The sequence below is a fragment of the Primulina eburnea genome, chromosome 11 (assembly GCF_022965805.1).
Source record: "Primulina eburnea isolate SZY01 chromosome 11, ASM2296580v1, whole genome shotgun sequence".
Taxonomy (NCBI): domain Eukaryota; kingdom Viridiplantae; phylum Streptophyta; class Magnoliopsida; order Lamiales; family Gesneriaceae; genus Primulina; species Primulina eburnea.
In genome coordinates, this window is record NC_133111.1 from 41305449 (window position 1) to 41377537 (window position 72089).

The 72089-nt window shown below is 31.6% G+C and overlaps 3 protein-coding genes and 1 pseudogene across 3 annotated transcripts; 3 read left to right on the forward strand and 1 right to left on the reverse strand.

Moving 5' to 3' along the window:
- Positions 1-6747: 6747 nt before the first annotated feature.
- LOC140804766 (probable indole-3-acetic acid-amido synthetase GH3.1) lies at positions 6748-9508 on the reverse strand (annotated as a pseudogene).
- A 7312-nt stretch (positions 9509-16820) lies between these two features.
- LOC140806153 (cytochrome P450 81Q32-like) lies at positions 16821-18785 on the forward strand. Its single transcript, XM_073162653.1, has 2 exons — positions 16821-17722; positions 17954-18785. The coding sequence occupies exons 1-2, from the start codon at positions 16859-16861 to the stop codon at positions 18569-18571; spliced, it is 1482 nt and encodes a 493-aa protein (XP_073018754.1). The 5' UTR covers positions 16821-16858; the 3' UTR covers positions 18572-18785.
- Positions 18786-27783: 8998 nt separating this feature from the next.
- LOC140806152 (cytochrome P450 81Q32-like) lies at positions 27784-29807 on the forward strand. Its single transcript, XM_073162652.1, has 2 exons — positions 27784-28697; positions 28850-29807. The coding sequence occupies exons 1-2, from the start codon at positions 27822-27824 to the stop codon at positions 29474-29476; spliced, it is 1503 nt and encodes a 500-aa protein (XP_073018753.1). The 5' UTR covers positions 27784-27821; the 3' UTR covers positions 29477-29807.
- A 14675-nt stretch (positions 29808-44482) lies between these two features.
- Positions 44483-47683, forward strand: LOC140806154 (cytochrome P450 81Q32-like). The gene is made up of 2 exons (XM_073162654.1): positions 44483-45386; positions 46943-47683. Exons 1-2 carry the CDS (start codon positions 44514-44516, stop codon positions 47570-47572), a joined length of 1503 nt encoding a protein of 500 aa, XP_073018755.1. The 5' UTR covers positions 44483-44513; the 3' UTR covers positions 47573-47683.
- Positions 47684-72089: the final 24406 nt, after the last annotated feature.

Here is a 72089-nt window from a genome sequence, read left to right on the forward strand (position 1 = left end):
GTCTTTGGTCTGTTTTTTGGTTTCCCTATTTTACCCCTATTTGATATCAGAATTACATTTTTTTTTTTTTTTAATTTCAAAAAACATTTTTGTTTTTATTTTTTTAATTACAATTATTCAAATAGCACTTTAGTACCTCGATAATTTGTCAAATTTCATTTTAGTCCATAAATAATTATAAAAAAAAATTGTACACACACGCACCGCGTGTGCAGAGTAACTAGTATATGTATATATTTTATCAATAGTTATATCTTTTTGGTTCTATCTTAACATCTTATCCCCCAATTTGTAATTCAAAATAGAGCTTATTACTTTTAATGAATATTTGTTAACCGAAGCGTCACTTTACCCGTTTGATAATTGATGCAAGACTGATGTTTTTGCTTCTTTTGTATATTATGAACCATTAATGCGATCGACCCCACTAATTTGTATTATTTTATATTATTAAGTGTGGTCGATATCATGAATTCATTATATTATTATTATATAAAATAAGTGTTCAAAAATTTGGTTAATTAAGTCCCGTTAATTCCACCACTATATCAAACAAGCAACCACATTCATTGTACCAAAAAATACAAAAAAAAATAAATAAATAACAAAGAAGTCAAACGTTTTTTTTTAAAAAAAATTATTGAAGTACCGAAATCAAGATTCTCTAAACCATTTTTTAAGTGGTTATTGTGCAAAATAATGTCATGTTTAGATTGGGACGGGATGATACGCATTTTCGTCTTTATTATTTACCGTTTTTCCTATTTCAACCCCTTTTCATTTTTTACTGTTTAATTAATCCTTCAAGTTTTCAAAATCTTCCCGAATTGCTCCCTATCGTTATTTTGACGTTAATATTAACGTTGTTCAACATCATGTGCCTCTCAAATGATCATTTCTTTGTGAAGACAGTCAGACGATTACTCATTTTCATTTTACTCCCTACATGTACAACAACCCTAATCCCCAAATCAATCGATTGAAGGAAAGCGAAGGACGAATGGTTGGAGACACCACTGATTGCTTGAAGAAGTATACTGTTTTCAAAGAAGTAAGCAAGCTTTCCTTGATTAATTTGTTGCAGTTGTTGAAAATATTTCTTCATTTCAACTAATCATTCTCTTTGAATGCACATGCAGAGCTGTGGCCACCAGTGACTAGAGCGGTCATTTCTTTGAGTGACCATCTTTGGTCTAGAGTGAACAAGAAATTTTCTTGGCTAATTCCCCTATATATTTCTTTAAAAAAATTATAATTCATTTATTTATAGTGGATAGTGAAAGGGTGTTGGCCCCATTGATTTTTTTTCCCTTGGATATACACAACAAATATTTGACGCAAATTTTTATTTCACAGATTTTTTTTTTTTGAAATTACATATTGGTAGATTTGATAAAGTGAAAGTAGGTATGTAATGGCTAAAAGAAGTATACATTCTCTTCAATTCACCCCGAATTATGATAATGTTTCCCTTTTTAATGTGATGACTTTGTAGATAAATTTATTGAGATTTATCACATTATTTATGTTAATATTCTGTTTGTTAGGCTGGATGGGAGAACCCACTCTTGTTACAATTAAATTGTACTACAATGGTTCAATGGAAACCAGTTACAAGAGGAAAATGTACAAAGGTGAGAGTACTGAATACTTTGATTTTGTGGACATGGATAAGATAGGCTTGATTGAACTCTGGGGTTATGCTGAGGAAGTAGGATGCCTGGAGAAAGATATGTTCAGATTTTGGCACAAAATCAGTAAATCTTTGAACAATGGTAGATATTTGGAAAGTGATGCTACTGTGGTTGAAATTAGGAACTATGTCCCCAAAAACTTTGAAGTGGAAATTTATATTGAATATGATGAATTTGTTTTAATAAATCAGATAGATGCATCTAAGAAACCAAAGAAGTTGAACCGAAAACAAGGGTTGGAATCAATGATAAAGATGAGGCAGAATTTTACAATAATGAATTTGATTTTGATGAAGATGAAATTTTAAGGGAAAGGAGAAAAATTATAGTCATTGATGGTAATATTTCCAATGATTTGTTTGAGAGAATGCAAGGTGATGAAAAAGATGATAAATGTGCAAAAAGTGATGAGTTAGAGAGTGCATTTGATTATGAAGAGGAAGATCCACAAAAATTCCAAATGTATGAATATTCGAAAAATCCTGATTTAAAGCTTGGTATGATATTTAATTCAAAAAAAGAAGCAAAGTTTTCTATAGAAAGTAATTGTATCATACGAGGAATGGTAGTGAACTTTGTTAAGAATGACAAAAGTAGGCTTCGAGGTGTGTGCAAAAATCAAGGATGTAAATGAGTTATTCATGTGTCACCAATGAATAAGGACAGTTGCTGGCAGATAAAACATTGGAACCTGAGCATAAAAACTGCTATTGGAATGTTAAGAACAAAAACATCAAGTCAAGCTGGTTGGGGGAAACTTTTTTGAATAAATTGAAATCAAATCCTAAGTTTTGTACCAGAGACTTCAGAGAAGAGGTTAAATCTACTTTGAATGTAGCCCTCACATAGCTTATTTGGGTCGGAAAAAACATTGAAGCTAGTTGATGGTGGCATAGCAGAACAATTTAGCCGAATAAGAAATTATTGTGCTGAACTGAGAAGGTCCGATGAAAGTGGTTTTGTGATTCTGAAAATGACTGATTAAGATGATGGGCCAAGATTTCAGAGGCTGTATGTGTGCTTTTTGGCCTGTAAACAAGGTTTTAAAGAGTCTTTTAGAACTGTGGTTGCTGTTGATGGATGTTTTTTGAAAACCAATAGTAGTGGGTAGCTGTTGACAGCAGTTAGCCTAGATCCAAATAACAACATTTTTCATATTGTTTGTCCACTGTGTTTATTCACTTGCACTTAAGCCTCCTCTCAATTGTCGTAAACACCGGGTTTTCGTTCAACAAATACAACATATGTTTTCCTCTACATTAAATAAGAAATTTCAAATTTTAAAAATAATTCATAAACTAAACATGATAATCACATAAGCAGATCACAGGAAAAGTTACAAAATACTCACTAAATTTGTAATAAAATAATCATGCTAGTAATCTGTTGAAAAATTTCACAAAAATCGAAAAGTAAATATAACTAACTAGGAAAATTACATAAAGCTACACCATATAAAATAAATCCAAGCATGATAATTATGCTACCAGGATGTGCCTAACAAATTAGAAAAATATTGTTAAACCACCTTTGAAATTTATATTCCAAAATGTTGAGATATATTATATACATATATATTCCATTTACCATTTAGGATCAACTCATATCCACTTTAAAATTACATAAAAGTTCATTAAATAAGAATGCTACGAAGATACTAATCGAGAAGCTACAACAAAATCATGGAAAATAATGAAAAGCTTTTACCATGGCAGATATTGTATTAGATTGAATCTGGAATTGCTAAATTTTTTTCGAGTTCGCCTTGGGTTTGGAATTAGGGTTGTAAAGGTGGGGAGTAAGGGTTGTAGATGTGGGGAGTAAAATGAAAAGGAGTATTTGACTGCCTTCACAAAGAAATGATCATGTGAGAGGCACATGATGTGGGTCAACGTTAATCTTAACGTCAAAATAATGATAAGGACCAATTCAGGAAGATTTTGAAAACTTGAAGGATTAATTAAACAATCAAAAATGAAGAGTGACTGAAATGAGAAAAGTGGTAAACAATAATTAAGGACGAAAATGTGTATTACCTCGATTGGGACCTTTGTCCCCAAAAATGATATGATAACCTCCATTTAATTTTTATTATTTCATGTTTGACCTCCAATTATTTTAAACGTAATTAATATATGTTTATCTAATCTTATATTATGATATCAAAACATTATATGAACTTTCATAAAATATTTTTATTTTTCAATGGCAAAGGACATCTGTGTATTTTATTAATTACCTCAAAAGTTCCTCACACAATTTTTTAATGAGCCAACCCTAAGGAGGTTATTATTGTACAACCGATTTCAAAACAAAAAACAAAAACAAAAAGCCAAAAAAGGATTGAACAATTTTAAATTCAAACTCGTCCAAATATATCTTAGAATCGACCTTGTCACCTTGGTAAAACGTTTCTTTCACAGTTATCGAATTCGGATGATTGACATATACGAATTTCAACATTATAAAAAGTGAAAAATAACTTTTTTTATTCCCTAACTTGTTTTATTTTGAGTTTGGATCAACTTATAAATATTTAAAGCTTGGTTTTAGTTGATAAACTTTGATATTTTTTGTATTTCCATTTTAATATTGACACGACGTATGAAAATATTATCCTGACACTAGAAAATGTTGTGTTTGTATAAAAAAAATTACGGACTTCTATGACAATACATCAACAATTGAACCCAAATAATCGGAAATTGAAATTTTTTGTATTAAAATCAAAATTTGACGAGTTAGTGGATGAAAATAAAAAAATAGGTCAAGTTAACATACGCAAAAAATTATCTTCCCAACGAAAAAAGGAAAATTGGCCAATAATAAATGGATGGGTATTTTTGTCTGGAAAAATATTTATTTTATATGTATGTGTATGAACAAGACTTGGGCCGAGGACATATATTAAATTTGGTTTCTAATATGTATGTGTGTGTCTATATATATATATATATGATGAAAAAGAATTTCAAGACAAATGTTATGATTAATTAAATTGATTGAGTTAATTTTGTAATAAGTGTTAATTTAATTTTTCATTTTTTTTGTTATGATGGTGTTAATTAAAAATTGAATATGTCAAAATATAGTATAAATACAATCAGTGACAGGTCTAACTAGGGATGTAATGAAGCAAACCGTTTGTGAGTCATCTAGAGCTTGGCTCGATAAAAAACTCGTTTGAGTTCGTTTGTTAATCATATCAAGCCAAACTCAAGCATGATTTTGAGCTCAAAAATTTAATCAAACCAAGCTCAAACCTAAAGATATTTGAATCGTGAGCTCGCAAACATGTACGATAATAGGCTCTCGAGCTCGAGCTCGACTCGTTTAGGTGGCTCGTAAATGAACAGAAATACACCAACTTATTCTTTTTTTCCCAAAAAATTTACATCACATAGTCATATACACGTTGAGTAACTTTACAAATTATTATGTATAAGGTGATATCAATGTATGACGAATATTTGTTATCTTGATGCTAGATGTATTATTTTGAGATGTTCAATAATATATTGAGTTGATGTTTTTTCTAGTTATTATTTTTGTCGATTTGGTTATTTATAAATGAATTACATTTTTATGTCTGATGTAAAATTAGTTAATAGATGTATTTAATTTTTAACAAGCTCAAACTTGAGCTCAATTCTATGTTTTACAAGCTTGAAAACTAGCCGAGCTCCAGCCAGACTTATTAAACATGATAAACGAGCTATTAATGAATAAAACTCGAGCCGGCTTGATTAACATGATAAACGAGCTTTTAACGAGTCGAGCTCAAGGTTTTCCCAAACTTATTAATTTCAAGACAAACCAAGCTCGAGCATGGTAATAGAAGCTCGAATCGAGCTCCTTAAACAATCTTAAACGAGCCAAGCTCAAACTTAATACTGTTTGATTTGGAAGGTCTAATATGTCCAACCCATTAAACTTCAGGTGTGAGTCGGGTCGGGTCATACTCGATCTAATCCATTGTCAAGAACCCCATTGCCATGTCAACATTTTCGAGAAAAATTAACTAACATTGCCAAAATCTAAAAAATACAGAATTAAAACTCAATTTTGATAATACATGTGACTAAATTTGCATGAGGAGAAAAATACAAGACACAAATGGCAATTTTCCCAATTTAATTGGACATATTAGATAACCAAAATTTTGGCATATATATTAAAGTACACACACATAAGCCATAAATTTTTCATATCTTCTTTTATTAAGAGTGATATATTCATTTAAATATATATAAATAAATAAAGATAAATAATTTTTTTTAGCAATTTGAAAGTTTTTTTTTAAAAAAATGATCAAATATTTTGGTATAGATAATTTATAAGTAAATTAAAATAATATTTAGGATATTTTTATTAAATAAAATTTGATTATTTTTGTAATTTGATAGGGGTATTTTTTGAATATACGTAATAGATATAATATAATATAGATGGTATAGATTTAGACCAAAAGTAAAAATTCCTCCAAAAAAATTATCTCAGAATTAAAAAAAGCAAATAATTTCAACAATATCACCAATTTTTCAAAAGGGATCATTAATGTTATCTCGGAGAAAAATATTTAATATGGATCGGAGCATATACTATTGGATGCATATCTATAAAAGTAGGTCTTATAAAAAATATATGAGATGATGTTTTCGGTCGGTCAACAATTTTAGTCTACTAACTTACATATTCTATAATGTGAGTTTTTCCATTCTCGTTATAGAAGAGTTTGATAGCATTTCAAATATTATTTTTATACAATACATTTGATATCAAGATTTCAAATTTTAAAAATAAAACATGGGGTTTGAATTACAGTAATAACACTCCTCTTCAATTTAAAATATTCGTAAGAACATTTATATATATATCATGGGGTAAAGTTCAATCGTTAATTAACTTCCCTATAAATGTAAGAATGATGATCAGTTACTTGCAAAGCAGGCATGCGACACGTGAAACAAATTCCATGCAAACAAAGCCACAGATACACTGCACTACGTTACCTCCTCGAGACAAGTGAATCGCAATTTGTAACAACATTTTCACATATAACTCGATGATAACCGAAACAAAGATATGCTCAACCCTACAATCACACTTTACAACTTTAGACAGCTAGCTTTCCCCCACATTTAAGAAAGTTTTAACATACTGAATTAAATAAGAATCACAAAGTGCAGATTATTTGAATCTTACACACAGAAGCATCCCATCAAATTCAAAAAAGAAAACTTGAAACCATTCAAACTTCTAAAGGGTTAAACACAATCCACAATAAAGAACAAAAGGGACATTAAAGGGATTCTTTTGGTCGACAGTCTCCAAAGCATGTTTGTTTTTTGGTAGCATTGGTAGAAAATCTTCACATGATCCACGGTATCTGATGCAAGAGAGTCAAAGGCGGCGCCCTGGTGTCCATTGCGGAGCTGCAGGGCTGAAATGCACTGACAGCACGCGGGCATTCAGTAATTCCACGATGGGAGTGAAGCTGACGCATCTCGGGGCTTTGTACTGATTAATTGACGCGCCTCTTGATATTGCATAATCCATCAGCTCTTCGAATGTCCCCATTTTCACAACCCGGATTTCTAGTGGCCCGACAGAATTATCCGCGACTCGGCATTGCCTGTAAACTGTGTTCATCGCTTCTTCCATAACTAGGCAGCACTTGGCTAAGACATCGTCGCTCGGGGGATTTGTTGGATCTTTGATAAGCAGTTCCCAGTAGATTACATAATGTCCTGGAATTGAACTTGTATCGGCATAGCTAGTGTACTCCACCACGGTAGTATCGTACTGGCGTAGCAAAACCGAAGCGTTTTCGACCGCCTTTTGTAGCTCAGATTCGTCCGTCTTATCAGCATCAATGCTCAACAAAACATTCTTCCTCCTTATGAACTTGAACTGTGGCGCGGAGTTGTGAAAACCCGTTACTCGGAGTATGTCACCTACTCGGTATCGACACAGCCCTGAATAGGTAGAAACCACAAGTTCGTACTCTTTTCCAACTCCAAGTCCGCCAAATCCACCAGCTGTGGGGGCGAATCGCGGGAGAGAGTTGTCGGGTTATTCGGGTCGTGAGGAATAAACTCGAAGTATCCCATGTTAGGCATGATGGTGTAGGAAACTTCCGAAGGTTTCGTCATCGGCTTCAAATTAAGCCCGAAATAGCACTCGGAGGACGCGTACATGGTGCAAGCTTGTGGAAGGCCCCCGCTGTAGAAATCAAGAAGCGGTATATATTGTGCCATGGCCCCAGTTACTATAACGTCAAGATATTTAGTATTCGGCCATATTCTCGGAATTATACTTTCCCAATTTTCTCCCTCACATTCTTTAACAATAAAATCAGCAAGATCAGGGTTTGGTTTAAGAATCTTAGCCATGCCTTCTCGAATTGAACTGTCTGTAATTCTAGGGTTCAAGGACCCTGTGGAGATATCCTGCACAAGTTGCCTCCAGTTGAGTTGGAGAAACCGGATGGCCCGGAGAAGACCCGAGGCGAAAACGGCCCCAACTCGGAGAACCTGTTCACGCATGAGAAGGCCACAAAGCATCTGAGTGTACATGCTTTGGAATGAATCACAGCATAGAATCGCTTCGTCGGGGCTTGTATACACGTTATATGGGTCATAAGGGCGGCTCTTGAATTGATCACTCCTGTAGTAGCTGGTGAGCACCGGGCGTGCAACCAACCCGCCCGGAGTTTTCGCTTCTGCCTTCACAAATAGAAAGTATAATCCTTTCCCTTTGTCAAGCCCTGGAACGTATCTGGTGGTCACAATTAACGGAAGAAGAGTCATTATTTATTTGGCAAATCTTGTTTTATGTGAAAATTATTCATAATAATATGGCATTGATTTATCAAGAATTTGTATAAATGGGAAAATATTAATGCAATAATATTCTTACAAGTTCATTACAGGGTTGAGAAGACTGTACAGCAATTGTCGGCGGTCCATTTCTTCCTTTATTGTTGGCATAAGCTTTCTTTCACCAGCCGACGTTCCAGAACTGCATATTCAGTCAACAAAGTAGTCAGAAAACCCTAAGAAAAGCACTCATTTATTTTTTTAAATCGAATTTTGTGAATCTCTTGGTAAATTTTGCTTCATTAATGTGTTTAACAATATTTATGACTGATTGTGTAATAAAACATAAATTATCTTATTTTCAAACGTAGTTTAATGTCATTTTATTCTTTAATATGTATAAAATTGGATGAGACACGTGCAAAAAGATGAACATATATAGTGAAAATAGGTAACGTTAATTTCATTAAACATCAAAAAACTTAAAAAATCTCACAAAATAATTTGTTTACTTTTACGGGACATGCAAAGTATGCAGAATTAAAATGAATAACAAAAAAAATGAAACAAATAAGCAAAGAATATACGAATATATAACTTTCCTTTCCGATACCTGGTCAGAAACTCAGAGATGGGGCGAGAGCAAAGAATAGGAGAGAAATCCCCGCTAGCGATACGCTGAATCTCCGGCTGAAGATCCTCGTACGTCACCACCGGGATCCTAGACTTGAACGAATCCCGATCGGTAGCACAGCCAAGATCGAATCTCTGGAGGTACTCAGTATCAGCATTTTGGCTCAGAATCTCAGCCAACACTCTTGCTTGTACAGAATCCGTGCTTTTGGTCATCTCTTCGATAAACTGAAGTGCCTTAGCGAATTTCTCGTTCGGCGGAGGGTTCACAGCCGCCGGAGAGAGCAAAGAGTCAACCGCCATGATCAGAGAAAGTGAGAAAGAAAACTGAGGTATTGTAGACTTTGATGAGAATTGAGTTTCAAGATTGTGTGTGTATATTGGAAATTTTGAAGAGTAAGCCTTGGTTTATATAGGATAATAGGAAGCAACATTTGTCCTTTCCAACCTATTTTATGGTGAGTTAAGTATTACAAGATTACAAATTATGTTATGTAATATTCTTTATTCCTCGTTTATTTTAAATATTTCATTTACCATAGTATATAGTTGAAATCAAATTTCATCCTTGTTTAATATTCTAATTGTACAATCTTATTGTATAGTATAATAGTATATTCTCTTCTCAAAACTATACTTTTTGAATCGTTTAAATTGATAAATTGACCATGCCAATTGCCAAGATGACTTTAAATTCGAAATTAAATGAATCAAATATTCGTTTTCAATACCTCTATAATCGAATAATAACTTAAATTTTTTTATATTATAGCACTTCATATATATAGAATAAAACAGATACAAATTAGCTATAAATGGAGATTATATCACATATATTATATATAATTGTCAACATAATATTGTTAATTAATTATCTCACTAGTACGTATAATTAGACAAATACTAGGATTATTTTAGATTAAACTCGGGGACAGCCGGACTTGGTATCTCCTCCTTCATTTTCTTTATGGATGGACACATGTAAGAAATATATATATCTTCCCAAGGTAATGTACCCACGAAAAGGAGACACTTGGGCCCAGGTGACGTCACCTTGTTTACCTTAAACCATTCATATTTAGATAATTTAATCAGGGTTAATCAGTGCTGATTAAAATATTAATCACGCAGTTATGGCGTGGACGTCCTCGGTTTTGTAATTTACGTTGTTGGTAGGATTTTTGTTTTTGTAATTACATTAAATTTCCATTAATGCTTATATCTCCACGTCGGATACGTTGCTACACGATGATTTCCTGATTTTCCTTAGTTTCCATCGCCAAGTAAATTAATCCCTTGACTTTATCATTAATTTCTTCATTAATTATGTAGATATACTAGTTTTAATTTTTTTTAATGAAACATTAGTTTGGTGTGAGGGAAGTTCGAAATTTGATGAGATTTTGAGATTCTAAAAAAAGTTGAAAAATATAATATATTTTTTTTAAAGAAAAAGTTCGAGCTTTGAAAGTTTATGGTCAAAGCTAAGGTTGTGAGAAAGGATTCGAGTATCCAACAATGTGAGAATGAAAACATACATAAATGTCAAAATATATTAATAAGAGCGTCAAAAAAGAGAAAGTTGAAAACTGAATATCAGCAAATGAGCGTAGTGTATCTTCTTTGATTCCATAATCTTAAAAATTATAGTGATCCTGATTTTTTATTACGTATAATCACATGTAATATCCAAAAAAAAAGTTAATTTTTTTTTCCCGAAATACTTTTTTTTCCCTCATAAATTACTTATTTTTGTAAGCATGTAAGACGTAATAAAAATAAAAACCCAAACATGAAATATGAGTGGAAAAAATACTTTGTGGCACCACCATTTAGACGAGACCTCGAGTTTGAGACTCAGTCAAGTTTTAATCCCCTCAAAAGATTAAACCAAAATAATACAAGTTTCATTTTTTTTTGAGAACAATATTATGATCAAAAGAAATCTTAACATACGTATTTCTCGACATTTCAGGCGACAAAACTAGGTCAAACATCAAAATGGTATAGTGATGGGCTAGTAAGGTCCAACAATATCGTAAAATTTAATGGGAACAAAGACAAAAGTCGACAAAAACCCAATTAACGACATAAAATCCAATAAAAAGAAGCCCAGAGGATGTGAAATAATATTATGTCCTTTTGGAAAATAAAATTCTCCAAATCACCTACCGAGACCAAAAAGCCGCCTTCGCCCACTCGAGCCGGCTAGGGTTCCCTTTTTTATTGTGAGGAGATGATGATGATGGATGTTTAGCCAGGAATTTTTTCCGAAAAACCCCTTTCTGCCGTATCCCTAAAAAATCACTCGAAATATTTATTCAATAATTTTATATTTTGCCCAAATAATTTCGTATACAAAATTCATTGTTAATTATAATTGTAAACTAACAGTTAGATAGTTATAAAATATAAAGGAGTATCAAATACAAATTTTTCCTACTTTTCTATAGGAAATATGAAAAATGAAAAATAGGAAAAATAAGCACACATGCATAATTGAATTATTTATTAATAAAAGAGGACAGATCTCTTGGCACAGTGATATTGTCCCAATAGAGGACTTGGCAAAAACCCCTTCCTGATCTATTGTATGTAAGTACCAAACAGCATATAGTATTATTGCTCATTAAAAAATTGATTTAATATTTGTGCTTCTATTGCAAGTCCAACTTGTTTTACATGTGTTAAAAATAAATATTTCATTTATGATATTGGATTTTTATTTACTTCGGTAGTAACTTGGATAGACACTTCGAAATGAATTAATGAGATGATTGAAAAATTATCAACTCAACCAATTTATTTTAATAAACATGGTGACATGACTAATGAATTTTATGTGTAATTTGGCTTTTCAGGACAGGCCGTATGACAACCTGCCACAACCTAGCATAAGCGGGTGAGGTGGTCAGCCCACTATTTTGGTAGGTTGAGAAATTATCAACTCAATCCACCTATTATATATGACTGGCAAAAGGCATAGCTCATTTTGAGATTTGTAAACTTTAATTAACCATTTTGTAAAAAGAAGACAGAGATAAAACAGATGCTACATATATCCATTATATATAGTTGCACTCCGTAGCAAATGCTTTATCTCCGTGTCTCTAAATTTGTTAGAGGTAAACTTTAGCTGGTTTGTGGGATGCTTGTTACATGGACCAGCATCATTTTATTTTTCACTTCATTAACAAACCTAATAAAGACTAATTAATTGGTTATCTCACGTATTAAATCCGATTTGTCATGTCCTGAGCTCAAGCTTATATAAGCATGACTGTACAATATACTTTTGCAGCGAAAATTCTATAAAATTTTCAACATTTACGAAAATTGTTAACCCAAGTTAGTGTGAGAGTCCATTGTAAGTCATTAAAAATCATTTTAACTATCAATTTAAAATCATTGTGGGATGGGTATCATAATCACTCATCATTTATAATGTGACGTCCTCATCGCATTCCGACCTCTCGATCCATCAACACCAGGTATCTAGAAGTGGCTCCTACAAGTTTAAGAGGTGGCTACCCATCATGTAGCACTTTGTCCTACAGGTTTAAGAGATAGTTTTCACACACATATTTTGTTCTGCATAACACTTATTTCTCGATGTTCCTACTAATGACCATATCCGATTCATTATGTCACACCCCTGGCTGGGCATGCTCGATCATGTGAGTGAGGACATAAAGAATAATGTTGGCGTAGAGACAGTCATTGAATCGAGGCATCACAGAATGATATGAGAGCCTAATATCTCCTGGTATGGTGTGGTTCATGAACGAATCAAGTCAAAGTAATTTTTATATTAATTCATTATTTGGTTACGATTGCACAAACCTAAACTTGAGGCATGATTGAATGATATCAATAACGGTTATTCATAACAACATCGAGAAATAAGTGTTATATAAGGTAAAATGTTACACTAGACCATGATGTGAGTGTTCTATAGGAATGCGATTATTGTAGTTTCCATTATCCCAAATGAAGTAAAAATAATTTAAAGTGGTTTCCATGGTCTTTGCATTATGAGTTTTGTTTGCCAGACTCTTGATGCATCTTTTCCAATAAGACCATATTGTTCGGTTGACCTTCACCATCATTGTGACAAATTAATTTGGAGTTTATTACAATTTTTGTTTTATAAATGTCTATTATTTCTAAGAACACAATACAAAGCAAACTAAATATTATGATCAAATACTTATCATTGTGCCAAAATTTATAATTATTAGTCAATTCGTAGTTTTTTTTGGGGAAGCTCAAAAGCCCAAACTATGAATGCAATTTTCTCATTCACATATTAATTTATTGTATTCCTTTTCTTATCTCTAATTTGGAATGTCAATATGGCTATTGTACACAAGAAATCTTCCCGACTATAAAATATTGAGACTTTTATTAAATCCAGACAAAATATGCATTTGATTTAATGTAGATATATTGTTTGATTATTACGGACTATGACATTGTGCGTTTGATATCATTTATTCTATATCATTATGTTATGATCAAACGATTATCGCTAGGCCAAAATTTATATTTGTTAGTCAATGTACAACTTTACTTTCTTATACTCATGGCAACACATAGTGTAACTATTTGGGGGCTAATGAGTTGGGCTCTAAGGCCCATAGTCTAAGGAGATGTATGTCTGTCTGATGATGTTGTCTCATATCTTTAGCGATCAGTCTTACCATTTTTCTATTGACGGCCATATTCGCAACAGAGACACTAGATAAATATTTTACCGTCTACCTAGTCAACTAGATCAAGCAAAATCAGCCTGCAATTTGATGTACGAGAACTTTTTAGGAGGTCAATCATATTAGTACTACTCTAATCCATGCACGCTTAACCCAACATTCCTACTTCACAATAAATAGAGAAGTTTATTTCTTGGGAGATTTGAACTCATGACCTCGTTGTGATACCTAATTTTAAGATCAAGCACTTATCACTAGCTAAAATCTATAGCTGTTAGTGAAGGAATAAATTTATTTCCTCACTCCCGTGGCGACGCAGAGTGAACCTACTTGGATAATAATGGGTAAGACTGTTACGCGCAAGGATTCAGGGATGTACGTGTCTATCTACTTGTTCTTTCTCATATCCCTTATTAATCAGTCTTACTTTTCTCCTACCGCTAGCTTTGTCCTCAACAAAAACAGTGTTGTATGTTAAAATCTGGCATCACTCTTTTGCGACTCACATAACAAATCAGATCAAGCAGCGCAACGTTAACAGTTTGACGCATAAGAGCTTTTCAGGAGGACACTCATTACATTACTATTCTAACTTATGCATGTTTAACCCAATACACTATTTTCTCTTGCACAGTTGTAATTGTAAATTTATCATTGTCTTTGGGATTTTACCTTTATTTACATTATCAACACTTTCATTATTGACAGGACTTCGACTCGAAAATTTTATGGCACTCGGAGAGAGAGTTTCGAAAATATAGAGTGAAATTTAGGTGTGATTTTCGAGAATGAGGGTTTGAGTATTGGCAAAAACTTGTATGAGACGGTCTCACAGGTCGTATTTGTGAGACAGATCTCTTATTTGGGTCATTAATGAAAAAATATTATTTTTTATGCTAAGAGTATTACTTTTTATTGTGAATATGTGTAAGATTGAATCTTCTCGCAGATTAGGATCCGTGAGACGGTCTCACATGAGACTCACTCTTGAGTACTTATAAAGATGATGTGAAAATCTTATAATAACTTGGTTGATATTTCTTCCATAATTTCGAGACATTCCTTCCATATATATTACCTTTCCAATTTCGAAAACTTGGTCCCTAAGTTTATATAATTTTCGAAATTTATATTGGAGCGGGTGGTTGAATATAGATTGTTTTCTTGAAAAAGTTCATGATGTAGCTAGATTGCATGAATTTATTAGCTTCCTTGTTTGGCAAAAGTTAACTTACATGTATTATTTTCTCCCAAATTTGATTGATACTCTAGCCCTAAATTTCGAAAATCCATGAATATATTGCATTAAAATTTCAAATTTAATATATTTAATGGTTTGAAAATTCTGAATAACATGTATTATATAATATTTACGAATTTATTGTTACTTACAATAATACCAAAATTTCGAAAATACAATTATAGACGTACATATCTATAATTAAATAAATAATTAATTACTCGCCCACGAATCATGGTTCTCACACGTTTGGTAAATCATAATTATTTTATCCTTTGCCCATACATTAATTAGAGAGTTTATTAATATACATTCATTACATTACATCAAAATTAATCGGAAGCTAAAATTTTAATAAATAATTAAGTTACTGTCAGTGAAACTATTCATTAAAACATTGCATTATTATCAAATAGTTGTTAACCTAGCTAATCCTTACATCAATCTGGAAAATTCCTAAAATTATATTGCGAAATTATGATTTCGTCTACTTGAGGCAGAATTTTCTTTTAGCCATTCGATACGCCTGAACCTTCATTGTTTGGGTATTAGTTGCAAAATCGAATTTGAAAAATACTAAATCTTGAATTAATTTTATAAACATCGTTAGCATAATATTCAAACTTTGTGCAAATAATATTCAAATCGTAGCGTACAAATTTTGAACTTTCAGTTTGTTAAGATGTCGCTTATCAAAAAGGCAGTAATAATATTTTTCTCTCGTCCATGTCAAACTTTGAAATAATCAAAGTTATTTTGATTTTCGTATCATTGTAAAGATAATATTTATTTTTTTATGAAAAAGATCGGTTTAATTATATATTATAATATTAATCTTATTGTTATGCTATAAAAAATAGAATAGAAGATTTTATTCCTTAAAAAAATGTACAAGGTTATTGTCTTCTAGAATGTTTATAAAACAATGGAATTCAATTTGGTTCGAACCAGTATCTAGAAAATTAAGACTCCTCTATTCCGTGTCAAACCAACATTTGAAATTTTGAAGACAACAAATTATCGTAAGACACTTGAGCTGCACGCTGTTCGATTTGATATTTGTTTAGATGCCAAAATAAAACACGTAGGTTCGCATTATTTGCCAAATTATAGGGATCGCATTAATGATTGTCTCTTTTATTATTAAAATATCCAAATTTTTTATATTTTTTTCATGGTAAAAAAAGTTATAAACGTAATTAATCTTGGAAAAGTCCACAGCCAATTATTGTTTTTGAGTCTTGGTATTCATTCACGACCTCAAGGAAAAAGAGGTCAGCGGGGAAAACTTTTTTTCCTTCTTTTCCATTATATTTTTTCTCCTAAACATATATTTTCATTTGTGGGAAAATAGTTTTTTTTCAATACACTATTTATCTAATTTTTTTAATTTTTTGCTGACATGACATTAGACAAGATATCAATTTTCGATGTCAAGTCATTAGGTTTTGGAGTCACAATAACTTTTTTCGATGTCATGTGAACACTTGGTGACATAGGACCGAAAGCAAAATATAAAACCCTTTTGAAAACTAAAATTGTTGGACAGAAAAACATTTTCCATTCATTTTTCATATATTACACATAGATAAAATATAAAGAAAATATTGATAGCAGCTGTATAAATATTTAATTTTTTAAATTTAATTCCGATTTGAAATGTGTGGTTTTACAAGTCTCTCCCCGACTAATAACTATATATTGAGCAAGAGATTTGATGCATCCTAAAAAATAATACCCGTTGAACAACTTCGAACCATGGAAACAATCTGGCTATATGCAATCCTCTTTATTTCTCTTGTTTTTCTCTTTTTCAATAGAGAAAAACGAAAAGTTCCACCTAGTCCGACGCCTGCCCTTCCTGTAATCGGGCACCTCCACCTCCTCAAGCCACCCATGCATCGAACTCTTCAAAAGCTCTCGGAAAAAGCAGGCCCCATCTTCTCCCTCCGTTTTGGAAACCGCCTCGTGGTGGTGGCATCGTCCCACGTCGTTGTGGAGGAATGCTTCACAAAGAACGATGTTGCGTTGGCAAACAGACCTCGTACAATAATAGGCAAATACATCGGCTACAACTACACAGTCCTGACAGGTACCCCGTATGGTGAGCATTGGCGCAATCTCAGACGCTTGTCGACGGTAGAAATCTTCTCCTCAGCTCGACTCAACGTGTTTCAGGGTATAAGACACGATGAGATCAAAATCATGCTGCAGAAGTTGTATAGAAAGTCTAAGCGTGAGTACGCAAGAGTCGAAGTCAAGCCGATTTTCTCTAATATGACCTTGAATGTTATCATGAGAATGGTGGCGGGGAAAAGGCTTTTCGGAGAAGGCGAGGACAGCGAGGAGGCAAGACAGTTTCAAGAACTCATAGTAGAGATTTTCACGTATGGTGGTTTATCGTCTCCAGCTGATTTTTTCCCTTTGTTGAGATGGATTGATTACCAGGGTTTTCAAAAGAACTTGGCAAGGGTAAGTGGGAAAATGGATGCAAAGTTGCAAGGCTTGATTGAAGAACAACGCCGTAACAGGGGAACCAATAGCATGATCGATCATTTGCTTGGTTTACAGGAGTCGCAGCCCGAGTACTACACCGATTCGATCATCAAAGGGATTATAATGGTGCGTCTACCTGTCTTCAACTAGTGAATCCTTTGCTAGCATTCTTTTCAAAAATCTGGGAACTAATTATATGTTTCACATACAATATGACAACAAAAACTAATCAAAAGACAAAAAAAAAAAAAAAAAAACCTAACTTAAAAGTTCAAAATCCGAAAGAACGTCGTTATTTTGACTACTCCTAAGAACATCTACAATTTTATTGATAGTGCTTGGAATCCCGAATTGCAGGTCATGCTACTTGCCGGGACAGACACGTCGTCAGTGACAATTGAATGGGCAATGTCTGCTTTGCTCAACCATCCGGAGAAGTTACACAAGGCTAGAGCCGAGTTGGACAGCGTGGTTGGCGATGATCGCCTCGTCAACGAATCTGACTTATCAAACCTTCCATACATTCACAACATTATCTCCGAAACCATGCGGTTATACCCCGCAGCACCATTGTTAGTACCACACGAATCATCCGAAGATTGCAAGATTGGGGGATACGACGTGCCCAAAGGAACTATCTTGCTCGTGAATGCGTGGGCCATTCATAGGGATCCCGAGATTTGGGATGATCCCACAAGCTTCAGGCCTGAAAGATTTGAAGATGGACAAGTTGGAACACCGAAGTTGATACCTTTTGGGATGGGGAGGAGGTCGTGCCCCGGAAGCGGTCTCGCACTACGGGTGATTGGATTGGCCTTAGGATCACTGATACAGTGCTTTGAGTGGCGGCGGCTCGACGAGGAATTGGTGGACTTGAGTGAAGGGAAAGGGATATCCATGCCCAAACGCATACCTCTGGAGGCCAGATGCAGGGCAAGGGACGTACTTCACAAAGTTCTTCCTACAGAGACTTGAAAAAATTTTCTTTGGAATCAATCTTGATGATTTGATTTTTGGTATTAAATCTTTTATATTATCGTAAATTTTTCAATATGTGGATCAAGATCATAAAATGTGGACCAAATATAAAAATGCATTAGTAATGAGGTGATATTAAAATCATCATTAAATGATATGTGGTGATTTCCTATTTTTATTGTTAAATAAATAAAATAAAGTAATTCATTTATTGATATGTGCATATTATATTAAACTTCATTAAGAAGCATTTAGTTTTAATATTCTGCAATTTACTTTTTCTCATTTATCAATAATATTATTTTTAAACTCACATCTTTATTATTTTTAGCATTTACACCACACAGATGTCGTCCATAATTTTCTACTCAAAGAGACATTTTTTTTGTCTTTTGTGTTAAGTCTACATGATTTTGGCCCGTTAAATTTTCAAATTTGGATTATATCTATTTATTTTTTAATATTGGACAATTTTAATAATTTGTTTTGCACTTTAATCCTTTTTAAGAAGAAGAGAAAAACTAAAATTTATAAAATAAAAGATAAAAAAAAATAGATTAAAACTTAAATTTAATTAAATATTAAATAGAGATCAAAATTGCAAAACGCAAGGTTAAGACTCTCTACAATAATAATCCAACATTGAATGTGCACCGTAAGCTTTGACAGAACGTCGGACAAAAAATGAATCATATCGTGTCAATTGACAAACATTTTAGGCCTAATCGTATGTCGAGATTATTGATAACTTTGTATTTTTAATTTATTAAGTTGTATTTTTTTAATTTTTGTTTATACAATGAATTTTAAATTTAAATTATGTAACTTATATTTTTTTGTCATTAAATTGTATATATTTTTATTTTTAGTTATTTTTATCGACAAATTAAAAAATACGATGGACTCCAGTAAAAAAATACTTTGACAAAACACGATGGACTCCAGTAAAAAAAATCAAATATGAAATAAACATATAAGTAACATGAATAAAAATTAAAATATATTATCATGACAAAAAAAAATAATACAAGTTAAAAAATAAAAATATAAATTCATTATTAATATAATCAAAAGACAAAAAAATTGTCATCTGTGTTGAAAATAAATGATTTGAATATTGAAAAGTAATAGTTGAATATTTGAATGTTGAAAATAAGAGTTGAAAAATTAGAAATTTATGTGTGATGATGTAGGTAATGATGTATTTTATTTTTTGGATTATGTGTAATGAAACTCTATAAATAGATCTCTCATTTGTGAAGAAAATCACAATTGACTAGAGAGAAAAATATTATAAAGTGTGTAGTTTGGTAAATTTTGAGAGTTTGAGATTCTTACTTTCTACCATAAATTTTTATTTTTTCACAACACGTTATCAGCACGAAGCTCTAAGTCCTACATACTTTTCCAAGCTCCAAACAGAAGAAAAAGGTAACAAAAGTAATAATATTTATTTTACTGTTATTTATTTATTGTGTATTTATTTAATATACAATATAATGTTATTATTAGAAATAATAAAAATAAATTTTTCATAAACTTGTTATAAATTCTGGGAGGATGTTAAGACGACATCCCACATTCCCGGTAAGGGATACGACAAGTATAAAAGCCTATAAGGTTTTTAAACAAAATAAATTATGACATTCATTATAATATTATGATATGATATACATAATTATTTAAACATGTCTAATATTATATATACCATATTATTACCATAAAATTATACAAATACATACCTTTATTTTTTTGTACACCAACGGTCATAAATGGTAAAAAAAAACGGCTAGTTTTTGCCCTATAAATATGATCTCACAAACACATTCAATCACTCCAACTTTCTCTTCTTCTCTAAAAATTATTCATCATCAAATTTTTCGAAGAAAAAAGAAGATGGCTTTCTCAAGGATATTTTTAATTATTTTGGTTATCATACTCACGAGTCTTGTATTTATCGGAGAATATCCTCCTCGTGCGTTTTCTTTATTTTTACAAATACTTGTACTTGTTGTTTATCCGTTACTTTGTATTGCAATATTTATTAACTAATAAAATGCATCGTAATTTTTTAGTACAACCATGTCAAATTTAACAAAGCTCGAATTTGTTGCGCTCGACATCACGGGAAAGAATTATATGCCATGGACTCTAGATGTAGAAATGCATCTTGAGTCATTGGGTCTAAGCGAGACCATTAAAGAAAATGGCATATGCACATCACAAGAAAAGGCAAGAGCCATGATATTTTTGCGTCGACATCTCGACGATGGATTGAAATGTGAATATCTGACTGAAAAAAATCACATGGCTTTGTGGAAGGGATTAAAAGAAATATTCGAACATATAAGAAAAGTTATACTTCCGACCGCCCGGGATGAATGGAATACATTGAGATTCCAAGACTTTAAAAAAGTCGGTGATTACAATTCGGCGATGTATAGAATAATCTCGCAATTAAAATTTTGTGGACATGAGGTCACAGAATCTGAGATGCTTGAAAAAACATTTTCCACGTTTCATGCATCAAATATTACTCTACAGCAACAATGTAGAGTACGTGGATTCGCGAGATATTCTGAACTCATCGTCTGTCTTCTTGTGGCGGAAAAAAACAACGAGCTATTAATGAGAAATCATCAGTCCCGACCCACTGGATCAACAACATTTCCAGAAGTAAATGTTGTAAGTAAAAATGAATTTAAACCTGGAAACCAAAATCAATTTCAAAGACAATGTTTTGGTCGAGGTCGAGGTCGAGGTCGTGGACGTGGACCTGGACGTGGAATTGGTCGTGGTCGTGGACGCGGCCGTGGTTTTGAAAATAATAGAGATAGTTATTTTTATAACTCATCTCAAAAGAGCGTCCCAAACCATCCACTGAAAAGGCATCATGAGAATACAAGTGTTAATGAGAATCACTCAAAAAGATATGAAAGTTCTTGTTACAGATGTGGTACTCCAGGACATTGGTCCAAAGTTTGTCGAGCCCCTGAACACCTTTGTAAACTTTATAAAAAATCATTAAAGGGGAAAGAAAAGGAGACCAACTTCACTGAACGCAGTGACCGTTTGAGTGATTCAACTCATTTTGATGCTGGTGATTTTATGAATGATTTCTCTGGAAATGATCGATATGTTGGTGGGATAGAAATGAACAATATTTATGTTGCAGATTTTCTCAACGATTTCTCTGAAAATGAACAATATAATGGTAGAATATAAATGTACAATAATTTATTTTTCATGTATTCATAGAATAATGTTTTATTGTATAATTATGATATGTGTTATATCTAAATATATATTGCCAGTAATTTATTTCATTGCATATTTTTTTGAAGTTCAAATATGGAAAATGTTATGAGCAAAGCTGAAGTTTGCATACTAGATAGTGGTACAACGCACACTATCCTCTGAGATAAAAGATATTTCTTGGAACTAAAACCAACAAGAACAACGGTGAATACAATATCAGGTCATGTAGACTTGATTAAAGGATGTGGTAAAGCACAATTTTTGTTACCTAATGGTACAATTTTTTTTTTTATCAATGATGTTTTATATTCACCACAATCGAAAAGAAATTTGTTGAGTTTTAATGATATATATTCCCATGGGTATGATACTCAAACAATGAATGAAGAGAATGAGAAATATATGTGTCTTATCACGTATAAATCAGGAAAGAAATATGTGATTGAAAAACTACCAATGCTCCCTACTGGATTGCATTATACACATATAAGTCTCATTGAATCAAACATGGTAGTTGATAATTCTTCGATATTAACCAATTGGCATGATCGATTGGAACATCCTGGTTCAACAATGATGCGAAAAATTATAGAAAATACACATGGTCATCCACTGAAAGACCAGAAGATCTTTCAGAATAATAAGTTTCAATGTAAAGCATGTTCTCTTGGAAAACTTATTATAAAACCATCACCAGTCAAAATCCAAACTGAATCACCAATGTTTCTTGAACGTATTCAGAGTGATATTTGTGGACCAATCCATCCACCATGTGGACCATTCAGATACTTTATGGTATTGATTGATGCCTCCAGCAGATGATCACATGTATGTTTATTGTCAACTCGAAATGTTGCATTTGCAAGATTACTTGCTCAAATAATAAAATTGAGGAATCAGTTTCCCGATTATACAATCAAGAAAATTAGACTTGATAATGCTGGTGAATTTACTTCCCAGACTTTCAATGATTATTGTATGTCTATGAGAATCATTGTTGAGCATCATGTTGCTCATGTACATACACGGGATGGATTGGCTGAATCATTGATTAAACGTCTGCAAATGATTGCTAGACCAATGATTATGAAAACAAAACTTCCTATTTCTATATGGGGACATGAAATTTTACATGCTGCTTCATTAATTCGCATCAGACCAAGTGCATATCATAAATACTCCCCATTACAGCTTGCATTTGGTAAAGAACCAGACATTTCTCATCAGAGAATTTTTGGATGTATGGTGTATGTGCCTATTGCACCACCACATCGAAAGAAAATGGGACCTCAAAGAAAGGTTGGAATTTATATCGGTTATGATAGTCCATCAATCATTCGATATCTTGAACCTCAGACAGGCGACGTGTTCACAACACGTTTTGCTGATTGTCATTTTAATGAGGAAATCTTCCCAATGTTAGGGGGAGAACAGAAACATACCGAAAAGGAAATTACATGGTATGTATCATCATTGTTACATCTGGATCCAAGAACAAAACAATGTGAAAAAGATATACAACAAATTGTACACTTGCAAAGAATAGCAAATCAAATACCAGATGCATTTGCAAACACAAAAAAGGTAACTAAATCATATATATATGCTGCAAATGCCCCTGGTCGAATTGAAATTCCAAAGAAACAAATGGAAGATACTCATGATGTCATTAAACGCCTGAAGCGTGGAAGTCAGTCGGTACCAAGGATAAAAATCCTCGAAAAAGAAAATTCATAGAGAAACACGATGATCACAAAATAAAGAATGATGTTTCAAAAGAAACAAATGATGATCACAAAATAGAGAATGGTGTTCCTGAAGAAACACATGATGATGAAAATGTTCTGTCAGAACCACAAACTGACGAGAATCATGAAATCTCTATCAATTACATTAATACTGGAAAAATATGGAACCGAAAAGATATAGATGAAATTGATGATATATTTTCTTATAATGTGACAATCGACATCATAAATGATAACGAAGATCATGAACCAAAATCTTTTGGTGAATGTAAAAATCGGCAGGATTGGATAAAATGGAAAGTTGCCATCCAGGTTGAATTAGATTCGCTAAATAAACGTAATGTTTTTGGACCTATAGTCCTTACACCTGAAGGTGTAAAACCTGTTGGATACAAATGGGTTTTTATTCGAAAGAGAAATGAGAAAAATGAAATAGTAAGATATAAAGCTCGACTTGTTGCACAAGGTTTTTCTCAAATGCCTTGAATTGATTATGAAGAAACGTATTCTCCTATAATGGATGCAATTACGTTTCGGTATTTGATTAGCTTGGCGGTATCTGAAAATTTAGAAATGTGTCTTATGGATGTTGTTACAGCTTACTTATATGGATCACTTGATATTAATATATATATGAAAATCCCTGAAGGATTTAAGATGCCTGAAGCCCAAAGTTCGAAACCCAGGGAATGTTATTCTGTGAAATTACAAAGATCATTATATGGGTTAAAGCAATCAGGTCGAATGTAGTATAATCGACTAAGTGATCACTTGATGAAAAAGGGATATGTAAATAATTCAATATGCCTTTGTGTTTTAATTAAGAAAACAACATCCGAATGCGTAATTATTGATGTATATGTTGATGATCTAAACATCATTGGAACGAATAAGGAAATTCAAGAAGTTGTGTCATACTTGAAGGAAGAATTTGAAATGAAGGATCTTGGAAAAACCAAGTATTGTTTGGGTTTACAAATTGAACAAAAAGAATGTGGAATGTTTGTTCACCAGACAAATTATACAGAAAAGATCCTTAAACGTTTTCATATGGATAAATCAAATCCTTTAAGTACTCCAATGGTTGTTAGATCATTAAACATAGAAAATGATCTATTCCGTCTATGTGAAGATGATGAAGATATTCTTTGTCCAGAAGTACCATATCTAAGTGTCATCGGTGCCTTTATGTACCTTACAAATTGTACAAGGCCTGATATATCTTTTGCCGTGAATCTGTTGGCAAGATTTAGCACATATCCAACAAAGAGACACTGGAACGGAATTAAACATATATTCCGTTATCTACGAGGAACGACAGATTTGGGAATTTTGTATTCAAAAGATGCTAATCCAAGTATAATTGGTTATGCTGATGCTGGATACTTATCTGATCCACACAAGGCACGTTCCCAAACTGGATATGTATTTACTCGTGGAGGCACTGCAATATCTTGGCGTTCACAGAAACAAACGCTCGTAACAACTTCATCAAATCATGCCGAGATTATTGCACTACATGAAGCAAGTCATGAATGTGTGTGGTTAAAATCAATGACCCAACATATCCAAATTTCATGCGGATTATCATTTGATGAGAAGCCTGTGATACTATATGAAGATAATGCTGCATGTGTTGCTCAAATAAAAGAAGGATACATAAAAAGCGACAGAACTAAACATATTCCTCCTAAGTTCTTCGCATTCACCCAGGAGATTGAGAAGAATAAATGTATTGATATTCGTCACATTCAATCAAGTGAAAACTCATCAGATCTCTTCACAAAGACACTTCCTACGTCAATATTCAGAAAACACATATATAATATTGAGATGCGCAATCTACGAAATTTGTGAAGAATTGTTCATGTCAACATCAGGGGGAGTTTACGTGACTGCACTCTTTTTCTCTTACTATGGTTTTTATCCCAATGGGTTTTTCCAAGTTAGGTTTTTAACGAGGCAGTACAAAACACGTAATGAAGACATCATCGTATCATGATCATCATCACAAGGGGGAGTGTTGAAAATAAATGATTTGAATATTGAAAAGTAATAGTTGAATATTTGAATGTTGAAAATAAGAGTTGTAAAATTAGAAATTTGTGTGTGATGATGTAGGTAATGATGTATTTTATTTTTTGGATTATGTGTAATGAAACTCTATAAATAGATCTCTCATTTGTGAAGAAAATCACAATTGAGTACAGGGAAAAATATTATAAAGTGTATAATTTGGTAAATTTTGAGAGTTTGAGATTTTTACTTTTTACCATAAATTTTTACTTTTTCACAACAATTTGAACCCAATGGATAAGCTTGAGGACAACAGAACCACTCACCGATTGTTGCAAATATTTTAAGCGATATTATATACAAATATTTCTAAACAAAATTATATATTAATGTCGACACATGATAAATATGGACACAAAACGTAATAAAAAAATTTGAAAGTTGAAGAATATTGTGATAGCACGACAAACATCCACCACGATTTCTGGGAACGTAAATCTAATCGAAATCGGAATAATCATGTGGTTCATAGTATTGCTCTTTTTTTTTCTTGCTCTCATTCATTTTTTGTTCGGAAAAATGACGAGTTCCTTCTGTTGTGGTTAGTAAATCTTGTAACTCTTGATCTTTCTAAATAAAATTACAAATTTTGGGAATAACAAATTCTTTTACCAGAAACACATGTTTTATGTACTCAGTCTAGAAACTGTCCAAAAAACAAAGATAAACTGACATTATAACACAAAAAATGCATAAAAAGATGAATTATAAAACCAAATATAAAAATTTTTATGTGTGTTTTTATGTTGTCATGGCACAGTGATGAGCTCACTGCTTTCGTCAACTTTTCTGTCATTATGATTAATGTAGGAATGCTTTTCCTCCCAAGTTAGACAAGAACAGTAAAACCCATCATTTCTGTGTCGCGAGTCAAGATAAAAGACCTCATTTTCTGAAAATAGAAAGGGACAGGTCTTCGTAATCCAAAACCATTAGAATTTATAATATCATTACAATAATAATTTTATATTCGATATTTATCTATTAAAATTATAAATATTATTTAATTAATAGTATAATATTTATTTATTATTATAATAATTGGATATTTAATCATAAAAATTTTAAAATAATAATTGTTGATTTTTATAATACTTATTTATTTACGTTAATTATTAATATTTTAAAAGTAATTTGTTTTTAGATTTTTAAATAATATAATTTAATACAAATACAAAAAATTAATATAACAATACAATTCATAACTAAATTGAAAAAGATAATTAAATACAAATGCAACTTGAAACACATAATTCAATTATAGATAATCTATAATTGATCATTTGTGTGATTAATATAGTCATTCAAATGTTTAAAATTGTATTCTTATTATATTTGAAGTTATATCTGTATTTTGTTTGAATTTAGAGTGGGTCTCATATGAAACCGTCTCACGGATCTTAATCTGTGAGACGGGTCAACCCTACCCATATTCACAATAAAAAGTAATACTCTTAGAATAAAAAGTAGTACTTTTTCATTGATGACCCAAATAAGATATCCGTCTTACAAATACGATCCGTGAGACCGTCTCACATAAGTTTTTGCCTTGAATTTATATTCATATTTTTCAATTTAAATAATATTTGTATATTAATTTTATATTATATATAAATTAATTTATGTTATATAATTAAATTATAAACATATATTATTAATTAAATTTTATTAATAATAAAACATTAGTCATAATTAAAAATATATTAAATAAAATATAATAATTAATATATATAAAATAAAAAAAATATTTTGGGAATAATCTTTTTGGTGTAAAATTTGAAGTAAAATGATTGGAGATGAATGTTGTATTTTGGTTCAGAAATCACAATATTTTAGTGTAAAATTTGTATCAAAATAGATATTGCGATCGGAGACCTAACAAATATATTTCTAGATTTTATATAAATGCAAAATCTTGTGTGAGACGCTCTCACGAATCATATTTGTGAGACAGATCTTTTATCTGGGTCATCCATGAAAAAATATTACTTTTTATGTTAAGATTATTACTTTTATTGTAAATATAGGTATGTTAATCCGTCTCACAGATTAAGATCCGTAAGACGGTTCACATGACACACTCTTGTATAAATTATTCAATGAACCTAATCCTTCTAATATAAATACAGACAGACGTGATTTTTGAATGCGAACACAAACCAGCAATGGCTATAGCCTCGTTCTGCACTCTCCTTCCACTCTTCCTTCTTCTTTTGGCACTAGTCTTCCCATCAAACGTAAGAAACCGGAAACTCCCTCCTAGTCCCGGGCTTGCGCTTCCTGTAATAGGCCACCTCCACCTCCTCAAGCCGCCTATGCATCGAATCTACCACAAATTCTCAGAAACATTAGGCCCCATCTTCTCCCTTCGCTTCGGAACCCGCCTCGTGGTGGTAGTTTCGTCCTATGCCGCTGCCGAGGAGTGCTTCACCAAGAACGATATCGTGTTAGCCAACAGGCCTCGGCTAATTATCGGCAAATACATCGGCTACAACCACACGAGCCTATCAACTAGCTCGTACGGCGAGCATTGGCGCAATCTCCGGCGCCTCACTACAATCGAGATATTCTCCTCGGCGCGCTTAAACATGTTTCAATCTATACGACAAGATGAAATCAAGATTCTTCTGCGAATGCTCTACCAAAAGTCGCAGTTCGATTTCGCGAGAGTTGAACTCAAGTCCCTGTTTTCCGAGCTGTCATTCAATATCATCATGAGAATGGTGGCGGGAAAGAGGTATTTCGGTGAATCCGAGGATAATGAACGTGCCAAGAAGTACCGCGAGCTGATTAAAGAGGTTTCTAAGTACGGTGGTGTATCGAATCCTGCTGATTTTTTCCCGGTGTTGAAGTGGATCGACTATAAAGGTAAAGAGAAAGATATGCAAAGGGTAAGCAAGAAAATGGACGCTTTCTTGCAAGGATTGATTGATGAGCACCGCCGTGATAAAATTAAAACCACCATGATCGGCCATTTTCTAGATTTGCAAGAGACGCAGCCTGAGTACTATACAGATTCGATAATCAAAGGCATTATGATGGTGAGTTAGCATAATTCTTTTGAAATAGAGTATATATAACCCGAAGAAGAAGAGAGACTATAAATTACACTGAAAATGGGGGAAAAAACATCATTAAATCCAACAAATCTACCCCTTTTAGAGTGGAATTCATGAACTATTCCAATTTTCAGGTGATGCTACTTGCTGGAACCGAGACATCATCGGTGACCATAGAGTGGGCAATGTCTGCTCTGCTCAACCATCCCGAAAAGCTAGAGAAAGCTCGAGCTGAATTAGACAGCATCGTGGGAAGTAATCGCTTGATCGACGATACAGACGTACCCAAGCTAGCCTATCTTCAAAACATAATCTCCGAGACCTTTCGGTTGTTCCCCGCAGCACCATTATTGTTACCACATGAATCATCCGAAGATTGCAAGATCGGGGGATACGACATAAAGAAAGGGACAATCTTGCTTGTAAATGCGTGGGCCATCCATAGAGACCCCGTGATTTGGGATGATCCCGCGAGCTTCAAGCCCGAGAGATTCGAAGGTAAAGAAATTGGACCCGCGAAACTGCTGCCGTTTGGGATGGGCCGGAGATCGTGTCCTGGAAATGGTCTGGCGCTACGGGTTGTGGGATTGACCTTAGGGTCGCTGGTTCAGTGTTTTGAGTGGCAAAAAATAAGCGAGGAAATGGTGGATTTGAGCGAGGGGTTAGGTGTATCAATGCCCAAAGCTATACCGCTCGAGGCGAAATGCAAACCACGCGAAGTGCTGCGCGAAGTTTTTCTCTTCAACCACTCGAATGGTTGAATGGTTGTGTGAAATTTCGCGATGTGTCAATGCAAGATTTCTGTACGACAAGTACGGCTAGTGCTGGTACTGAGATATGTCCAAAAGGGTTCTTACTAGTCTTGAGTTTTGCTCCATTTTCATGTATAGTGATGCTTGTGATTTAGTCGGACAATCCAGGTTCAATATCACGTGGGATTTGAGTGATCAAATATGTGGACTCCCCACATGTGAATGAATTTGGACCGTCAAATCAACCTTTAAGACAACGTTCCTTGTATTTTGTATTACTTGAGATAATCTATTTTTGTTTTTTAAAAAAACTGAAATTATTCTCAAGAGGTTTATATTATGTCGGATCTTATTTTGGACACAGGGAATTGATAGAGATGAAATCAAAGCAGATGACTGTATAATTAACTTAATAAAATATGTAGATTGCATGTGTCCTCTCCAATCTTATACGATGCCAGCTACTCGGACGTGTGGCTCACGATGACCCACTGGAGGTCACCCTTTGTGTGTGTGTGTGTGTATATATATATAAAAGATGTCACGAATCTTAGAATAACTAGACAATACGCCTACGTTTCTCGAAGGTGCAAATAAATCTAGGTGGTTCAGAAAAAAAAAATTCGTATTTGAAATTATCGAATTTATCTTATTTTCATATTCATCATTATCATCATCAATCATCGCTATTGCTAGATGATCGGCTTCCGCCTGATTTCTCTTGCATTTGAGTACCTTTTGATTTTATTTAATGATTTTGAATGTAATGGTTTTAACCACATTTTCAAGACAAACTTAAAAATTATCCATCCCGTTCCGAACGGGGCCGTTCGGACTTTTTAGTGAAAAGGATAATTTTTTATCAGTTTATGGAAGGGATTTTTCCTTAATAAAATATTAAAAATACACTTATTGGTGGAAAAATATCTCCTTTTTTTTCCCTTTGATGATGTTTTCTTTACTTGCAAAAGTTTAGTATACTTTTTCATCTTCAACGTTTATTAATTTATGTTACAAAGATGAGATTTTGATTTGTATTACTGTTTCGAGTTTGTTGTTTTATTGATATCGAGTTTGTTTTCTAAGATGGTTTGAATTATGCATTTCATTTTCTATAAATATATCGGAACTGATTCAAATTCAATTCGGTTTAATTTAGTTCAATCCGGAACTAACATATCGGTTTGGGTTAATCAAATTCAAAACAGCAATAGTAAATCAGATTAGGTTGCTTCGAAATGAATCCGGATTCAATCCGATCCGTTGAATCAAATACTAATTCAAGATCAATTTCATAAAACTATATTAGATATTATGTACAATACACACACATATATAATTAATAAATTAATTAAAAATTTACATGAAACTTCTATGTAATTTCTTTATCTTCCTAATGATTTTTTTTAAAAAAATATGATTTCAGTTTGGTGTCAATCTCGTCTCAATCCGATTTCAATCCAATTTAATTCGATCGGTTTGCATTTGTTTTTTTTTATATAAAATAAAACTATAATTTTATATTAAACCATGTTAGTTGTGCTTGAATAAAAGTATTTAAAATTTTGAAATAATACAGTTTGAATAAAAAGTAATGTACTAATATAGTATTTCGGAAAAAAAAACAAAACAAAATAATAATAATTATGTTGTGGGAGCGAAAACCAATACTTTTTTGTTTTTCGATAAAAGAGAATAAAAATAAATTTTATTATTTGTATTTTCAGAAGAAGGAAATAGATTTTCTTCTAGAAAATGATGCCCAACATTTAAAAAAAAAAATACTATTTTTTGCAATCTATAGATTAGAAATATAAGCGATGTACGTGCATTTGCCATATACAAAAAATTTAGGTGATGCAATGTAAAATGTCCTTTTATTTCACAAACTTTGAAAGATTTGTTTGATATATGTCTAATGTCCTACTCCAATGGTTCGCAATCGCGGTCACGGAGACCATCACGGAAGTCACCGTTCCAGCTCTCATGACATTTCACCGAACGGTCACGGCGCGGATATTTTTTAAAAATTAATATAAATTGAAAATGTTGAAAAAATATTTAAAAATATGTAAATCAAAATAAATATCATTTAAATAGATTATTTGATGAAAATAAGATAGTAAATATATTTTTTAAATTTTATTCATATATTATTGAATCACAAAACATATCTTTGTTATATATCGAAATTTTCACAACTCTCTCAAAATTAAAATACTATTAAGAAAGTTTTGAGTTATAATAAATTAAACTTTTAAAAAAAATCAATTGAGGTACATATGTTAACCTAAATTGGAGTTCAATTTTTTCAAAGCTTACTTTAGAGTTACATATTATTTAACATCAATTAAAATACTTCAATTAAAATCAATATTTTACAATCGATGACATTAAAATAGATCATGACATTAAAAGAAGTTACTTTAAGTGTTTCAAATTTAATAATATAGTATAAAATAATATAGATAGTATAGATATCAAAATTGGTTTAACCACATTTCATAAACGGATACGCTCAATTTTAATTTCGAATAAATCAAAGTTTTTTTAAAAAAATTAGTTTAGTAAAAGCTTTGGAAGATAAAATTGAATAATTTAAAATATTTGTTAACATAAAATACAATCATTTATTTAAAATAAAAATTGACTTTTATATTTATCAAGTAGTTAATTGATCACTAATCATTTTCAAAATTATTAATATCATGTTTTTTAATCATAAAAAATTGAAGGAAAAAAGAGTACGAAAAGAAAAAAATTGGCCCCTCTCTCTCTCGTCCAAACTCTTCCTCTCTCCTATACACACACGCCTTTCTCCAACATACATGGCGGAAAAATTAGGGCAAAATTAGCCGTTCCTCTCGCTAAAATCCGTTATTTTCCTACATAACGGCCGTTCTACCGTTATCGCGGTGATTATCGGAGCTTCAGAGCACCATCCTTTCCAGGTAGGAAATTTGTATCGGCCATTGAAGTTCCGGTTATGGAACGGTCGGAACGGCCGTTCCGATACCGATATTGCGATTCGGAGGGGTACGTCAAGACATCTTTCTGGCCCCCTTCTGACGGTCTTCTTAGTGATTTCAGGTTCAGGACAATTTAAAAACCCTGTGTCTGTACTAGTGACACTTACCGAAATCGGACCCTAAATTTCTCGTTAGAATCAAAATCCTTTAATTAATTTTGATCAAACATCTCAAAAATTTGAATTTTACAATACAACATTTCAAGAGACACAATGTTAATTATCAATGTGTACATAGAGACCCTAATAGATGAGCTCAACATTCTTCAACCCGGATAGGTTCGAAGGTAATTTATCAGGTGGACATGCACAAATTCATGCCCTTGGGAATGGGAATGGGAAGGGGGTCGGGTTACAGGGGGATTGGCTTTATGATCTCTCATTCAATGCTTTAAGTGGGAAAGAACAACCATGGAAGAGGTTCAGATTAAGGTATGGGGTTGTCGATGCCTAAAATGAGGCCATTAGATGTTTTTGTGCACGCCTAGGGAGGTAATGTACGATGTTATTCAGAAGCAAGTAGTTTAGGATGGAATCTATAAATGATTTGCATATGATTTTTTAACATACATATGCTCAGATGTAATAATCGCAAACTATGCTATATAATAAAAGAAAATATGATAAAATTAGTTTTATTTGTTGCCACATGTTTCGTACTTGTATAATTTTTTTTTTTTACTAATTTGATTTATATTTAAATGAGTGTCATACTATAATTGTGAAAATCAATTAGGGATTAAATTGAAAATTTGAAATTTTGACTGAAAGTCGTATTATCATTGTGATAAATAATGAGAAACTAAATTGTGATTTTGAAATAATGAAAAAAAGAGGGAGAAAACAAAAACAAATCATGACATCAAGTGTCTTGTCTTTATTTAGAGAACCTAACGCGTGCTTGTTCAATCTTATTTATAATTAATTTGATTATATTTGAATGAATGTCACACCATAATTGTGAAAAATAATGAGAGACTAAATTACAATTTTAAATAATGAAATAAAAAGAGAAAACAAAAACATGACCATGACATCAAGTATATATGTTGTCTCTATTATGAGAAACTCGATAAAATTGTAAGAGATTCAAACAACAATATAAAACTACAATTCAACATATATTACATAATATACTAAATGCTCTCAAGTCTTTTCTGCACTTCTTTCTTGATTGATTACTGCTACGATTTCAAATGCTAATGAAACATGCATTTTTATATGTAGTAAATAAAGCATCAGATTGGCAACTTGGGTTAATATGCTTGCTATTATAGACCCTACGAGACGGTTTATTTCATCCTACTTATGTGGGTATTGTCCCCATGATATGATGGATGACCAAGATTTGCTCATGCATATATATGACCCATTTTTTTTTTGGAAATTGTACGTGTGACAAGATCTTACCCGTTGAAATGAAATGAGGATAGTGTCCACATAAGTAGTATCTCATCTAACGAGACTCCACCATGAATTAATTGAGTTCCCAACTATTAATTACTTTGTCTTCATGCCATCAAGTTGCGGTCATTATGTGTAGTAATTGCGAAGTACTGGATACAAATCAACTTTGAAAAGTCGATCGATAAAGATCGATCATCAAGTAGTGACCCTTCCTAATCCCTAGCGTGCCAACAAATTTATTTAATTTTCATATTAATACCTTAAAGTTATCGTGAAATTCAAGTTGATTGGATATTTGTTTGTCAGGTAATCAAAGCCACAAATAAACCTGGATACATCTATGTGATTGCGCTATCATTTTATCATAATTTATAGTCCGAACAACCCCTAATTTTTGGTTTTATTTTTTTCGGCTTGGTTCAAATTAAAAATTTTGAAATTTGATTTTCAAATCAAAATTTTCGAATATTATATAATTTGAGTGAGTCTCACATGAGACCGTCTCACAGATCTTAATCTATGAGACGGGTCAACCCTACCCATATTCACAATAAAAAGTAATACTATCAGCATAAAAAGTAATATTTTTTTATAGATGACCCAAATAAGAGATCTGTCTCACAAATATGATCCGTGAAACCGTCTCACATAAATTTTTGCCATATAATTTGTTGCTTTTTTCCCACTCAGAAGTACACGACACTGATACAACGGGAAGTTATTTGTTTTGATTTGATTCGATACAGGTCATCGGGATAATGTTGGTGATATGTCATGATTTGTGTGGGTTGGGGTACACCAAACCTAGAGCGTGGACCCAGCGTAGTGCCATTATGAGAATTGATTAGAAATTCGGCTAAGAGTTTGGAGGATTAATGTTCGATTATTAACGTTAAAAACATGTTGAGATAGTCTCACGAATTTTTATCTGTGAGATAAGTTAATTATACTGATATTCACAATAAAAAATAATACTCTTAGCATAAAAAGTAATATTTTTTCATAGATAATCCAAATAAGAGACGTGTATCACAAAATACGATTTGTGATATCGTTCCACACAAGTTTTGTCTAATATTAGTTAGCCACCCACAAGAAACGTGTCTGTACCAAAACCAAAACAAAATTATTCAAAAATTCAAATTTAATTGAAGAAAATTCAAAGTTAAACAAATTCCTAAACCAAACCAAGAATGATTAATTGATTAGACACATATCTTTTCTATTGATCAAGTCAACCGAGAGTATAAACGGGAAATTGGCCTTCATTCTTCAGCCGTCGTTTTTTTTTTGTGTTCAGTCCTTAGATACTTTTTTAGTACCAAATTTCCACATGAAGTGTACCATATTTCCACGTGAAGTGTACCACATTTTGTATGACATAGTACCACAATTTTATGGATAGTGAGTGAAGCCAAAGAAATGTTTTGATTGGAGATTTTTCACCAACTTCCCCTAAAATAAACACTCTCTACAAATTTAAATATTAAATGCCTTTTTACATTAAATACATCCTCAAACTTGGTCCAGAATTCCAAGTTCCCACACACTATAAATTAAATCATTTCTATAATAAACTCCAAATATCAATTAAAAAATTCTATCTCGCATGGATCTTTTCATCTCCGCCACCCTGGTTTTCTTCTTATTTTATCTTGTGTACAAATCCTTTGCTACACGAAGCTACCGCCTGCCACCAAGCCCCGCCGTGTCTTTTCCCATCATCGGCCACCTTCACCTACTGAAGCGATCTCTCCACCGCCGCCTCCACCGCCTCTCCCAGATCAATGGTGGCCCCATTTTCTCCCTCAAACTCGGCGTACGTCACTACAAAAAAAAATACTTATAGTGACATTCATAAATGTCATCATATTCAATATTTAGTGACATTTAAGTTTTAGTGATACCTCTAACAAATGTCGTCTATTCCAATGTCGTCGTGAATTTCTGGCATTTTTTAATGTCATTATAAGATGTTAATGACAACTTCATACGTGTTACTAATTATTCATATAATGACAATTTAAATTTCAGAAAAACTCATGTTTTAAATACATTTATATATGTCTTGTTATTAGAGTAATAATGACAAATTCATATGTCAGTGAGTCAGTCAAAATCATTTATAATGACAACTAAAAGTGTCGTTTATGTTATTTATAATGACAATAGCAAATGTGAGAATATTTGAGTTGGATATATATTAGAGGAGAGAAAAATAGATAAAATAAATGTGGGAATAAAAAAATATATTAGATTAGTTATCTTGACATTTTTAATTGATGTCATTTTTTACTATGGAGGGAAACAATTATTTTCCCTCCTCCAATATTTATCCAACCCAAATATTCCACATTTATTTATAATGACAAATTTTAGTTTTTTAATGAGTTTTTACGATGTGGGAAAAAAATTGTTTCTCTGCATATAAAAAATGAAATCAATTAAAATGTCAGGGAAACTAATCTAATATGTTTTTATTTTACCCATTATTAATTTTTTACAAGTGTCATTATTAAGTATTTGTAACAATATTTAATTAAAAGTGTCTACAAAAAAGTGTCACAATAACCATTTATTGTTGTAGTGCATTGCACAGTCGTGGTGTCGTCGCCTGATCTCGTGGAAGAATGCTTCACCAAAAACGATATTATCTTTGCCAACCGAAATAGATTATTTCTTTAAGCAAGATTAAAGAACTAGATGGTTTCTTCCAACATTTGATCGATGAGCATCGTCAGGAGAAGAGGATCAATTACCAATTTACTAAAGTAGGTTTTTTACAAAATACATGAAACAATTTTTAATCCATGTTTAATATTGGAATTTGGCACCTTCAAGTTGCTATTTCTTGAGTAGTACTACTATTTTTACAGGACTGTGCACACCGATTTTAACAAATATTTTTAAATCTATATGGTTAAATATTGTTACAAATACTTAATAATGACATTTGTAAAAATTTAATAATGTGTAAAGTAAAAAAACATATTAGATTAGTTATCATGACATTTTTAATTGATGTCATCTTTTATATGGAAGGAAATAATTAATTTTCCCACATCGTAAATAATCATTAAAAAACTAAAAATTGTCATCATAAATAAGTGTTAGAATATTTGAGTTGGATAAATATTGGAGGGGGAAAATAATTGTCTCCTTCCACATAAAAAATGACATCAATTAAAGATGTCAGGATAACTAATCTATTATGTTTTTGTATTCTCACATTTATTTTATCTATTTTTCCCTCCTCCTATATTTATCCAACCCAAATATTCCCACATTTATTATTGTCACTATAAATAACATACACGACACTTTTAGTTGTCATTATAAATGATTTTAACCGACATATAAATTTGTCATTATTACTATAATAACAAGGCATGTATAAATGTATTTAAACATGAGTTTTCCTGACATTAACATCTTATAATGACATTAAAAAATATCAGTAAGTTTAAGACGACATTTGAATAGATGACACTTGTTGTAGGTGTCACTAAAACTTAAATGTCACTAAATATTGAATATGATGACATTTATGAATGTCATCATAAGCATTTATTCTTGTAGCCTAGACTGATCTTCCACATCTTCAGACTTTTCCCTGGTTTTTTTTATAAAAATAAATAAATAACACTTTAATGGAAGATGGTAAAAGAAAAATCAATGTTCATTGTAATTATTTATTAAATTCGGTATATTTTTGTTCAATTTTATACTTTATATGTCGGCAGATCAAGTTGACAACAATTATTGATGGGGTCAGCTAAATAAATTAGCACATATTTGTTGAATTCATCCGGTCAAAGAAAGTGGTTGGCAGAAGCTTCGTCGAAATTTCAGATAAAAGAGAAAACGTGTTTTTATACGCGTTTTCACACTGACAGGGGTCCTATAAATAGAGCTCACCCCTTCATTCTAAATCATCACTTCTTCAACTTTTCTTTCATCCTATTAGTTCTATAATATTTGTGTGGTGTTTGTTCTCCTGTATTAAGAGAGTGTGTGTTCTCTTTGGAAACACCGTGAGTGAGTTATATACCACAACATATTATAGTGGAAATTTTTTTCATTTTGCCTGTGGTTTTTACCCTAATAATTTTTAGGGGTTTTCCACATAAATCTCGATGTCCAGTTTATTCTTTATTTTTGGGTTTTATTATCTCAAATTCCGCACGTGAGACCAACAAGTGGTATCAGAGCCTTGGTTTAAAATTTCTTAAAATTTTGAGTATGCTCTGTGGTTACAGCCTATACTGATCTTCCACATCAGAAAAGATTTTTTGATATTTTCTTAATAAGGCGGGATTATTTTGTCCAGTCCACTAAAATTGTTGTAGACATAATGGCGGGTAGGTACGAGATAACAAAATTCAACGGAAGCAATTTTATGCTGTGGAAAATAAAGATACAAGCAGTTTTAAGAAAAGAGAATTGCTTGGCGGCTATTGGAGATAGACCGGTGGAGATTACAGATGATGGAAAGTGGAATGAGATGAATGATAATGTTGTTGTCAATTTACACTTGGCTATAGCAGACGAAGTTTTGTCAAGTATCTTTGAGATAAAAACAACCAAAGTTATCTAGGATATTCTGACAAAGATGTACGAGTTCAAGTCGTTACACAACATGATTTACCTAAAGAGAAGACTTTATACTCTTCGGATGGCGGAATCTTCATCGATGGTCGATCACATTAACACACTAAATACTCTATTTGTCCAACTCTCTTCCATGGGGCATAAAATAGGGGAAAATGAACGTGCAGAGCTTCTACTTCAAAGTCTACCAGATTCATATGATCAACTTATCATCAACATTACCAACAATATTCTTATGAACTTTCTAAGATTCGACGATGTCTTAAATGCGGTTCTCGGAGAAGCAAATCGACGCAAGAATAAGGAAGATAGGTTGATAACCTCGAAGCAGATAGAGGCTTTACCGATGATAAGAGGAAGATTTATGGACCGTGACTTCAGTGAGAGCCAAAGACGAGGTAGATCAAAGTCAAGAAGTAAGAAGAAAAATATTTATTGCTTTAATGTGGCAGTAAAGGGAACTTCAATAAAGAATGTACGAGTGTCGATAAAAATTCTCAAGAAAATGTGGCAAGTACTTCAGGCAGTGGTGAAATATTATTCAGCGAAGCAACAACACTTGTAGAATGCAGTCACAAATTTTGTGACACATGTATTATGGATTTAGGAGCGACGTGGCACATGACGTCTCGGAGAGAATAGTTTGATCATTATGAACCAATCTCAGGAGAATCTGTATTCATGGGAAATGATCATGCCTTGGAAATCGCTGGGGTCGGTACTATCAAAATAAAGATGTTTGATGGAGCCATTCGCACCATACAAGAGGTACGACATGTGAAACGACTGACAAAAAATCTTTTGACCTTAGGGCAATTGAATGACATCGGGTGCAAAACCCGTTTCGAGAATGAGATCATGAAAATTGTGAAGGTTGCGCTTGTGGTTATGAAAGCGGAAAAAGTTGCTGCAAATCTATATGTACTTTTGGGAGAAACACACAAAGAGGCAGAATTAGTTGTTGCATCAATTGGTTCAGGAAAGGAATTAACAGTGTAATGGCATAGAAAGCTCGAGCATAAGTCAGAACGAGAGTTGAAAATTCTCTCATAATGAGAGCTACTGCGGGGGACTTACAAAAGTGTCACTACCCTTTTGTGAGCATTGTGTTACCAGTAAACAACACAGATTAAAGTTTGTCACTTCTACTGCTAGGAGCAAAATCATATTGGAGCTGATTCATTCGGATGTTTAGCAAGCACCTGTAGTATTTCTAGGAGGAACGAGATACTTTGTCTCGTTCATTGATGATTTCTCTAGGAGATGTTGGGTGTATCCTGATCAAGAAGAAATAAGACGCTTTCCAAGTCTTCAAAGATTTCAAATCGCGAGTTGAACTTGATTCTGAAAAGAAAATCAAGTGTCTAAGAACTGACAATGGAGGAAAATATATCAGTGACGAGTTTGATGTATTTTGTCAACACGAGGGCATCAAAAGACAATTCACGACGGCTTACACACCTCAACAGAATGGAGTGGCAAAGTGGATGAATAGAACCTTGTTGGACAGAATAAGAGCTATGTTGAGGACTGTGGGTCTAGACAAGTCCTTTTGGGCAGAAGCAGTCAAAACCGCTTGTTATATTATCAATCGTTCTCTTTCAGTGGCGATTGATCAGAAGACTTCGATGGAGATGTGGATCAGGGAAGCCGACAGATTATTCTCATTTGCATACATTTGGAAGTCTGGTGTACGTTCTGTACAATGAGCAAGAAAGACCAAAGTTGGATTCGAAATCTAGAAAATGTATCTTCTTGGGTTATGCTGATGGAGTAAAGAGGTTTCGCTTGTGGGATCCTACTGTTCACAAGCTTGTCATCAGCAGAGATGTTATCTTCGAGGAAGATAAAGTAAAGGGAGACAAATGCACACTGAATTCAGAAACTAGTATATTTCATGTAGAAAATAAGACGGACGAATGTCAAGTTTCTTGTGAAGCAGTACCAGAGCACGAAGAACAAGAACATGTTGAATCTGAAGTTTCCAATGTGAGGCAGTCAACTTGGGACAGAAGACCACCAGGTTAGCTTTCAGATTATGTCACTGAAAGCAACATTGCATATTGTCTATTATCAGAGGATGGTGAGCTATCGAGTTTCCACGAGGCTACTCAAAGCTCGGATGTATCCTTATAGATGATAGCAATGCAAGAAGAATTGGAGGCATTAGACAAGAATAAAACTTGGAATCTTGTTACACTACCACAAGGGAGGAAACGGCATTTCTTCATGGAGATCTTAAAGAAGAAATCTATATGCTCCAGCCAGAAAGTTTTAGGGAAATAGGCAAAGAGAACTTGGCTTGTAGTTGAACAAATCTCTGTACGGTCTCAAACAGGCGTCGATGTGTTGGTACAAGAGATTTGATTCATATATCATGAGCCTTGGATACAACATACTAAGTGCAAACCCTTGTAGATATTTCAAGAGGTCCGGAGAATGATTATATTATTTTGTTGTTGTATGTGGACGACATGTTGGTAGCAGGCCCCAACAAAGATCAGGTCCAAATATTGAAGGCACAGTTGGTTAGGGAATTTGATATGAAGGACTTGGGATCAGCAAACAAGATTCTAGGGATGCAAGTTCACCGAGATAGAAGTAACAAAAAGATTTGGCTTTCCCAGAAAATTATTTGAAGAAAATCTTGCAACGCTTCAACATGCAAGATAGTAAGCCAATTTCGTCCCCTCTTCCTGTTAACTGCAAGTTATCCTCCGAGATGTGTCCCAACAGTGAAGCGAAGAGGATGAAGATGTCTCGAGTACCATATACATCAGTAGTGGGAAGTTTGATGTTCGTCATTATCTGTACAAGACCGGTAATTGCTCAAGTAGTGGGAGCAGTTAGTCGGTATATGGCGAATCTTTGACGAGAGCATTGGAACACTGTTAAGAGGATTCTTAGATACAATAAGGGTACCTCGAATGCTGTATTATGTTATGGAGGATCGGATTTTACACTCAAGGGTTATGTCGATTCAGATTATGCAGGTGATCCTGATAAGAAAAAATCTACTACTGGTTATGTGTTTACACTTACGAGGAGAGTAGTAAGCTGGGTTTCAAAACTGCAGACAGTTGTGGCGTTATCTACAACAGAGGCAGAATACATGACAGCTACTCAAGGTTGCAAGGAAGCAATATGGATTAAAAGTTTATTGGAGGAGATCGGACACAAACAAGAGAATGTTCCTATGTTTTGTGACAGTCAGAGTGCCTTGCACATTGCAAGGAATCCAGCCTTTCATTCCAGGACGAAACACATTGGAGTACAATTTCATTTTTTGCGAGAGGTAGTAGAAGAAGGAAGCGTGGTTATACAGAAGATCCATACGAAAGAAAACATAGATGATTTTCTGACCATGCCAGTGAACACTGATAAGTTTGAGTGGTGTAGATCCTCAAGTGGTCTAGCAGAAACGTAAGTAGCAAGGAATGACAAGATTGAAAGGATGTGTGGAGATATGTTTGATTCTCAATCTAATATGCAAGTGGGAGAAATGTCAGCAGATCAAGTTGGCAACAATTATTGATGGGGTCAGCTAAATAAATTAGCACATATTTGTTGAATTCATCCGATCGAAGAAAGTGGTTGGCGTAAGCTTCGTGGAAATTTCAGATAAAAGAGAAAACGCATTTTTATACGCGTTTTTATACGCGTTTTCACACTGACAGGGGCTCTATAAATAGAGCTCCTCCGTTATTCTGAAATCATTCCGTCTTCGAGTTTTCTCTCATCCTATTAGTTCTACAATATTTGTGATGTGTTTGTTCTCCTGTATTAAGAGAGTGTGTGTTCTTTTTGAAAACACAATGAGTGAGTTGTACACCACAAAATATTATAGTGGAAATTCTTTTCATCTTGCCCGTGGTTTTTACCCTAATAATTTTTAGGAGTTTTCCACGTAAATCTCGGTGTCCAGTTTATTTTTTATTTTCGGGTTTTATTATCTCAAATTCCGCACGTGGGACCAACATTATATTCTAACTCTTGGTCAACGCTTCCGGTTTCGAAAACCAAATCAGACGGATTCAAAACAAAAAATTGAATCAAACATTATATTGTCGAATACTTTGATGTTTTACGTGAATGGATATTTGTTTATTTATAGTTTATAATTCTTATATTATCTGTATTATTCTATACTATATTATTAATATGATATCTTCAAAGTAAGGGCATCCACAATGGTGAGTTGTTATAATATCCACAAACTCATCAAAAATCGTGGGGTCCATTGCCACGTACTTATTATAACAACATATCTCTTTCACCCACATTCTTTTTAACATTAATACGCATTATTTATTGGTCTCACGTTTCACTCAATCATCTCAAAAAATTTCATATTAAATACAAGATGAATATTCTTGCAGGTTCTTTGAATGGTGTGTTGGTGGAATTGTGGATTTTGGAAGATGAATATTATTGCGGGTTGTTTGTAGAATTTCAAAAATTTGTAATAAATACTTTATTATTTTCACCTATTTCGAATAGAAAATATGATTGTTGGAACTTAAAAAAAATAGATGTGTAGAATGATAGAGAGTAGACTTGAAGACTGTAGGTGACTTACAATGAAAATATGTATATATATTGGTGAGTATTTATATAAAGGATTTCAAACTAGCCATTAAATTTTTTTTAGATTTTTAATAATTTAATTCGAATTTAATTTTAAAAGTTAAAAATAAAAAAATCGAAATAAACAAAAAATTATTAAAAAATAAACAAAATAATAAAAAAAATTAAAATAAAAAAGTATTAAAAAAAGTAAAAAAATAATAAAAAATTAGGAAGAGGGTGCCCCCTCTCCCTGTGGGTGGGCGATGTCAGTTACGTTTTTTCTTCCTAGCTCTGCCAACCATTGATAACGAGGAATATTACAAAGGAAGATGATAAAATGGATTTCTTAAATTTTATGTTCCAATGTCACGATGGAAGCCAACTATTATTTAAAAAAAAAAAATTTAAAACGTATTTCAAATATATTTGAGAATATCATAAATTTTATGGATAGTTTTTTTTTTTTGAGACGATCTCACGAATTTTTATTTATGACACGGATCAATCATGTCGATATTTAGAATAAAAAATAATACGTTTACCATAAAAATTAATATTTTTTCATGAATGACCCAAATAAGAGATATATCTCACAATATACGATATATGAGACCGTCTCACACAAATTTTTGTCAAATTTTATATATTTCAAACACAATTGAATATTTGACCAAGTTCATTCCCGTTCATCTCCTAATCCTAATGGGGTCAAAATATCTTAGTTAAACTGGGTTTTAGTCATCACGATTTAAATCAATTTTTAAAATAGTTTTGATGAAAAAGTTCAAATCACTGCGACTAATTATTGATATAATTATAATATGTAAATTTAAATAATTTTACCTTTTTAATCACACATACTTAAATAAATTAGATTGAATATTTTATTAAATGTAATAAAATTTCTTATTAGAAGAATTTTAATATTAATAAATTTATTGGTTGATTGTTGAATATACTAGAAAATCCATGTATTTCCCTTTCTTTCATTTCAAATATATATATATATATATATATATATATATATATATATATATATATATATATATATATATATATATATATATATTTTCAAGATTCAAAGGGGATACATTTTCGAGATTCACACAATTTGTGTTAATGTTACAAAATTTGGTAATATTTTTAAATTAAAATAAGATATTTATATGTGTTTATTCATTTATCGATAATAATTAGATTATATACCATGTTAATATTCCCAATTCAATCAATCATAGAATTAAAAGCTAAAATAAATCTAATCTACGGCACTATAATATTTCCCTTCGATGACCAATTTTTTTTAGGGAAAAAAAAAAAGAAAAAGAAAAGTCAAATCGGTTTGGTACCCAGTTCCGAAGCATAAATTGGATAACTTCGAAACTCTATATAAGCAGCATAAATTGGACAACTTCGAAAATCAAAATAAGCATGGAAATGAATCTTGTGATCTCCACCAGTCTGCTTTTCTTATTTGTTTATCTTGTGTACAAATCCTTGGCTCCACGAGGCCGCCGACTGCCACCCAGCCCCGCCGTGTCCCTTCCCATAATTGGCCACCTCCACCTTATTAAGCAGCCGCTCCACCGCCACCTCCACCGTCTCTCCCAAATCAGCGGTAGCCCCATTTTCTCCCTCAAACTCGGCGTTCGCAGCGCCGTAGTGGTGTCGTCGCCTGATCTCGTGGAAGAATGCTTAGCTAAAAACGATACCATCTTCGCCGACCGGCCGCTAATCCTCGTGGACAAGTACGTGGGATATAATAACAAGACCATCTCCGGAGCTCCCTACGGCGACCACTGGCGGAGCCTCCGCCGTATCGTGGCGCAAGATCTGCTCTCCACCGCCCGCCTCAACGCGTTTCTACACATCCGAGTGGACGAATTGAGGCACCTACTGTCCGGCCTCGAGAAAACCTCCCGCCACGGGTTCTCGAAAGTGATACTCAGTCCCCGACTTTCTGAATTCACCTTCAACCTGATTCTTAGAATGATTGCGGGCAAAAGGTACTTCACACAAGAAAAAGAGAGCGAGCAAGGGAGATTCTTGGAGATTATTAAGCAGGTTTTTGAGATTGCTCAGGCATCGGATCCACAGGATTTCTTGCCATTTTTACAGTGGATTGATTATGGAAGTTTTCAGAAGAAGCTGATTGCTTTTAGCAAAAAACTCGATGGTTTCTTACAGAATTTGGTGGATGAGCATCGAGTGGAGAAGAGGAACACGATGATTGCTCACTTGCTGTCTCTACAAGAATCCCAGCCAGAGCTCTACACAGATGAAACCATTAAAGGCATTGTCTTGGTAAATTTTCTTCCTTGAGTTTAATATTTCTTCCTGTTGGATCTGGGACGTAAGATCAGTAGCTCTGCTTAGAATCGAATTCTGCAAAATACAAAAACACGTTTCCACATTTTTTCAAAAACGAAAAAAAAAAATATAGTTACACAATAAAAATCATTTGATTTTAACCAAAAACTATTGTGAGACAGTAACGTCGTATCTTGTATAATATAGATATCTTATTTGGGTCATCCATAAAAAAATATAAACTTTAATGTTAAGGATATGTTTGGTGTGAATAATAAAAGAGTGATTGCTGAATAATCACTCTTCATCACATGTTTGGCATAAATTTTGGTACTCTCAATTATCTTGTGGACTATCACATGGGCTATGTATGGCCCACACTGTACATATTACATGAGAGATTAACTATCACATCTTGTCCAAGTGATTCTTTATATAACCTAAAGACAATAATATATAATTCTTATTTTACCCTTTAATAACAAGTATGAACTAAATTTATACATATGATTTAATAATATATATGATAAGAATTCGTTAATATTACCTCGATTTTATTTATTAATTTTCAATCATCGACAAATTTATTTATTTAATTTTTTAAAATGAATATTTAATTAAATTTTAACTTTTATTCATGTAAAATCCATTAATATATCCGGTTATTAATTTTATTTCTATATTGAGGTTTACATACCCGTTATTTATATGTTTAATAATAATAATAATAATAATAATAATATAAATAAATAATAAGATGTAAAATAATAATAATAATAATAATAATAATAATAATAATAAATGAGAAGATACAAATTAATATCGATAATAAAAATTTAAATAATGATAAAAAATTTAATTAAATTAATAAGAAATTATTGAATAATAAAATTACTGATTAATTATAATTATAATTAATGATGAAACTATAATTAAATTATTGATTAAAATAATATATCATTAATTATAACGAGAATAATTATTATATAAAAAATAATTTTTGAAAATAAAAAAAATGAATTTTTATTATTAATATCAGGATTTGTATAATAAAAAAAGTTATTAATAAATAATAAGAAATAATTTTTTGATAAATAATAACAATTACGAATCGGAAGAAGAATAATTAGTAAAATAAAAATAAATTAATTACAAAATAATAAGAAATAATCAATATTAAAATTTGATAAAAAAAGACGATCAAAATCGCAAATTGATATATATAAGACCAAAAATATAATTGTTATTATAATTTTTTTATTTGAAATCATCAATTATGTAGATATGATATGATGTCAACCAATCTTGTTCATAAGCTCACTATTGATGTAACCGTGAATTAATAAATGTATAAGTTTGATACAGAGGTGAACATAGTTGGTGAAAACATATCAAATTATATGTATATATCCGCCAAAGTTTAGTATATTTTCAAAGAATTATGCTCTGAGAAATATTTTTTTAACAAAAACCGAACACCATAAACAAATAAATTTTCCCATATTTTCGACATTTAATGTGGAGTGGGATGCTTCATTCACAATATGCAGACTTTGATCTTTGCTGGAACAGACACATCATCTGTAACCTTAGAATGGGCAATGACCCTTCTTGTAAACCATCCTCATATGCTGGAAAAGGCTAGAAAAGAGTTGGACTCTCGAGTTGGATTTCATCGCTTGATCAACGAAGAAGATTTGCCCAACCTTCCTTACCTACGCTGTATCATATCCGAGACCTTTCGCCTATTCCCAGCTTTGCCATTGCTAATACCTCACCAGTCATCCGAGGATTGTGTGGTCGGAGGATATGACATCCCTCGGGGCACAATGTTATTCATTAACGCGTGGGCGGTACACAGAGACCCTAATGCGTGGGATGAGCCAACAGTATTCAATCCCGACAGATTTGAAGGTAAAGATCAGGTGCAAACACACAAGTTGTTGCCGTTTGGAATGGGAAGGAGGGCATGCCCAGGTTTGGGTCTCGGCCAACGAACCGTGGGATTGGCGTTGGGATCGCTCGTCCAATGCTTCGAGTGGGAAAGAACAACCGTGGAAGAGGTTGATCTGGATGAAGGTATAGGGTTGGCGGTGCCTAAGTTGAAACCATTGGAAGTGATGTGCAAGCCTAGAGAGGTTATGTATGAGGTTCTTCAAGGAGCAATATTACAATCGTAGGATGTAATAATTTTGATTTCGAATAAATTTTAAATAATAGATTTATAATTTCAAAGTTATCGAATGAAGCTCTACTTAAAGTAATTATTAAATAAATGTTTCAACAATTTTATTTTGTCTTTACATTTTTCAGAACATTCGACAGTTCTACAACTGCTGTTGCTATTTCATGATCATGATGTTGCACTAATGTGTGTGCATAGATATCTTGTATGTTATAAATAATATTTATAATGACGACAACGATATATAGCAATTTCGATAATTCGATTATTAGTACACAAAATTTCTGTACTTTTCTAGCTAACTTTGTACCAAACCTTCTAAAATTCAATGTCTCCCTTATGATATTACATAAAAAATTACTAATTGAATAAAACTCGGAGTTTATGTTGAAATTTTGTGGGGAAAAATATATTTTTGGCATGTAACTTGCAAATGTTTCTTATCCACCTACTTGCACATTTTTTCAAATTTTTTTTACCGGAGTAATAACATAACATCAGACACATAAACAATGTTTAGCTATTGAATGTACAATTTGGATGTACTTCATCACAATCAATAGATAAATGATGATGTCTCATTAGTCGGCACAAAATACGTAATTTGCTGATTTTTTTTCATTTTCTTTGAGGCATAATATTAATTTCTTTGATATCTATGTATACATAAAAGATGAGTTTTTGCCTAAAATAGTAAGTTTTCGCCAAAATAAAAATTCTAAAAATATATAGATATAATGATAACTTCAATTCTTTCTTGTATTGATTATATCAATTCCTTTATTTGTTCAAATTTGAAATTAATTCATTTTTTATATCAATTCAAATGTAATTTATGAATTTATGTTTTTTTCTTTATTCAAATTGAAACCGAATTTCATTGAAAACATAAACTATTTTTTAAGTTTTTGCATTGATTATATTCAAAAATACATTTGGCGCTTGAACTCCGATTAGTTCGTTGATATGATCTACATGCATATGGAAACAACATATATTTTAGTTTAAAATATATTTTTCATTATCAAGAGGTTTTTTTCATGTATTTTAATTTTTTTAATGTAGGGGTATTATTTATATTTTTTTATTTTATAGTGTTCATATATATATATGAAATAATCAAGCGCCCGCTATATATATATAAAATAGTTTTTATCATATTTGAAAAGTTTCAGCAAAAAATAATATGATATAAAAGTAAAAATTTATCATTATTTATGTATTTTTCTATCTATTAAATATTTGAAATAAATAGGAAATAATTAATTAATTAAATTTGAATTCTTTTCAATTTATTTTTTAAAATTTAGATTTGATGTTCTATGAAAATATAAGCTGCATTTAAATATCTGCAAGGATTATATCATTCTATTTAATTTTCGATTATGATTTTGAGTTGTGTGTTAATTTTATATATTAAATTTTACTACTATATATCCTACTAACTAAAATATCAAATTTTAATATAATATTAGGTTTTCAACTTTATAAAAGAATGTCGTGAATTTTTTATATATCAACTGCATGTAAACTGATATTATTATTATGTATCTTAATATAACTTTAATATATGTATCTTAATAGAAATTTAATATAAATATTTTTAACATGTCCAACAAATAATTAGATTTTTAATCAAAATTTATTCATCTAATAAATGACCAAAAAATTAAATTTTTGAAAAATATTTATTTATTGTTTAAAATTTTGATAAACAAAATATTATATGATTTTTTAATTATTTTGTTCTTAATAAAAATTTCATTAAACAATATAAATAAGTCAATTTAATTACAAAATATTATTATCATCATTTGAGAATTATCTCAAATGACATAAATATTTTGACATAATAACTTTTTTATACAAAAATATTTACAATTTAAATATATCTATTATATTATATGAATAATTTTAAATAATAATTCAAACACTAATACTTGCTAATTTTAATCGTTAATTACGTAAAATAACATTTCGTGCATCGTACGATTGAATACTAATTATTTAATAACTGAAAGTTGTTGTCTTTGATGCTGCCCGTTGCAATTCACAATATACACAATTTCTAGCTCATCCTTTTTTCGACAATTTGAAACTATAAATACTATTAAAACGGGTATTGGTGTGAGCTGATTTGCAACCCAATTTAACCAATCATTTGACATCACTGGGTGGGTGGGCTTATCCAATTTTAAGTTAGATTATGCGGAGTGGATTGAACCGCAAACCACGACAACCTATCATTTGTCCACTTTGCTAGATGTACGTAAGTATTAGAGTGAGTCTCATGTGAGACCGTCTCACGGATTATAATCTGTGAGACGGGTCAACCCTACCCATATTCACAATAAAAAGTAATAGTCTTAGCATAAAAAATAGTAATTTTTCATGGGTGACCCAAATAATAGATCCATCTCACAAATACGACCCGTGAGACCGTCTCACACAAGTTTTTGCCTAAGTATTAAATGAGATATCCAATTGAGTATGCATTTTTATGTGTTGCATTTTACTTATCAAATGATGCATGTTTTATTGTCAAGTTATTTATGCGGCAATTGCATATCATGTTTGTTGATCCAATTTTTTCTTATTTCCCAGTTTTCATAATTAGTCAATTAATAAAAAAAAAACAGCAATCAAAATAAAAGACACTGGAAACTTTAACGTAGTTTGGTCCAACAGACCTACATAGACGAGACTATACCCAAACATCAAGTAAATTTATTGAACTTCAAATGTTACGATCATACAAAGACTTAATCAATTAAAAAACTTCATCTTTTCTTATAATGTCTTTATGATTAAAATGTTTAGTAGAATCCACTTAACGAGCATCAATTGTCTTCAAGATCCGTCAAAATTCAAACTTCCATTGTTCTCTCTTGAGAACGTACAATTTCCTCTTCAGAGGTATGAATCACAAGATTTTGAGTATGTGTACCACTAGCAATTGAAAATCTCAAAATCAGAATGAATATGATGGTACTGACAGAATTTTGTCAAAGAAGTTGGAACGACACAAAATAAACCGCACGTGTCTTCTTTTCTTTGAAGTTGTGTCATCCAACCAATAATTCACAATATTATATATGTGCTATGGAAGAGATATTGCTCTCTCCTGAGAGCTTATCCTTTTTCTACCATAGAATATCTAAAGGAATTCAATGCCTAAAAGCAACAACCAACAAATTCACTCTGGCAGTGTTTATAATAAAAGCACATTGGCCCCCTTGACCACACATGGTCACGCTCAGCAATCTTTAAAATGAATGAGAATTTTGATACATAAAAGAACTTCGTCATATCTAAGATAGAGTAAATATTTCCATCATATCTTTTATTAAATATTTCCAAGCCATATCTTTCCATATATGCAAAATAATGGATTGAGATCCTCTGCTGTGGGGAAACCCACCGCAGCGGAACTATGCATTAATAAAAAAAATTATTTTCTTTTAAAATTTGATATTTTTATATTTTAATTATTTTAAAATCAAAATTATATTTTTTATATTAAAATATGTGATTAATAATCCAATTTAAAGTTATAATTTTATTTTTGGTTACAAATATATATTGTTGGAGTAAAATGATGTGTCTCTTATTACTTTTTCTTTTATAATTTTTCAATTTTTTTTAAAAAAAATAATAATAAAAAATTTAATTTATTTTTTACAAATATATGATTCCGAACGAACAAGAAAAAACGACGGTACATTCAATTTTTTTTAATATTATAGATATTTTATAAAAAACTATCTTGTCTTTTTTTTATCTTGTTAATTTTTTATTTAGAAGTTAAAATTTTATTAATCACATATTTGTAATAAAAATAATAATCTTATTGGTTTTTTTATATTTTAATTATTTTGCAAAAAACTATTTTCTACTTTTTTGCATTGTTAATTTTTCTCCTTCCTTTTAAAGTTTTAAATACAAAAAATAATTTTTCCTTTCTTAGAGATTTAAGAAATAATCCAATTTTTAAAAAAAATATAAAAAAAAATTTAAAAAAAATTAAGCGTTTGAACAAGAAAAATTATACAATATAATTTTTTTTTTATATCGTGTCAATTTTGTGGTATTATTTTTAATTGTTCGATATGTTCAACATTTTTGAATTTTTTTTAACTTGGATTATTTCTTTTTTTTTTTTTGACGAAACTTGGATTATTTCTTATATCCCTAAAAAATATATATATTTCATGTATTTAGATGTTAATTTTATTTTTGTTAAAAATATGTGATTAATAAAATTTTAAGTTCTAAATAAAAAATTAACAAGTTACAAAAGAACTATAATATTTAAAAAAAAATTGAATGTACCGTCGTTTTTTTTCGTTCGTTCGGAATCACATATTTGTAAAAAAAAATTAAAATTTTATTAATTTAAAAAAAAAAACGAGTTGAAAAAATTATAAAAGAAAAAGTAATAAGAGACACGTCATTTTACCCCCACAACATATATTTGTAACCAAAAATTAAATTTATAACTTTAAATTGGATTATTAATCACATATTTTAATATAAAAAATATAATTTTGATTTTAAAATAATTAAAATATTAAAAAAATAAATTTTTTAAAATAATTAATTTTTTTTATTAATGCACAGTATCCGCTGCTGTGGGGAAACCCACAATCTCAATCCCAAAATAATATCTCCCAACATCTTCAACAAATACTGAAAAAATTATTTTTTTTCAATTATCTCCATATCTTCGAAATCACAAATTAATTTTCTTGAAAAAATTATTATAAAAATTAAATCAACCAAAAAATTCGGGATAATACCCATTTTCGTCCTTCTCGTTAACCGCTTTTCCCATTTCAGTCCTTCATGATTTTTGACTGCTTAATTAATCCTTCATGTTTTCAAAATATTCCCGAATTGGTCCCTACCGTTATCCTGATGTTAAAGTTAACGTTGACTTGATATTAGCGACGGATTTTCAAAACTTCGTCGCTACTTAGCGACGGTTTAATATTTTCAAAAAAAAAAAAAAAATTAATTTTAATAATTTTAAAAAAAACTTAGAATCAGACTATGCTAACAATATTAATGATCTTAACTAACACTTAAAAATTTACAAAAAATTAAAGCGAAAAAGTTTACCCTAAGTCGAAACTAAAATCGTGTAAGAGAAAAAAAATTTAAGTGGTGTAGATGAAATAGAAAGAGAGTATTTTTATAGACAGTTTGCGACTGGTTTTGGTAACACCGTCGCTAATTGCGACGGTAATATTATTAACCTTGAAGTATAGACGGTTTTGCAATCACCGTCGCTATTTTACCAAAAGCATAAAGCAAACTGTCTATAAATATACTCTCTTTCCATTTTCATACACACCACTTCAAATCACTTAAATTTTTTTTTTCTTACACGATTTTAGTTTCGACTTAGGGTAAACTTTTTCGCTTTAATTTTTTGTAAATTATTAAGTGTTAGTTAAGATCATTAATATTGTTAGCATACTCCGATTCTAAGTTTTTTTTAAAAAAATTATTAAAAGTAATTTTTTATTTTATGGAAATATTAAACCGTCGCTAATTAGCGACGGTTTTAAAAAGCCGTCGCTAATTAGCGACGGTTTTCAATTGCTGTCGCTATTTAGCGACGGGTTTTCAAAACACCGTCGCTAATTATATTTCCATGAAATAAAAAATTACTTTTAATAATTTTTTTAAAAAAAACTTAAAATTTATTTTATGGAAATAGTAGCGACGCTAATTAGCGACGGCTTTTGAAAAACCGTCGCTAATTTCTACCGTTTTTCACAAGTCAACGTTAACCTTAACGTCAGGGTAACGGTAGGGACCAATTCGGGAATATTTTGAAAACACGAAGGATTAATTAAGCAGTCAAAAATCGTGAGGGACTGAAATGAGAAAAGCGGTTAACGAAAAGGACGAAAATGGGTATTATCCCAAAAAATTCATATAACAATGTTGAGTCTGATTGTCCCTTGTGATAAGCCTCGTTTCCTTGATATAGAGAGGATCAATCAACCCTGTTCCTTGGACGACGGGATACCGAGAGCCACCCGATGATGCTATGAAGTAGAGTGTTGCGGTGACCCAGAACACTTCAGGTCCAAGATCTCGATTGAGTGTGGGAGTCACCAACTTATTCAACAGAGCAATATGCTACAGACTCAGGAACTTCCAGACTGAACGTGATTTTCCAGTTTGATATAATCATCAGTTCTGTGTTGCGGGGATATTATGTTTTACTTTATTCCACGTGTTTAGTATATTTCCGCTGATTTATGGGTTTATATTCCAATTACTCTGAGACCAAGCTTATAGCCCAGTGATCTCACCTCGCCAGATTAACTGGCTCCCCTTTGATCTCCCCTCCCTTGTGTGTTGTAATAAAAAAAATTCCGAATACTCTAATTATGGTTTATATAAGCTTTGTTATTGCAAATTAGTTGTGCTAATGTAAGTGTTCCGACACATTTATACATTCATCTACTTTATCATTTGAATAAAATTAGTTAATTAAAGTTTTTAACCTCAATTTTATTCTAAAATTTCAAATTTTTAGACCCTAAGACACCGTAAATTAACTTAAATAAAATTTACAAATATATTTTATTCATATGTTCTAATAAATCTCCTACCATATACTCAATTTATATAATCTCAACATAATTCATGTTTCTTTGCTATCCCGATCCCTTAAATGATATGTTTAATAGAGATTTTATTGTTATTCGCACATCTTTGAATCCCAATTTACATACACGTTTTCCCATCGTTTTTAGAATCAAATATTGGCAAAAAATTGTGTGAGGCGGTCTCACGGGTCGTATTTGTGAGACGGATCTCTTACTTGAGTTATCCATGAAAAAATGTTATTTTTTATGCTAAGAATATTACTTTTTATTGGAAATATAGGTAGAGTTGACCCGTCTCACATATTAAGATGCGTGAGACGATCTCACATGAAACTCACTCTAAATATTTGTATTTCGTTCAATCTTCCACTTATTAGAAGGTATGATCTATAATATTTTAGGTTTAAAGAATCGAATCTCAAAGAAGATACAGTGCTTCCAAACGACTTATTTATACGCGTATTTTATTTGGTTTCTGGATCCAATACTATAAGAAGTTGAATATTATAGGAATTTATTTGGCGATTATTTATTTTAGGAAATCTATGCGTGGAGCCTAAATGTTGGCGAAGAAACAAAATCCGTAATTTATTTTTCATTTGTTCCAACAATTGGAAATTAAATATGATAAGAGTTTAATTATTTGGTGATTATTTATTTTAGGAGATCCTAATGTTGAGTTTAGAATAAACAAATTTTGTAAATATGTTGTTGAATGCAATATTTGTTCATGCAGTCATGCTGAGTAGAACAATAGAAACTTAGTACTTGAGTTGTTGTACGATTTAAAATAATTGAGTTCATCGTTCCACAAACAAAATTATTATTAGAGTCAATGTCACATATTCGATTCTCATTGATTACAAGAGGTGTAATTTTTTGAGGGAGATTGTTGGGTGCAATAAGTGTCCTTATTAGTAGAGCAATCGAAACGTGTTGGTTGAGTTGTTGTATAGTTAAAATATTTAAATTGTATCATTACCACCAGCTATAATTTTTAGTAAAACGACAATCGTTCGATTCTACATATTTTATATATTTTATCATTTTAAAAAAATCATAGATATCTTTTTATATATAAATCGATGCGAGCATACATATTTGTCAAACTTTCATGTTATTGATTTTGATAAAGTAATAAATTTAAATATTAAAAATTTTCTTTTTACAACAATTATTTCCGTTTATAAATCATATAACTTCATAATAGGTAAATGTGAAAATAAATTTTAAATATTAATATTATAATTTTTACGAATCATAATTTTTTAAAAAAATCTGAACGTTGTATGACACTATTATATGAAAGTTAGGTATCAATATGTTATATAAAATTGGGTTACGCAAACACCAATTTAGTTTTTAATACGAAAATTAGGTCCTCGTGCATCAAAAATATATTTATTGATAAAAAAAATTCCTACTCTCTTGACATATTGATTTTTTAACACAAATTATGGAGGAATCTTCCTTTGAGATTTTGATTCTCTAAATTATAAATTCCATTTTCAATTTACTATCTTTGATATTTTGCAAATAACTGTTGGAAAATATAAAATTAAAATTGCAATTTTCTATCTAAATTTCGTCCATTGGTGCTAGGTGCATGGAGAAATTTAGTAGCAGATATTGCTTCGGTGAAATTTAATCCAAATTGCGCGTATTATGAATGTAAAAATGTTAAAGTGGTTAATCGTCTAAAGATTAAATTTTAAATGAACGCATACTGCAAGAAATCAAGAATTATTCAAACAAAAGCTAGAGTTCTGGATTTGGAATTTTGTTATTAAAAATTATAATTTTGACCGGGAATTAAAGTTTTGAAAATCGGTTAAGTAAAATATTCCAATATTAGTTAATAATTATGATGGTTAAAAAGAATTTTCTAAAGTTTTAGGAGAATTCTAAAAAGAGAAAAATGTCCGCCAATATAAGAAAGTGTTTACAACTTGGACTTGCCTGGTCGCAAGTTATATCGAGTCATTGATGCAAAATTAGACTTGACTTGTATTTCTTTGGAATAAAAATGAGAGAAGAGAGGAATAATTACATTTCTCTTCATTATTATTTGGGTCCAAAATTGTTTAATCTTAATTATGATATACGAGAAAGATCTATTGACATCAAAATTTTGGCAATTTTAGTTCCTGATGATAATTTGTTCTAAAAACTATATATAAATAAGAGATATCTAAACTACTTTGGTTCAAGCAATATGACACCGTAAAATGTTTATTTAGATTTTGGTCCACTAAATTTACAAATTTTTGTTTTGTTTTTTTATTTTTACTTTCAGTCATATTTCACCTAAGTGTTGATGACACCATAAAATATTAAAGTGACATAAAAAAGAGTAGGTTTCATGTGAGACCGTCTCAGAGATACTAATCTGTGAGACGGGTCAACCCTACCAATATTCACAATAAAAAGTAATACTCTAAGCAAAAAAATAATATTTTCTCATTGATGACCCAAATAAGAGATCTGTCTCACAAATACGACCAGTGAAACCGTCTCACACGAGTTTTTGTCCATAAAAAATTACTGACTTATCTAATGTTACGTTGATAATTGAAACAAAATATCTAAAAATTAAAAGTTAGTGATCTAAAACCAACTTTAAAAACTTAATTTATTTTCCCGATAAAAATAATAGAAACATCATAAACATAATATCAAATAAATAAATTTTCAAGTTGTAAAACATTTAATGTTTTAAATTTACAATAATTAATGAGAGAGTCCCAAGCCGACGCCATTGTAAGGCCATTCCTAAACTCAGACAAAATTTTGCAGGCGACTGATGATGGTAAAAACTTTGTGAATTGATTTAGGATAAATTGGATGTGTTATTTTTCTTTTATGAATTTGTATCGCACACTTCCCTAGTCACTTCACCCCTATGCTAGCATCTATCTGTATAAATTTGCTTTGTAACTTTCATATCACCGGGTCACCATTCCCTTCCCCTAAGAGCTCTATAATTGCATTACTTGGGCCACTGTCTTTTTTTTTTTCCGGCAACCATGTGTGTGCTATGTGAATTTCATGTGATGGCTCCACATTATGTGTTTATCTTGTTGATTTTGGATATTACTGTTGCTTTGGAATGTTACTAGATTTTTGGGAGGTGGTTAGGGCTTGACCTTTTATGAGGCCAAGGAGGCCACCGCCTCAGGACCCGGTCATTTATGTGGTCTAACATATATATTTTGAGTTGATGACCTGTTGAAATAAATTTTTTTGGTCCGATATTTAAAAAAAAGAGTAATCTGATTACTTTTTGTTTATAATTGATCAAACTTGATCTTTTCTTCAAGTTCGGTTTGAACAATTTAAATAATATCAAGAGACTTCGGGATATTTGTTGAGTTTGGAGAAGTTAACGAGTTAGTCTTTAACTATCTTGATGAAGTATCGTATAGAACTTCAGCAATTTTTTAAGATGCTACAGTTTGTGGCAAAATTAAATGATTTATTTTCAAATACTTATATTACCTATAAGATTTTGTTAAATATGCTAGTAACAATTGCATAAGTAAGAAGAAGTTTATTGAAGTTGAAGTTAATAAACATTTATCTTTGATCAATAATGTCACAAATAGAGTAAATGAGCTAGCTATGTTGTTAATTGACAAAGAAATGATCCGAAAACTGGATTATGCAAATTTGATATATATTTTTTCCTCTAAAATATCTAGAAAATTATCATTTATGTAATTATTTTAAATATTTTTCGACTTGTTTTTTTTATGTAATATATTGTTTCTTGTGTATTTATTATTTGTTAACTGAATTTTAACATTATTTATAGCAACAAGAGAACATGTTTTAAAATTTCGCTTCAGATCCCATTGAACACACGTATGGATATGGAGGTGATGGGATCTGGAGGTGATGATAAGTTGGTGAATGTTTTTGGGCATTTGAGGAGTGGTGATATATGTTTTTCTTTTTTCTTTCTTTGGACCTGAACAAATAGCCTAATTTTTTTTTTTTATCTTTTCATCTGAGGTCGTATTCGTAAGTAGCCCGTAAGCCTAATTTAAACAACTTTAGAATTTTCAAAACTCCCTCAAGTTAAATTTTCTAAGTGTCTTGCCCTTTCATGTTGTCTATTCTTCATTTTTAAGGATGTTATCACTGACCCACTTTTTAATATCAGCTTCAGCGCCAAGTGTCTCAATTTATATTTTCTTTACTTTTTCAAAACTTGTTACATATATATAACATTTCCATATGAGGACCGCAACTACCACATTTCCATACACCAAACTCTCACTTCAAAGTTCAAATTATTTTTTCATTATATATACTTTTGAAATATCCGAATTCCCAATCCCTCTTTGTAAAATATTGCTAGTTCTTGAAAAACAGATGACAATGAGAAAGGGAACGACCCCAAGTCCCCAACCAAATCAAGAAATGATATATGTCATTCTTTAAGTTAAAGTTATCCCGGTGATATATGAAAGCTTAAATATGTTTTAAAATATGGAATATACCTCATTATTAAAAAAATACTTATTGAATATTTTCAAGAAAAATCATACATTTGACTGCCTTGTAATTTTAATACATGCCTTCTTAGACTGGTGGCGTCGCTATATAGTACCACGTGTTGAAATCGACCACTTTGGTATCAGTTCAATTCATAAAGTCAAAAAAGTTGAATTCAAACCAATTGCATCACGCATGCATTCACTGATCAAAAGAAAAACTACCCAAATTTTATATGAACAAACATTTCTAAGGGTGTTTTGAATGATTAATATTCTAGCTTCTGTCGATCACATTCGATCGATTTGGATTTGATCTTTACTTTGTTAAGGTGTTAGGGTTTTTGAGCTTTAGTAATCTAATAGAATGTGATCTTTGACGGGTTGAAACTAAGGTATATTTCTGATTTATATGATAGGCATACATAAAATCCTACATATATACATAATGGTCACGCTTCCCATGTATTTAGGCTGTATTTCTTTCTTCGTCTGTCTGATAAATAATGTAATTATACAGTTTTCATATTTGATATTATTTTCTTCATTCTTTTAACAATCTATCCCTATTTAATTTGTTTTCCAACAAATTTTTTGATCCAATTAAAGAGTGAAATATGAAATTTCTTTAATTATAAAATTTATTTTTTCAATATAAGGGTACCATCACTTTACTTTAAAAAACAAACAAACAAAACAAAATGCGCATAGAAGTTGAATGCAATCCAAGTAAGACCTGCAATCTTTTGTTAAATATTTTTGCATTTCAGAGAATTGAGAACTTCCCATGCAAGTTCGTGCAACCCCATTTTCTATGTTTTCACTCTCACGTTGGTCTGAATTATGGACCAATTAGTCAATAACCACACACTATAAATTCCTCCCTGAATCTGTGTCACCAATCAAACTCAAATCCAACTAAATTTTCTCCCAAAATCAAACCAAATTCTCTCAATCTCCCTTCGCCTTCTTGCCAACTTAGCTACTTTTCAAATGGCTGTTATAGGAACAAAAACCCTATATTTTTTCCTCGTCCTTCTGATACTTGAATCGATTCCTTGGGAACAGAGGCTCGCCGTCTCCATGAGTCAAACGTTCATGCACCACCACTTGGTCGGTTTTCGCTTGGTGCCATAAAGGAGGGCCCAAGTCCGGGCGATGGACATAAATTCACCAACGCCTACACGCTCGGAGGCATCAAGGAATCCGGTCCAAGCCCTGGCGATGGGCATAAATTTACGGATTCTCTAACGATTGGAGGAATAAAAAATTCAGGTCCAAGCCCCGGAGATGGACACTAGTTAAGATTGCGTTGCATGAAACAATCCTCTTTATGATAATTATTTTGTTGTTTTTAACTATTACAATTTTTTTGTTTTTTTGTTTATTTTATTTCATTGTAATCTATTTTCAGCCTTTTCAATTTGTCATTCAAATAAATTTGTATGAGTTTCACACTCGTATGTACATGGTATACTCTCGGAGTCGGTGTTTGTTGTCCTCTCCTTAAGGTCTCTGTCTACTCGTACACATCCCTTGATTTACTTTCTCGTCTTGATTAAAGAGCATCTGGCTCATATAGAAGGGTTTACCACAATCAATAAACTTTTTTTACAAAAATAATGGTAGAGAATTCTGGAAGAAGTGGCACATATTGCATAATATGTAGCAAGAGTACATTTTACAGTAAACATATTACATTTTACGACGACCACCACAGAAATGACGACATATAATTTTATTTTTACTTTCAACCTTTAAAATCTTCTTTACAAATACGAATTTGACATATTAAAATAGTAATTCTTTATTTGTTTTTTCCATTTTCTTAGGTTTACCATTGAATTAGAAAACTCAGTATATTGATCTATTTTTCCTATGTTGACAAAAGTATTCAAAATTGGCAAATTTTCTCTCTATTCAACTTCAGAATAAACTTTTGGAGAGATGGATTCGTTTCAAATGGGGTTTCTATAATAATTTGATATTCATATCAATATGCAACCAAATCTTTTATCCAAATAAAATTTTAGAAAAATTAATTTTATTTTATTAATATTATATTTAAAATCCTAGCTGAAAACATAAAAAAAATTAAATTCTTAATATATCTTACGTAAATAATTAATTTCCATATGCTAAAAATAATTAATTAATTTGCAATTTTGAAAGAAAAAAAATTATGAGAAAATTAAAACTTTAAAATATCTACACCAGAAAACGAAGTAATGGGCTGGCATGCCCAACAAACCCATCTAATTTTCTGTTCAAAACTAACCTCGTTCTCTTGTAAACTTGAGTAGCCCAATGTACATTTTCAAGACAATAAGAAAACCATTTTCTTATCTTTTTTTTTTTGCATGCAAATTAATCATCAAGAAAAATGATTTACATTTCTAAAATCCAAAACATCGAGACCCTCGCAAGTTTATGTTGTGCCGGGTGATCTTCACATTGATACTTAACCAGCCATCATAGTAGGATGGGGTCGGTGCCTTGCCTTCAAAACGTGAAGGAACCACGTGTTTTGTGGTTAGAGCCATTAATTACTCACCGGGTACCCAGTGGAACATAGAATAATGCAATTTTTACTTGGTTATACTCGGTGAAAGATAGAATAATGCAGTTTTTTAAGGCGAAATCAAGTAGGGATACCGTTGTTCGAGCTCGATTTGGCATAATTGCGGGTCATAATTTGCGTCTATTCGATGATCGTGTCGTACATTCAAATATGTTTTCTATATTTTTGTTTTGTGAAGTCTGAGTTCATACTGTCGTGACCGATAATTTACTCGTGCATCTAACTACCGTATTTATTCAATGACCAAGCTCCAAATTTCCTAGATTTTCTTGCTTTGGAATCTGTAAAACGACATGAACTTGCGAGTAATCCTTTCCTTCGATATTTTCAAATATACACGACAAACGAACATGAACGGAAAGGACTTTACATCGGATCCATGGGTGATTTCAAATGCTTGTCCAAGCATACCCATAAAAATCCTAGATCCTGGCATTTCTGTATTCCAACATTCTTTTAACAGCTCGGATCCTATCAGACTTGTCGAATTTGGCCCTCTCTGTTATGCTCCTCCATTGGAGTACTGTAGTAGGTATATAAACAATCCATCACACATTAGATTATCAATCTTTCCATTGGATGAATTTCACCTCTCCGAGTACTCTTCCACACATCCCTTCTTTCTTCTCGTTATACATGACGCACCAAATCTTTTGGCTACTTTTAACATGAAAAGATTAAAAAAAGACTTCCATACTAAACAAAAAACAGAGATCAAATCGCTCGGCTCTTAAATTAATCTATTCTTCTGATTCCAATACGCTTCATGGCTACATTCCGGAACCCGTCATTCACATTTGCTTGCTGCATGCATATCTCAATCTGTTGTTGATACGATGGTGGTGGGACCAATGGAATCCGGATATCTCCACACTGGTATGATATTATCCACTTTGTGTTTTAAAAATCATGGATTTGTTTTTGGAACCATCCAAAAGGTATCGTACCAATGGAGATATCATTCATCTTTATTAACCCATGATCTTGCTCTAGATCTTCTAATGTGGGACTTTGGTTGCATCTCAATAGATGATATTGCTGAAATTTCTTTTGTAAGGAGATATCAGACAACACCAAGCTCTTCCCAGACTCGTGTGTGGTTTACCTTATTTCTTCACAAAAATAGGAAAAAAAAAATTAGATCATTAGAAAATAAAAAAACTTGGAAGTATTTAAAATTGCCGAGCCAAAAATTGAATTTTTAATATTGTTTGAAGAGGCATTTTTTAATGAGCAGGTCTATTGTAAGACGGCATCAAAATGTTCAATTATCAAAGTATATAACTAAGTGAAGATTGTTTTATAAAAAAAAAACAGAGAAATAAGATGTTTACAAGTTTTACTATCACGTCATTTAATCAATAAATCATGTAGATTTATTTTCAATTCAATAAATGCGAAAATGAAAGATTAATTCTTCATTATGTTGAATTATTGGTGGAAACATCAATAGCACGTGAGAAATAAGTGGCCATTGCAAAAAGTTTTTCTTGCCACCAAAAATCAATTAAAATGACATTTATATTATATTATATTTCTTGAAAATTATTATTATATTTTCAGAAAATAATATAATAAAGAAATGGATTATTCTCAGAAAGTCGTATTAAGTCGGCAGGAAAGTGGAGTCTTCAGTTTCAACGGGATTGATGACATTTTAACCACAGACAGCTGCGTCCGGTTCAGACGATCTGTTACACTGCAAACCCAACTATAATTTTGTAGTTTTCCCATTTTTGTAAAAAAGAAACATTAATGAAATTTTTTATCACGTTTAAGCGGAGTTTAAGCGCGTTTAAGTCTGAAATTCGACAAAAAAGTCCAGTTTCGGAAAAAAACGGAAAAAAACGGTCAAATTGTAGTTTTACCGAATTAAACGTAATTAAGATGTTTAATTAAACGTGATTAAACATAATTAATCGCATCTGTTTATTATTTAAATATTTTTTTGAAGATTTCACCCAAATAAAATATCTATATTATAAAATGCGATGCGATCCTTGAGATGGTCTTAAACAAATTTACTTGGTATCAAGGCCCCGCGGACTGAATTGACCTTAAATCTTCAAGTGCAGCCCCCAAAGTCAATCTTATTCATTTATTTCATCTGCGACTATCCGAATTAATGCAGACTATACATTTAATGCTATTTAATATATTTAGATAAGACGTTTAAATTATATTATTTTTCTCCGAAATATATAGTTATATATTTTTTGTTTTCTTAGAGCTTTTTTTCCTGATATATCCATATTAACAAAAACTTAAATTGAATTAAATAATGATAAAACAAAAAATTTATTTATAAACTTTATTTTTCTAATGTTACTTAACAGGTATCAAAAACAAATAAATTTATATAAATGAGATTGAAAGATTAGTAGTTTATATATATTTTTTCGAAAATATTAGCGACGGAAAATATAACAAAACCGTCGCTAATTAGCGACGGTTTTAAAAACCGTCGCTAACACACGCGACAGTTAATAATCCGTCGCCATAACCGTCGCTAAATGAGAATTTTAATAAATTAGAATTTTAATAAATTTCAACTTTAATAAATTTGCATGATGGGTTTATACTCTTGCAAGCCCACGATCCATGTCCTCATTATATTAATCTCATTATAATCCCGATCGACGATCCAATATTATCGATGTGACAATTTCAACTTGTTTGTTGTTATGACGCACACTTTAATTTCGAGATACCTACCTCTACGCACTCTACACATAATTGTATCAACAGCGTGCACATATACGCTGCGGATAATCTTGAACTTTCAACGGCCTGCAACTTTGTAGCGTGCAATAAACGCTGCGGGAAGAGAATTTGCGCTGCGAAAAGCCATTTTTTTGTAGTGAAGATTATGGGTGTTCAAACTTCGGATAAAAACGAAAATCCAAACCGAAGAAACCGAACACCGAACCGAACCGAAAATCGAATTTTGAAATTCAGATCTAAATATTAAACCAAAGTTTATTTGGTCGATTTCGGATTATATATGTCAAAACCGAAAAAATCGAAATTTCATTAAATTAATGATTTTTTTATATTTTTATTTATTTTATATATTTTGATATGATATTTAGTGAATGAAGAACTATTTTGAGCAATTTTTAGTTGATTGTTGTTTTCTTAATTAATTTAGACCTTATATTTAAAGATTTTACTAAGAAAACATGTAGAAAGTTAACATATTATATTTTACAATATATTTATATTATTAATTTAAATAATTATATCAAAATCGAATTAACCGACCGAACCGTTTTGGTAGAAAACCGAACCAATATGAAGAAAAATGATTCGGGTATCGGATCATATATTTTTAAAACCGAACCGACCGATGAACACGCCTAGTGCATAGTGCAGATAGAGAAAAAAATCGACCGATGAACACCCCTATTTCTTGTCTTTTTTTTCGTCTGATTAAATTATGCGCATTTAGCGACGGTTTTAGGCATTTAGCGACGGTTAAAACCTTTGCTAAATGAGCGACGGTTTTTGAAACCGTGGCAGATTCCATTACAGCGACGGATTATAAACCGTCGCTATTATTAGCGACGGTTTAACGACGGTTTTTAAAACCGTCGCTAATGAGCGACGGTTTTGTTATATTTTCCGTCGCTAATATTATCTCATAGACCACCGTCCGTGCCACGTGTGCAGCGTCCGCGCTCCGTAAACGCGGATTGGGGTAGTTTTGAAATGGTTTTTTTTTTAAAATTATTTTTGAAAAAAATTTTTAAAATTAGATTAATTTTAATAAAAACCCTCAAACAACATATGGGCTAGCAAGTAGCAATTAGTTTTTTTTTTTAATTAAACATTCATAACATCAAGTCGATAAATCTCGAATTATAATACAAGAAAATAAAAATATAATATTTTCATCTAGCCAATTTAAATTAGAAGAGCTACTAAATGCTCTATGAACAAGAAAGTGTATCACAGTATTAGCCGACCGATGCATATGTTTGATCGACATAAAATGATTCACGAGGAACATAGAATTAACTTCAAGAGTAAGACACCCAAAGGACCAGTGTCCAGATCTGGGTTGAGAACTACTCGTACCGCCTCCTTGGAGTCAGAATAGATACAAACAGAATAAGCTCCCACCTGTAGACAAAGATCCATACCACAACGAATAGCCAAAATTTCGGCTGCAAGGACACTGTCTGGGTTACATATGATAAGAGCATGGTCACCTATAGTTACTCCCTGTGAATATCTAATTATCGCTCCAACACTGAATTTATTATGTCTGGTATCTAACCCCGCATCAACATCTAGTCGAAATAAATTGGAGAAAGGCTAGCAATTAGTTATATTTATAAAACAAGAGGAAAAAAATCATAGAGTTTTTTTTATTTGATACAAATATTATTTTATTCTTAATCAAATTAACCATTTGAATGGATTCGAGTTCAAATTATTTCGTTAAATAATCATGAGTTATTTGGTAACTTTAAATAAATAAATTTAATAATAATTTTACAATTATTGGAGTCATTATTTGATAAAGTTCAATAACAATCATAATTATATTGTAAGGACCATGATCATGATCTACTAACTACTCGGAGTCTCGAACCAACACATATCTGATAAGTTAAACAATTACATAATTACATAAACTAATCCCAAGTTCAAATCTACTCTAATTTTAGCTGATATGAGCCGAGAAGTAGTTCCTCGTTTTTGAATTTCAAACCGAACTCAACAATAAAATGTAATTTTGACCCGAAAATATATCTAAGAAGTAAGAAGAAGAAGAAAGAAGAAGAAGGATTTTTTTCGAAAGCATAAATATTAATTATTTGTTATACTATAAATTAAAAAGTGTTGTTTTTTCAGATGTAAAATTTAGATAAATTAAGAAGCAGCGGCAAACCACGTGCAATCACAGACGAGCTTTGTTTGATTATATCATAGTTTTGTTGACCATATTTCCAAAAAGTTGTGGTACTTAGCATCTCCACCATATTAACACATGATGCATGCAATAAAGTTATATCGAAGCTAACGATACTGACAAATTATGAGTGGCACAGATAACTTTTACACCAAAATCAAAGTTGAATAAATTGTTTCTCAAGATCCCACCATCGCCCATATATTCATATTTTATTATTATTATTATTATTAGTACTAGTATTGTTATTATATGATTTCAAAGTTAAAAGCAAGAATAAAATTTATCGCCACTTCAGGTGAACTTTTGCAGTCAAGAGAAATGAACAAATAGTGCATGAATCATACATGCATGTGCCATCTTTTTTGCAGCTTTATATCAAAATTTAATGTTCCATATTCTTTGAAGTAGTGTTCGAGAATCGGATGCCCATTCTCTTGTGTTATATATCTACTTTTAACCTTTTCTTTATACCCAGATGAATAATCTTCTTTTTTTTGTGCGTGTTTGTTTTTTAATTGTCAGAGCTAAAATCCCAATCTTAACTTAATGCCCTCTCACTCAGCACGAGTTTCTCGAGCCTTCCTGTTTTGACTCTGAAACCTTGGTTTAGAATTCCCACTGCTGCTAGAGCCGTGCCTTATTACACACTTTGTTTTTCAACTTACCTAAAAATCTTTCAAAATGATACATGTGCAATGAAGTGATCGCGCTGAAATGGGTGAGCCAACTAAGGACCTCCAACGGATTAAATCAACAATTTATAGTGTTCGGGAATTTTGACTGAAGATAATGACATGGATTAACACCTGCAAACAAGAAGGTAACTCGTGAATGGACGTCGGAGGGGGTGTCCGACGTAGCCACTCCGATGCTAAAGTCAGCAGGTTTTTAGATGAACACAATCAATATTTGAGAGAAAATATGTAAGTGCTTGAGAGTTCAAAGATTCAGAATCATTAAATGACATTAATATCTGCTATTTATAGTAGAAAATGGGGTAGATACTTCGATTTTAGTGTCATCTACTAAGTATATATGACAAGTCGGTTACTCATACTCTAGCTTCTGATGTTTTCTAGGACACTCCAAACTCAAGTTGTTCTGACATATTAGACCGCATGTATCCATCACACTCGAGTGTGGTGCAATTCTCGATGTGGCCCAAGTGGTAAGATACTCGGGAACTCATAAGAGAGCCTGGGTCCTTGAATGCCCGGGAAAAAGAGAAATGTCTCGTTAGTAAAGTACCCGGGTGGTCGCGTGAGAGCCCGGGCTGTTTGGTGAACACCCGGGAAGAGACGTAGTACGTGCTCGGGTTCTTGATGATAGTACCTGTTAAGAATGGAACTTGGACCTAACTCAACCCCAAAAGCTAGCTCAATGGGGGAAGATTGTCCAATTCCATATATACCACTCAAAGGTTAATTATTTAACCGATGTGGGACATTTAACACACCCCTCTCACGTCCAGGAATGAACATCTGGAGTGTGAAGTTTACAAATGACCCAATTATGGGCAGAACGGGTGGCCTAATTATAGGCAGTCCAACACATAACGGTGAAATCCGGGCTCTGATACCATGTTAAGATTGGAACTTGGACCTAACTCAACCCTAAAAGCTAGCTCAAGGGGGGAGGATTGTCCAATTTCATATATATCACTCAAAGGTTAATTATCTAACCGATGTGGGACATTTAACAGTACCTAGGTCATCAATAGCCCGGATCCTTATGGGAATATCATGCAATATATGTAAAATCGAATATTGTTTAAGTGTGGGGTAAAATTGAAGTCGGTCACCAGATATGCAACAATAAGTGAAAACACATGTTAGAATATAATTAAAACACATAAATTTTGGGTGGGGGAGGGGGAAGAAAAAACTTGTTCGTACCAGAACAAATTGGTGAAACCGCAAAAACTCAAGGAAGAGGAGTGTTTTTTACAAACAATTTGCGATGATTTTTTACTAAAGCAGTCGCTATCTGAGACGGATTTTGAGAAATGTCTCGAAGTAGCGACGGTTTGTCTAAAAATTTAGATTTTGAACTTGGGACGAAAATTGTTCATGTTTTTTTTTTTTGTGATGTTCATTGCGAAATACGATGACAAATAATGAAATTAAATTAAATACATTAGACATTCTATTATGAGAATTTTGTTCACTTGCCACTGCTTTGGATTTTACTTAAGATTGCACAATTTTTTTCTTTCTATCTCGCTAAGATCGTTTTTCAAAGTTTTAGGTTTGAGTTGCTAGTACGTCCTTGACAAATGGACGGACTTATTAAACTTCCATTTTATTTTAATTCGCGTTCGGATTTTAATCGTACGTTTTGAATTTGAAATTTTTTACTCAAAATTCACGATCCAATATTCGGTTTGGGATAGCGATTCACTGACCACTCTAACATTTTAAGTAAATTCAATCATTCCATCTGGTGTGAATTACGATTTCTTATTATAAAGTTATGAGTTTTCGAAGTTTGATTTGAAAAAAAAAAATCCAATTAGCACGGAATCGGAAATTTTTCTGCTTCTTCTAAAAGAAAAAATACAAAGACATTTGATGATTGCCTTAATCGGCCAATTCTCAAATTGGACAAATATACAATTCATTTTCCAACAATGAAAGACAATTTTTTTTTTAGGCGCCTAGAAAATTCAAAATCAATGTAATATATAAAGAGAGCAAGGGATTATGATTTCTTTAATGAATTTTGTTTCTCGCAATATTTATAAATTTGGCCCGTTCTATTTGTTTTTCCAATTTTATTTCCCTATCTCATGAGTCTTAACATCTACCTTTACTCTTTTTTTTTAACAATTTTTGTTTTTTAAATAATATCGTTTTAATATAATGTCGATATATCATATGTCACGTTAGCATTATCGTTAGAAAATGACTATAATAAAAATTAGAACCAAAATTGTCAAAAATAAAATGAAGATTTAAGACTCGTATTCAATTTTCATGCCAAACAAATGAAATATTATATCAAGATTCAAATATATATATATATATATATATATATATATATATATATATATATATATATATATTAATGCGATTCTACGACAACTATAAAATGTTGCAAATCACAAAATCGACTACTACTAATCACCTTTTGGAGGGGTAAATAAAATTAAAAAGGTGAGTGATTTTTTTAATAATTTTTTTTTAAAAAAATCTAAATTATTTATAAAAGCCCTATTTTTGGAACATATTATAAAGGCCACATTGACGTAACAAAAAGAGAATACCTTTTTCTTTATTTATTTCTTTCCTTTTAATTTTTTTTTGTTTACCTTTAGTCAACTTCAAGCAGAAGATTAGAGGGTGATAACTTCATGTGTATTTTCAAATATCTGGTCCGTATAACGACCCACACTCCATGTGTTGGCTTTTCTTTTTGTAGAGATGATTATTATACTCGACGAATATAGAATAAATGAGAGAATTTTGATTCAAAATATTATGTATTTTGTGTGAGTAAAATTTAAAATTTGAACACAGGAATTTTCTGTTTTGGTTAGAAGATTTTGTAACAAAAGAACTTACTTTGAATCAATAAAATTACAATATTTTCTTTGAGCAGGTCTCTTGTGAGACGATCTCACGAATATTTATCTGTGAGACGGGTCATTCCTACCGATATTCACAATAAAGAGTAACACTCTTATCATAAAAAAATAATATTTTTTTATGAATGACCCAAATAAGATATCCGTCTCACAAAATACGGAGACGGGCTCACGAAAAATTTTGTCCATTTTTTTAGGAGGGATATACAAAAACTGGAAGTGTGGCGCGTTTTGTGGGAGCCAACATGGCAACATCAATACAGTTCTGATCACGTATTTATGCCCAAGTCCAAATAAAATTTGGTGGTCAAATAATGCGAGTTTTACTATTTTACTATTATTAGATAAATGACATTATGAGACAGAAATACGATTAAAAAATTTACTTTTTAAAAAATCAATTTTACTTAAGGCTAAATTTATTACATTTTTTTCCATAATTTTTTTAAGAAAAACTAAAACAAAATTTATAATAATCAATTAGATAATTGTAATCTTGATATTTAATGCGAACAGCGGGTATACCACTGGCTAATAAAGTTTCAGTTCTTTCTGAATTGAACCCGTACCATACCCATTAAATTTTAATTTTTTTTGAGATCGCATTAATTTAATTTATGATGCCAAAGTTTTTTTATTGGTAAAGTCGTTTTTAATATTGTTTCCTATGTTTTCCAACGTAAAAATCAGATCCATCTTCTGTGCAAGACGTATAAAATATAAAAATCGATTTAATTAAGGCTTTATAATTATTCTTCCATTTTAATATAATAATATATGATACAGTTGAAAATTTATGGTTAATTGAACCCCATAAAATGTTATTAACCCGGTAATCTAAGAATCCGGCTTGCAACGCTACCACTAACCATAATTTTTGTGAAATGACAAAAGTTCGATCGTACAATTAATTTTAGATTCAAGATTATGCGTTCTAGTCTAAAGAATTACAAAATAGTTTGCTTATTAGGTTAAGAATAATTACTTTTTTTTAGTCAAAGAGAGACTGAAGACATGATAATTGAGTTATTTTCAGAATTACGAGCTATGGTTTTTGATAAACGAATGATTTCACATTATCCAGTTAAGTTCAATTAGTTATCTTTAATATATCAATTGACTTAAAATATGAAATCAAAACCCTATTTTAATTACATTTACTAGAAAGGGGTCGAATTATATAGAGCTGACGAGGGGGGAAAATGGTCTCCCCTATTTTAAATTGACTGTAGAAACAATTTAGGCATGAGTTGACTAGACGAAAATAATTATGACAAAAACTTGTGTGAGATGGTCTCACGGGTCGTATTTTGTGAGTTGAGTCTTTTATTTGGATCATCCATAAAAAAAATATTACTTTCTGTGCTAAGAGCATTACTTTTTATTGTGAATATCGGTAGGGTTGGTCCGTCTCAGAAATAAAGATTCGTGAGACCGTTTCACAAGAGACATATTCAATAATTATTTGGAAACGACTACATTAATTTTAAATTTTAGTAAATGAAGATAGAAATTGTAATATCTTATCGGTAATCATTAAGAATTAAATTTGCTAACTTACTCTTGATACATAATTGGTTTACATAAAATTTTATATTTGAATAAAAAATTGAATATTGGAAGAGCTAATACCATACAGATCTAGTCGATCTCAATTTTCAATTAATATACACTTACTGTAATTTTCATACCCGAAAATGTACATCTGCAAGATTCAACGACATGGCATTTTGGGGAAAAAAATAGTACACTTCTTGACTTCTTCATGTCACGTAGCTAAGATACCACTCTCCCCATCTTCTTCGTTAATTTATATTATGGGTAATTTGTAGAAAAATACATCTGTCCAAGATTAATTTAACATTCAGTACCCAACAGTTTTTTTTTGAAATTTAGTACCTGACAAAACACCAACTTAGCTTTTACTACATATTTCATGCATTTTTACATTTTTACCCTTTCAATTAATAAAAAAAGTATATAAATACTTATTTTGGTTGCACATCTTCTCTTTCCACTCATCAATCCCGATTCATTTGGATGACTTGTATATTTAATTTAAATATTTTTTATTAAAAAAAAAACAAATTCACAACTAATTGAATTTTTTGAAATACTTAGTTTTACTTATGAAATACTTAATTTCAATTTTAAAATACTTGATTTAGTAAATGAAATACTCAGAATGTTTATTAAAAACTGGATATTCGAATATGCATTTAAAAAAAAACCGCAACTAATTGAATTTTTTGAAATACTTAGTTTTACTTGTCAAATACTTAATTTCAATTTT

Excerpts from the sequence above, each read along its gene's own strand:
- LOC140806153 (XM_073162653.1), top strand. The coding sequence starts at position 16,859 with ATGGAAACAATCTGGCTATATGCAATCCTCTTTATTTCTCTTGTTTTT. Across the intron at positions 17,723-17,953 it reads TCATCAAAGGGATTATAATG|GTCATGCTACTTGCCGGGAC; the intron begins GTGCGTCTACCT and ends CCCGAATTGCAG.
- LOC140806152 (XM_073162652.1), top strand. The coding sequence starts at position 27,822 with ATGGCTATAGCCTCGTTCTGCACTCTCCTTCCACTCTTCCTTCTTCTT. Across the intron at positions 28,698-28,849 it reads TAATCAAAGGCATTATGATG|GTGATGCTACTTGCTGGAAC; the intron begins GTGAGTTAGCAT and ends TCCAATTTTCAG.
- LOC140806154 (XM_073162654.1), top strand. The coding sequence starts at position 44,514 with ATGGAAATGAATCTTGTGATCTCCACCAGTCTGCTTTTCTTATTTGTT. Across the intron at positions 45,387-46,942 it reads CCATTAAAGGCATTGTCTTG|ACTTTGATCTTTGCTGGAAC; the intron begins GTAAATTTTCTT and ends CACAATATGCAG.